Here is a 70,685-nt window from a genome sequence, read left to right as displayed (position 1 = left end):
CAACCTAGGAGACAGGTGGACCACAACCTGCCCACCAGATAGCGAGCAGACTACCCACTGTGGCAGGTGGCAGTGAAAAATGATTGGTCGCTCGGGAAGAGCAACCCATGGGCCGCACAAGGCCCACCGCTGGGAGCAGCTACCATCGCAAGGCAGTGGCGCATCGCTTATCCGCTGCACCACTGCGCCAGGAGGAGTATGATGACTCCCAGGGATCTATGAGTGTAAAGTAGAGAATGACCTCCTGCATATGTGGGAATTAACCCATTACACTATCGCGTCTTAACCTTAAAGCAGAGCTTAAGTGCCTTCTCCAGTTTTTTTTTTTTTTTTGAAGGGATGTGCGTGCTGTCTGTGGTGGAGGCCCCTTAGTACGGGGTGTCAGACCATGCGGTGTTTAGCGGACATTGTCTCAGCACGTCCCACCAGCCGTTGGGACGGGGACGGGGCGAATGAGGCAAGGAGGGCTGGTAAACGATCTGGCTCTGCCAGATGATGTGAAAAAGATAGGGCCATCGTCACAGTGCGGACACCGGGGAAGAAAGTGGTGCGGAAGATGTCTGTTCAAAGCTGGCGCTAGGCAAGGACTTGCCGACACTACTGTCTTGAATAAAGTGTCAACACATAGTGTTTCACGCCGTACATACTGTCATGGACAAAAGTTTTCGAGATGCGAGTACGAAAAAAAAAAAGTCCTGCGTTGTCGGTCAAGACAGGTCAATGAAGATCACTGAAACACGAGGGGACATGCGTGCTACATCCTCTGGAAGAATACCAGCTGAGTGACTCGTGCGGCAACACAGAAACAATTTGTTTCCCGCAAATCTGCACCCGCAAGCTTGACTGCAAATTTTGCCGTACATCTCAGTTCATGGTGATGAATTTTCGACGGCTGGTATGGACGTTCCCGCCATGGAGAAAAAAAAAACGCTAGGGGGCGTACGTTTGGGAGATGGCGGGTTCAGGGTCGGGCGGCTACGTGGCTCGGAAAGTATGACCTCGAGCTGTCCGGTCGGCCGTCTAGTTACCCGTGATGCCCTTGTGTACTGGGATCCATAGGATGCTGTGGCGGGAGTACGTACAAGGGGGTGGGGGAGAGGGGGGAGGTTGCACATGATTTGAGCTGTGGTCCTGCAAATACTCCCGCCAAGACAGGTATATCAGATTTTATAGATTCAGCCGCTGGAAATTTGCTCCTCCCCACAAAGCCAGAAGCCACAATTTGGAGAAACTTGCAGGCGACGACGTTCCCCAGCCTCGCGCGATACGCAAAGATTTGGCCAGAGGAGTATACTACAGGCGAGTGCCAGGCCTGTGCAGAGACATCTACTCTCCTCCAAATGGCCTGGAACTTCCCAGCGCCATTTTACCAACATGCAAATTAGCTACGAGCAAAGGGAGGCGAAATGGGCTCACTAAGAGCTGCCGTTACAGCGCCAGCTTATACACCAAGCCTGGCAAGCGGCCTTCATCAACGGAATCCCGTACTTGTGAAGACCGCCCAGGTAACCCAAAACGACCAATAAAGTGTATTACTACTACTACTGCTGCTAGGGAATGTTACGTCATGAGGCTGGCCTCAGCAAGCCAAGCCATCTCGAAGACATTCCCTTTCCTCTTTCTCTCTCCGGTCACGCCAAAGTAGGCCCCACGTGAGGCCCTAGAACCTGTCCTGGCCAATAAAAGGCGCCATGGGTTGTCACGGGGACTGAGTTTCTCCCTTTAATTTTTTAAGACTGAGCTTCAACACTCACGGGACGCGCCCTGCAGAGATTTTCTTCCTCCAAGGTTCTCGCAGTTTAAGGCATTTCTAGCTATATCCGCCCAGCCTCGAGTGTTAACGGCGGGAGCCCTAAATGCCGGGCGGATGCGGCACACACCTGTGTGTGTAGAGGAGCACGACAATGCGTGCCCCCGGAATGGCGCAAGGCTTTTCCGGTCTCGCGCCGCCAGCCGACGCCGCAGAGCCGCCGACGCTGCTCAACGATGCGCACGTGCCGCGACCTTGCGCCGTTTCACTTCTTTCTCTCTCTCCCTCTTTCTCTTTCTTTCTTTTTCTCTTGTTAGTGCTACCGCTGATGCTACACACCCCCATTATACTTGTTTCTTTGTTTCCCCCGCCACCTCACGCGTTTGATGCGCGTGCATGCTGTGGCGGCGGCGGCGGCGGGAAAACGGTGTTTTCGCCGTCTTTGGAGCGTGATACCAGGCACCGTTTAGAGGGCTGGCATGCGTGACCTCTGTTCGGTGTACGTGTTGGGTATCGTTCTCAGAAAGATCGCGCCGGAATGCCGGAGCCGGCGCTTCGCTTTCTCGATGAAGATTCCATGTCTGCAACCAACAAGGGGGGCAGTTCTGGCGTCGTTACCATGCCTGGTCAAGTTCAAGAGGGTCAGTGCAATTCAGCGGGGAGGGTTATATCAGCGGCGTTTTCAACCATGTGCTGCCCCGTTTCATTGAGCGTCGTTATTTAAGGCCGCAGTATACAAGCAGTCCACTCTCGTGTACAGACGCAAGAAGAAGCGTAAAGCCCCGGTAACCTTCGCAGTATGCTTCGTCAGTGGGATATTGCTCACTTACACCAACTGCAGCGGAAACAAGCGTGCAAAAAAAAAAAAAACTCGGCCGAGATACTTAAGACTGCTTACTTGTGGGAATGCGAAAGCGTTGATAGTTCTCTGTTCATTGCATAAGCACACATACAACTGGTCTTAGTGAAATGCAGAGACAAAATGGAGCGCCGCAGTCAGTGCTCGCCACTGTCTGCGCCGTTTCCGGTTGCGAGGATGTATGACACCACCCATGCACACGCACTCGAGCCTATGACACCACCCGGACCGCTGTACGACTAACGTTGCATCAAAATTTTGATATGAAAGCCTGAGAAAGCACACAATTGAAGGTGCATGTCTTGTCGGTTCAAATCCCCTGAGACCTCCAACTTGAGTAGCACATGTAAGCTGTATGCAACGAGAAATCGTGTGACATCACGCGGAACGCTGTACGACAAACGGTTACGTCACAGTCTTGGTACGAATCTCGGGAAAACTTGCGTCACATGGAGGCCGGCCAGTGGCGAGTATGTATAGACGAAAGACATTGTGACGTTCCGTGCGTGAGCTACCAGGGCCCATATCTTCGGCGGAATCTTCTCTGTGCTCAACCGTCCTACTCCCTTGTCTCCCCTTAAACGGTCCGCGTTCGGCGGCGCCGCGTTGACGGAGCCCCCAGCGGCGGCAAGCCACTGAAGGGGTACAATGGTACAAAGGCGCCGGCGGGAGGGAAAGCCAGCCCAATTAGGCTGCCTGGCCGTACAAGGACACAGGAGAGGCTGACAACCCGACAAGAGAAGAAAGCTGCCGGCGGGAGACAAACGACATTCCAACGAGGGAGGTCGGGGGTGCCGCGGCGCCGCCGTGGAAAGGAGGAAGAAAGAAACAATCCAGCCTGGGAGACAGGAGATCGGGCGTGGCCGGCGGAGCAGATATAGCTGGCGAGTGCGGACGAAAGGCATGCTGAGGACGACATCGTTCACGAAAAAGGGTCCTTGAGCGCCGAAGCCGGACGGCGCGCGGTTTCTGCCAGCCACCGACGGATCGCAACTCCGGAGCCTTGGCGAACTCCTCTATGTGCCTTCGGTAGTAACCGATCAGGCCGAGAAACTGCCGGACCTGGCGGACACTAGTCGGGGATGGAAAATCCGAGACACACCTTAGTTTCTCAGGGTCCGGTCGCACGCCGTCAGCTGAAACAACGTGCCCGAGGTATTTCACCCCGTTTTTGAGGAATTGGCACTTAGAAGGCTTCAGCTTGAGACCAGCTCCTCTTAGTCGCACCAAAACCTGCTCAATATCGCGCAAGTGGTTCTCAAAACTGTCACTGTATATGATTATGTCATCCATATACACGAAGCACAGCTTCCCCAGAAGACCCGCCAGGATAACATCAGCGGTTCTCTGCCAGACAGCAGGGCTGTTGACCAGACCCATCGGCATTCTTTTCCATTCATAGTGCCCTGAGGGCGTGTTGAATGCCGTTTTCTCAGCATCTGCCGGATCCATTGCTATCTGCCAGAATCCCGCCGCCATGTCCACTACCGTGAAGTACCTGGCAGAGCCCAGCTGAGAAAGCGTCTCCTGTATATTGGGAATGGGGTATGGATCGATGCGAGTTACGGCATTTAGTTTGCGGTAGTCCACCACCAATCGATACGAGCCATCTGGCTTTTCCACCAATAGTGCCGGTGCTCCCCATGGTGACTTTGAGTGTTCGACAATGCCGCGATCAATAAGGTCCTGCACCTGCCGCTCCATCTCCTCACGTTGGGAGTAAGGAATCCTGTACGCACGTTGGTAAACGGGCGATGAAGTGCCGGTTTCTATCCTGTGCTTTATAACGCCACAGCAGCCCAAATCCAGGTTGGACGCGGCGAATACCTCTGAGTAGTCGTTCAGCAAACCAGCCAGAGCCTCCCTCTCCCTGGATTTTACGTGGGAAAGATCGAACAACGCATTTGGAGGAGCCGAAGGACTAGCATGCTCTACAGTTGCGAGTACCGTATCGGTGGGCTCATGTTTCTCTATCGCCGAGGTGAAGAAAGCCAATGTTTTGTTTTTGGGAAGGCTCAGTGGCTGCTGGCTACAGTTAACCACCCGTAGGGGCACTCTGTGGGCGTCATTAACAGTCACGAGGCACGCGGCTGCCTTCAGGCCATTACTAAGAGAGTCGACCGGTTCAAGCACTCCCACGGCGCCGCTCTCTACATCTGCAGGCACATAAGCGAACAAAATGTACTCCGACCACGGATGGACGACCGCCTCATCGACCAGCTTTACGGCAGCCCGCGAATATACCTTCTCTAATGATCCCAATGTGTGACGGGTGTCAATATCGGTACTGCGCATTTCAGCCCTGCTCCTGTTCAAAAACGGAACTTTTGAGCCCCCCGCATTAACTTCTTCCTCAGAGAATGAGACTACTACCTTCCCTTTTCTCAAAAAATCCTGCCCTAATATACCTGACACTCCGTTTGGCAGAGACACCGTGTCCGGGCATACGTAGCAGGGGTGTTCCAATGCAATTCCGCCGAGAGTGAAGTGTAACCGGTAGAGCCCACTTATGCCAAGAGGATCCCCCGTTATGCCTACAAATTTGGTTGCCATACCACCAGACGCTTCCAACACCTCGCGATCCCCTTTCCTTCGAAGCGTGTTAAAGCTGCTTTCCTTAAGCAAGGTCACCTTTGACCCCGTGTCTATCAACAATTCCATGCAACAACCATTTAACTTGCAACGCACAACAGAGCATGCCTCGTCGGCCACACAAACCACCACCACCTCATTACCCACTGCTCCCTCCCCACACTCATCAGGATGGGGAGGACAACCTAGTTTTTTGTCCCTGTATCTGGAGCCTCGCTGTAGGCTTGCTTAGGGCGTGTCTCGCCTGCTTCTCTTTGTGGCTCCCCACGGCGCACGTCTGGGCAGAACCTTGCGATGTGTCCGCGACCCTGGCACGCGAAGCACACGATTTCTTCAAAATCTCGCATACCGCGCCTGTAGCTTTGTGGCGGTCTCCGGTTTCCAGCGAATGGGCGCCGTTGAGCGCCCGCTTCAACCTGGCGTTCCACCTGCTGAGATAGCAGCTGCTCTAAGCGATCTAACCGCTCTGTCAAGAGAGCAACCTCACGGTTGGGCACCGCTCTCTCTATGACGCGAACTCTCGCTGCGGCCGCCGTTAGCGCCTCATTTCGTTCCTCATCCAATGCGGCCGCCAATTCAAGCTAGTCACAGACTGCCATCCTCTGAAATGGGTGATGAGTGTCAGGGACCCTAGCTCGCGACTCGCTAGATGGAATCTACAGCTGCAGGAATACTGCTTTGAGGTGGAGCACAAGTCAGGAAAGACACATCTGAATGCTGATGCGCTCAGCCGTACAGCTGCCGTGTCAGCTATAGATGAGTTTGTCCCCGTAGTCGACCGCGCCGAATTACGCACAGAGCAGTGCAAAGATCCTGACCTGAAGCGAATAATCGAAAGCTTAGAGGGCGCACCATCTCACCCCGAACAGCTAGGTTATTTCATTGGCAAAGACGGCACCCTGTGTCGGCGCACTAGGCCAATCAGGAAAGGGAGACCAGAGAAAACCGCTTGGGAGAGAGTCGTCATACCTCGGTCGTGGACAGAAAGGGTTCTTCGCGCGTTCCACGATGCGCCGTGCGCCGGTCATTTTGGCGTAGCGAAGACACGCAGGCGCGTCGAGCGTTTGTACTTTTGGAGTGGCATGCGACAGGATGTTAGAGACTACTGTGCGAAGTGTCATTCCTGTCTCGAAAGAAAAACACCCAAGGGACGCAGGCCAGCACCAATTCAGCCGTTCCCTGAGGTTTCGGCTCCTTTCGAGCGGACAGGTATGGATATAATGGGCCCATTGCCCACGACCACTTCTGGAAACAGGTACATTTTAGTATTTGTCGATCACCTTTCAAAATACGCGGAAGCGGTAGCACTCCCAGATCAGAAAGCAGACACGGTTGCAAGAGCATTTGTCGAACAGATCGTGCTCCGACATGGATCTCCGAGGCAACTCTTGACAGATCGGGGAACGAACTTCGTGTCGCAGCTAATGAGGAGAGTTTGCGAGCTGCTTAAGATCACTAAGAAGCAGACAACACCGTACCATCCGCCTTGCAACGGCGCGGTGGAGCGACTGAACCAAACCGTGGCCGGGTTCCTGTCGCATTTTGTTTCGCGCGACCAGCGGGACTGGGACTTGTGGCTCCCGTATGCAATGTTTGCCTACAATTCCGCAGCACACGAGAGCACGGGCGAATCGCCATTCTTTCTTCTCTACGGCCGAGACCCGGACCAGCCTAGTGAAGTGCCAGAGGGCCCCCGTCGTGTCCCATACGCTTCACTGGACGACTATAAGGTTGAGCTAGAATCGCGCTTGCAAGTGGCGAGGGACATCGCAAAGGAGGCCTTAAAGAAAGCGACGAAGCGCAGGAAGGAGGTGCACGATCGCGGTGCTAGAGACGCGCCGTTTGATGTGGGGGACAGCGTGTACATCGAAAACTGCCAAAGACAGATTGGGTTGGCTCGTAAGTTCCAGATGAGGTGGAGAGGACCGTGCGAGGTTGTCGAGAAGCTTTCTCCGGTAAACTTCAGGGTCCGAGACGTGAACCGCCGCTTGATAAGGATACACGCAAATCGCCTCAAGTCGGCACCGGTTCAGTATTCACGAAATGAGGAGGGGGAAAGCGCAGATTTTGATGGGGACCGAAGTGAAGCGGAGCGCGCAGATTGTTCGCAAGAAACGCCCTCTCCTGCATTTGTTCGGCAAGCGCCAGAGGTTACGGCAGGAATGCCACCGGATTTACTTCATGCATTGCTGGAGGAAGGAGCGCGCGAGGTTGCCGCGCAGATAACGCCAAGAGAGGCTCCTGCCACGAGCCCTCGCGAGTCTCAAAGCAGACAAGGGGTCACAGAATTACTTGGTACGACTCATGAACGCCGATATCCGCTTCGAAATCGGAAAGCTAAGTCGGACTAATGGCGTAAACAGAGCGGAGTTGGGAACTGGTTAAGACTGTGTAATGCTGCAGCACCGCATCGAGTATGCAGCGTACTCAGCTACTGCTATTGCAGGTGACCGTCACTTGGGCCGTTTGCTCAGCACTTCCCGGCACGTGCAGGCTGCGCACCGATGACGCGACACCACCTCGGCTTGCCTTGGTAATCACGGCGCCGAATCCAGACCAGACTTTAGCGCACATCTGGCAACGGCGATTGGGGACTACAACGGACACCACCGAAAGAGGACTTAAAAGCCAGCCAGCAAGCGTCCACTTCGGGCACGGCACCGCATCGAGTATGCAGCGTACTCAGCTACTGCTATTGCAGGTGACCGTCACTTGGGCCGTTTGCTCAGCACTTCCCGGCACGTGCAGGCTGCGCACCGATGACGCGACACCACCTCGGCTTGCCTTGGTAATCACGGCGCCGAATCCAGACCAGACTTTAGCGCACATCTGGCAACGGCGATTGGGGACTACAACGGACACCACCGAAAGAGGACTTAAAAGCCAGCCAGCAAGCGTCCACTTCGGGCACGGCACCGCATCGAGTATGCAGCGTACTCAGCTACTGCTATTGCAGGTGACCGTCACTTGGGCCGTTTGCTCAGCACTTCCCGGCACGTGCAGGCTGCGCACCGATGACGCGACACCACCTCGGCTTGCCTTGGTAATCACGGCGCCGAATCCAGACCAGACTTTAGCGCACATCTGGCAACGGCGATTGGGGACTACAACGGACACCACCGAAAGAGGACTTAAAAGCCAGCCAGCAAGCGTCCACTTCGGGCACGGCACCGCATCGAGTATGCAGCGTACTCAGCTACTGCTATTGCAGGTTAGTTACGTACGGTGTGCTTCATGCATTAAGAGTAACAACTGCTGTTTGATCGCGGTGTCGTGCCCTCTTGAGTGGATTGATCTCTTCAAGCGTTCTAATTTACTCCTGTGTTCCCTCTACTCTGCAATGCTTGAGTTGCTCCTCTTGCTTTCTGGCGACGTTGAGACGAACCCAGGTCCCATGTCAAAAGCTGAGGCAGATGCGTTTGCCTCGGCTCTTGAGTCGATACAGAAACTAGAGGCCGCACAGGAGGCGCTCTTGGCAGAATTAAAAAGCGCAAAGGACAAACAAGCTGCCACTGACAATGAACTCATCATTATAAAAGCCAAAGTTGCGGCGCTTGAGTTGGCCACTTCCTCAGAAAGCGCTGCAAATTCGAGCGTGAACGGAAAAGGAAGCAGAACTTTACGTGATGTCACAGATCAGCTGCAAACAATAACTTCAAGATGTGAAGACGCAGAAAACAGGCTCAGACGAAGTAATTTGCTGTTTTTCGGGATAGAAGATGACCCTGGAGAGGACAGGGCTACCCCTGAAAAGGAAGTCATAAAATTCTGCTCTGAAAAACTGCAAACTGCAACAACAAGTTCGCAATTCGAACGCGTACATAGGCTTGGGAAATACCAAGAAGGAAAGAACAGACCTATAATAGCTAAACTAACTTTCTTTAAAGACAAGCAACGCATCTTGTCATCTGCACACAAATTAAAAGGCTCAAAATATTCAATCGGTGAAGATTTCTCCCCAGCTACGCGACAAGCTAGAAGGAAGCTGCTTGACTTCGCCAAACCTCAAAAAATTCCTTTTAAACTGTCAGTTGATCGGCTGCTTATAAGTAATCAGACTTACACGTACGACAAAAACACTGATACCGTTGTCATGTCGCAAAGATAGCTAGACATAAGCACTTGCTCACGGGCTCTTCCACAGTCAAAGCTACCAATCAATGGGTCTTTGTTGACACTATCTTACGCAAACATACGAAGCATCATGCCCAAGCGCGATTTAGTTTGCTCTCTGCTTGACGATAACGAATCTAATATTCTTGTTCTTACCGAAACATGGCTAAATCCTGACATTACAGACGACGAAATTCTTCCTGATAACCATTCTTATAATATTTACCGCAAAGATCGAACTAGCAAGAGAGGCGGGGGCGTTCTACTACGGTAGGTGCCTGTTACCGTCCACCTGACTACAGCACTTCTTTCGTTACAGAACTACGCAATAGCATATCCACGGCCCTCCAGCTCTGTCCTGCGCATTCAGTTTACTTATTCGGTGATTTTAACTTTCCGCTCATAAATTGGCGTAATCTATCATCATCTTGTCGAACATCTGTGGATTTTCTTAACTTAACTTTAGATCTTAACCTGTTCCAGGTCGTTAACAAACCAACCCGTGGTACTAACATTCTAGACCTTATACTCACCAACACCCCCGAAACCGTTGAATCCGTAGTTCACCTAAACGGCTTTAGTGATCACGATCTACTTCAGGTTACAATTAGTGTTCCACTACCCTTTTCAGGGATCTCAAAGAAAATAATACGTGATTATAACAAAGCAAACTACTCTAAAATAAACAATGAACTTGAAGTATTTTTCAACCGCACGCTACTTCCTTCTTTTTATAATCGCTCGGTGGAAGATAACTGGGTATGTTTCAAGAATAAAATGTCTGCTCTAATTAACAAATATATCCCGTTGATCTCGATAGCAAATGACAAAACAAATCCTTGGTTTACTAATGCCCTACGTAAGCTCAGGAATAAAAAGAAACGTCGGTACAATACCGCTAAACGCGTCAATAATGCTCCTTCGTGGGAAAGGTACAGCCTTTGCTTAAAAACGTACTGTTCTGCCTTAGCTGCAGCCAAAAATAAATATTTCTCCACAGATTTACCTTCTCTCTTAAATTCGAATCCGAAAAAGTTTTGGCGAGTTATATCACCTGACCGTGACTCTAACAAGATAGCCTTGCATAGCGATACAAATACTCCCCTCCCTGACAATGAGTGTCCCTCTGCGTTTAATACGTTTTTTTCATCGATTTTCAGCCGCGAGGATCATACCAATGTACCTGATGTTGCTGACTATGACTGGCCATTCATGGAAAGTTTGGTTTGGTTTATGGGGTTTAACGTCCCAAAGCGACTGAGGCTATGAGAGACGCCGTAGTGGAGGGCTCCGGAAATTTCGACCACCTGGGGTTCTTTAACGTGCACTGACATCGCACAGTACACGGGCCTCTAGAATTTCTCCTCCAAAGAAATTCCAGCCGCCGCGGCCGGGATCGAACCCGCGTCTTTCGGGTCAGCAGCCGAGCACCATAACCGCTGAGCCACCGCGGCGGCTCATGGAAAGTATTGAAATCTCGGTGGAGGGAATTGCATGTCTTATTAATAATTTGAAGATTTCTACTTCATCTGGTATTGACAATATTAGTTCCAAGATATTAAAAAATACCATTTCTATATCCAGTAACATTCTGTACCATATATTCAAGCAGTCTTTGTCATCGGGACAGCTGCCTAATGACTGGAAAATGGCAAAAATCATACCCATATTTAAAACTGGGAATAAACACTCCCCGGAAAATTACCGTCCAATTTCATTGACCTGCATTTGCTGCAAGATGCTGGAACATATAATTGCTTCCCATATTTATAATCACCTAGAGTCCAATAAATTCTTTTTTCGCCATCAACATGGTTTCAGGAAAGGATTATCATGTGAGACACAGTTACTCGAATTCACGACTGACCTGCACCTTAACATGAACAATAACCAGCAGACCGATTGCATTTTCCTTGACTTTTCCAAAGCCTTTGATCGTGTAGCTCATTGTCGCCTTATTGCTAAATTAACTGCACTTCGATTTGACTCCTTCACCCTAACATGGCTTCGAAATTTTCTTTCGAATCGTCAACAGTTCACAGTAGTTAATAATATTGCTTCGTCTCCTACTTACGTTACTTCTGGTGTGCCTCAGGGCAGCGTTTTGGGCCCTTTACTCTTCCTAATTTACATAAATGATTTGCCACTTAATGTTTCTTCTCGCTTGCGTATTTTCGCTGATGACTGCATTATTTACAGAGCAATTAACAGTACTGACGACCACCTGGCCCTTCAAAATGACCTTAGCCTAATTCATAGTTGGTGTAACACCTGGTTAATGGCTTTAAATGTGTCAAAATGTCAGGTAATTTCTTTTAGTCGTAAGCGTGATAACTCACATTTTTTATACAACGTCAATAATAAAGAATTGTTACATACAGTATCGTATAAATATTTGGGTGTTCAACTAACCGAAAACCTCTCCTGGACAGACCATATTGCAGCCGTTTGCGCAAAAGCTTCAAGGACATTAGGTTACCTACGTCGTAATCTGGGTAATTCACCTTCCAACATCCGAAAATTGGCCTATCAGACATTTGTTCGTCCACAGCTCGAATATGCATCATCCATTTGGTCCCCACATCCTACATACTTAACCGACATGCTTGAATCAGTCCAGAACCGAGCTGCCCGTTTCATTTCACGTAATTATAGCCATCACTCCAGCGTAACGCAAATGAAACTCGATCATTCCATACAGCCTTTAGTTCTTCGCCGTTATATCGCTCTGTTATCCTTGTTTCACAAATATGTTTATAATGCCACACAATCCACACTTCATACCCAGACCGCCTCGAACACGTCTCGTCGATTAAATAACCACTTAAGTTTTGCGCGCATGTACGGTACGACACATGCTTTTAACTTTTCCGCACTCCCTACCGCCATTCGCTTGTGGAACAATCTTCCTGATCACATTGCTTCCGAGTCAGATCAAGAAAAATTTCGTCATCTCCTACACGAGCATTTTTCACGATAGCACTTACAAATCAGTTTATCTTGTCTCTTACACTTGGCAATCTGCTTTGAACTTCTTGTGATTTTCTTTTTCCATTGCTACCTCGCTCTTGTGAATTGCTATTTTATGCTGCGTCGTGTGTTCACTTGTATGCCTTGTATATATTATTGCTTTTTTGCGTCTTTTTCCCTGAATATCACTTCACGAATTGTACTCCCTGATATGGTCATTTTTTGTGTTTTTGCGTTTCTCTTTTTTTTTTTACTTTCTAGTATTAATGCCTTACGTTAAGTTTTACTCATGTTATTTCCTTAAGTGTACCTTTGTGGCCTTTCATTATTACAGTTGTTCCTGTTTCATGTTTTGCTGCTTACTCTGTAACCCCCCTTACACAATGCCCCTATGGGGCCTGTAAGGTATTTTAAATAAATAAATAAATAACATTGCTATGTGCTTATGTGCCCGACTTCCTTTCGTTATATTTTTTTTGTCTGTGCCGTGATTGTGCTGGAAGTGGGAGCTCCTTTGTAACTGTGGTAAATTTATTTCGTCCAGTTTGGACTAGCAAGGAGAGGCTTGGGTGCCGAGTTTCATGTTTATCTGTGAAAGAAGATCAGTGCTGCCCCTGGAGACGCCAGTTATGACAGCTGAGGCATATGGTGCTGTGCAGTGGTGTTGTGTGCAGCGAAAAGTGTTTTGTCGGACGCACTGTGCGAGGCGATTCAGAAAAAAGAAGGGGAGCTGCATGGACTCAAATGTTCGGAGAACATTCTTCTGGAGGGTGAGCGAGTGTGACGTTCCGTGCGTGAGCTACCAGGGCCCATATCTTCGGCGGAATCTTCTCTGTGCTCAACCGTCCTACTCCCTTGTCTCCCCTTAAACGGTCCGCGTTCGGCGGCGCCGCGTTGACGGAGCCCCCAGCGGCGGCAAGCCACTGAAGGGGTACAATGGTACAAAGGCGCCGGCGGGAGGGAAAGCCAGCCCAATTAGGCTGCCTGGCCGTACAAGGACACAGGAGAGGCTGACAACCCGACAAAAGAAGAAAGCTGCCGGCGGGAGACAAACGACATTCCAACGAGGGAGGTCGGGGGTGCCGCGGCGCCGCCGTGGAAAGGAGGAAGAAAGAAACAATCCAGCCTGGGAGACAGGAGATCGGGCGTGGCCGGCGGAGCAGATATAGCTGGCGAGTGCGGACGAAAGGCACGCTGAGGACGACATCGTTCACGAAAAAGGGTCCTTGAGCGCCGAAGCCGGACGGCGCGCGGTTTCTGCCAGCCACCGACGGATCGCAACTCCGGAGCCCCTCCATCGCCCCCATGACGGCGTCGCCACGTAAGCTCGGACACCCCAGCCTCTGATGTACCATGTATAATTATTGATTACATCACTTTGTTTAAACTGAGCCATACGGTGTCTTCTTGCCTCTCCGTCCCGTGTGGACCTGCGCATTATGTGGGGTCGTCACAACATGTTACAGGATTCTCTAAAGTGGTGGTGCTTGGTTTACTGTGTGCGCCATACAGCCGCTTGATGACGTCACCCTATTTTTCTTACCATCGCTGAGATTTTCTGTACCATGTGCGAATACACGAAGACACAGATACGCGCACATACACGTCTCCGGCTTTCCTCGTAATGGGGCTAGTAATGCTTTCGCATTAGAAAAGCGCGCAAAGAAAACGGGAGCTGTGCTGGACTGGAGCACTTAGCACAGTGCACCGAGTTGCGGGCTCCGGGCCATCAAAAATTTTCAGCTGTAGAGATGTGTGGCATTACTTCGTAGCCGTATGGCTGCGCTCGGGGGGATATTGACCATTTACTGCGTCATTAAAATCTACTCCACTTTCGAAGATTCTCCAAAAATACATTGGAATGCAATGCTCTGACTGTCGCTCCGAGACCAGTTCCACAGCAGCAGTTGCCATGTGGACGCGGCAGCCTACCTTGACGGCGACGCTTTTGCGCTAGCGGTCCTGGGTCGCAGTCAACGAGATTCTAACGAGCCGACAGCCCATCCACAGCAGAGGCCACTGCAGTGGCAGTGGATATCAGACATTTTAATAACATCAGTGCCCCTTCCCACATAGTCACGAACTCTCAACAAGCCTGCCACTACTACACGACAGGGCGATATCACTCACTTTATCGGGGATCATCTTGGGTTGCGGCCTCAGCGAACATCACCGAATTACATGGACCACAGGCCGCGAGGGCCTCGAAGGGAACAAGAAGGTTAAAGCTTTAGCTCGTGATATTGCCAACCGAGCGGAGCTAAACCTACCCCCCAACCCTTGTTCTCTCAGATCATGAACGGGCAGTCTACCAATATCCCTGAAGAGAAAAGTATACAACAGCTGTATCTTACCGGTATACTCACCTATGGGGCAGAAACGTGGAGGCTAACGAAGAGGGTTCAGCTTAAGAACAACGCAGCGAGCTATGGAAAGAAAATGATAGGTGTAACGTTAAGAGATCGGAAGCTGGCGGAGGGGGTGAGGGAACAAACGCGCGTTAATGACATCCTAGTCGAAATCAAGAGGGAGATATGGGCTTGGACAGGGCATGTAATGCGAAGGCAAGATAACCGCTGGTTCTTAAGGGTAACGGAGTGGATTCTAAGAGAAGGCAAGCGCAGCAGGGGGCGGCAGAAACTTTGGGCGGATGAGATTAAGAAGCTTGCGGTGATAGGGTGCCAGCAACTGGCAAAAGATGGGGTTAATTGGAGAGACATGGGAGAGGCCTTTGCCCTGCAGTGGGCGTAGTCCGGCTGAAGATGATGATGATAATGCCTGCAGGGGCATGGGCAAAAAGCAAGGCAAATCTAGATTTCAGAGCACAAAGTCGGTTGTAGCGTTATATAGAGTCCCATTGTTTTACTATGGGCGCTAAGGACAGTCTCTGCGTTGTTTGGATGTCTCTCAGAAATGTCGCAATCATTGAAACAGCACTTGGGAAAGAGTCGCGAATAAAGGAACTACATGGGTAGCTGACATCCATGAGGTCACTCCTTGAAGTGTCCCCACTTGACCATGGGTCCGAGAATGGGCCACTTGCTGTAGCTCTCGGAGGCGAAGTACTCCTTGATGTTGGGCAGCTCCTCGAACCTTTTGAGATACTCAAGCAGCGCGGGGTAACTGGAGAACGCCTCAGGGTTGAACTCGTGGTTCCAGTCCAGCGCCTCGTAGAGCAGGAAGTCCACGTAGGTGAGCCGGTCACCCATCACCCATTTCCGGTCCCGCATGTGATCCGCCCACGGCTTCAGCACGGTCACCAGGTTGTCCTGGTACTTCTTTCGGGCTTCGTCAAAGGTCGGATTTAAGGCGGTCATGGTCAGGCCCAAGGCCAGATCCTTCGCCTGCTGTTCCAGGAGGTCCATCTGCAGCATTTCCTGCTCGTCCCTGCGCGCAGCATCAATCAAAAGCGCACAATGTCTTGAAGTAAAATGAACAACACGCCGAGCGTAACAAGGTGTGGAAGCTCGTTACGCTAATTTAGTACTTACACTGTAACTTTTACAGCCATAGCTGTTATGGGCAAGGTTTTCTGGAATGCGTGTTTGTTGTCGTCGTCGTCGCTTTGGCAAGACAATTAGCAGGACGTTTATGAAACTTCGTGCGGGAAAGCCGCATTATCATGGCCTCATGATTACTTTCATGTGTTTAATATATAATGAAAGTTTTTACTATAAGCCGAGGCTTCACACACGTGACAGAATATTTCTGGAGGATGAAGGTTGGCAGAGTTGAGTGGGTTAGTTGGTGGCGCCTCAGGAGTGTGGAGGTGCTGGTGCTTCTGGGGGGCAACCAGGTTTCCCACTGTGTCTTTGACTTCTACTTCACCGTCGCTTTTTAGTTAATCTGCTTCTTGGGCTTTTACTAGGCTTCTAACGAACGGACTCATACTTTATCTAGCGACACGTCTCCGAGCAACTCTGCTCCTTGGCCGGACGATTACTACGCGAACGACAAGTGGACTATGCGCCGCGAGTACCGAAGAGACAGACTCACAGAGCCACGACACTTTCGCGCCTCCTTCATCCTCTTCCCTAATCCTCACTCGCTGCGAATCTACTCACATCAGATAAACGCACGCTAATTCTCTGCCTTGGAGACCTCTACAAACACGACATACTCAACCGCTCTGGCCACCCCCACCGTCAGGTATGTGGCGCGTACCGTGACAACACGCATACATGCTGCTCCTGTCCACGCGCCCCACAGTCACCACACTGCCACAAATTCCTAACTCCCGCTACGTACCTAATTCTTGACGGAGCTGCGCTGCCCCTCCTGTTGCACTACGGCCAACACTGTGGCCACTGCTCGTTGCCCACATCACCCACGTGTTGGGTAAAAACCATGCTAATAGGCTGCAATCTCGCTCGCCGACTTGAGACAGCGACGTAGACCTGGAGCGCGCAGTACTTTCACTCTCTATCATTGCCTCATTATAAAGGTTCATTTAATTCAATCATTACCAGGAACTCGGGAGAAGCACTTCTAGTTCCACTGGATGCCAGCACGTGGCGCATGGTCTTGAACATTTAAAAATAGCGCCTTAACACCATTTGTGACGTAAGAAAGCAATAGAATGGGTCTCTCCGATTTGGCTGCACTCGTTGCACTAGTTCAGTGACATTTTACGGCGGGGCCGCCAGGGTGCAGTGTCAGTGCAGGCAGTTTAAATGCCTGGAACTTGGCACTGGCTGCTTCCGAAACGAATGGTCGAGTGCAAGCCTGCCGTCTGCTAGCCTTGCCGTCGCCACCAAATTGCAGCCAACAGCGTGCCGTCGACATCAACGGCCGCCAGAATCCCGAACCACGTGAAGTGTTGTCATGAACCAGCCTCTGGAAATCATCGTTTCGCAGAAAAAAAAGAAAGTCGTTGCATGTAAACGCGTAAACGATTTACGAACATATACATTTAAATGCTGCCCATAGGGCTTTAACTGACGGCCTATAGGTTTACAATTATGGTGCCACAAAGAGCTACTCACCTCCTCCCTTCAAGAAAAAACTGTCACCACTTCATTAAGTGACTACTTCATGTCTTCTCCGCTTCTCCGACATACACATGGGCGCCGCCATATTGCTGCACTACAGCTGCACTTTCACTTCGGAGAGTGCAAGCCAGCCAAGAAATCGTGTTGCACTAGGCTAACAGTTTTGCAAAACGAAAATGGAAGTGCAGCGGGCACGCTCAGTGACCTGACAAAACGAATTCGAAAGTGCTGCACTCCTTGAACTGGTGCAGAAAGTTCAGCCAAACTGAAGAGACCTAATGAGCGAGTGGCTTCAGAACAGAACGTGATAGGCCGCCAGTCTTAGCGGCACTGGCTGGGTGCTGTCCCGAATTTCTGGTAATTTATGCTCAAGTACCCCTCTACCATTGATGGAAGTTCCAGTGAAAGTCAGCAATTTATGCGAATTCTTACAAGTTGAACCCAAATGTTTACGGCAGAACGCCAACTACTCTAAATGTCCAGCTGGCCTTGCAGTTACCATTTTTTGTTACAAATGTCAGTTGGTAGCTTACTTTCGGACTGCTACAACAGGAGCGACGACTGTGCACCTTGCAACGTGAATACTTTGCTTTTCTTCTGTGCTCTGTCACCCAGGGGGAGCAGGTGTCGCCACATCCGACCGTTTTCGCAAACAAACTGCAGTGGCGTAAAAAGGGGAAGCCCGGATCTCCGAGGCTAGGCCACTCCACCATTTACTTCCAAATGGTGACTCTATGGCCCTCGAAGCCCATTTAAAAGAGTTCGTATGCTAGGGCATCTCTTTAATTTACTGTAAAAACAAAAGACACACACACACACACACACACACACACACTGACGCAGTCGACGCCAAGAGGCCCTGTTGCGCATGCTACGCACCTCGCCGCCAGGTCATGCTTCCTGGCCAGGTACCGCAGGATGGCCAAGCTCTGTGTGATCTTGACGTTGCCGTCGATGTAGTAAGGCAGGTTTGGGAACTGGAGTCCTAGTGAGAACTTCTCGCCCTGCCAGTGAGAGCGGTCAAAGTCCGGCGCGGGGCCGAATCGGTACAGCTTGTCCTCGAACGCGACACCCTTGTAGACGAGCAGGTTGCGGATGTACTGGCCGAGGCCGCGAACGTTCCAGTAGCCTAGCACCGGACGACGAGGCATGTCGGGGCGCTGACTCAGCCAGCACCAGCTCGATCTTTGCCTCTGATCTTTAGGATGAAAAAGAAAGATCAAGTAAACGAAAGCTGACAGGCTTTGTCCCGAGCCTTCAGTAAAAATCAAAATTACTCTACGTTTACGCTAGCTTTGCGCGAATTGTTAAGTGAAAGAAAGCTTGGAACGCAGAGAGTGTTCCTGCGTCTGCGAGAGCGTATACATGAACAGTACATAGCGTTACATTACCCCGCGTATAGCGTTAGCACGGAGCGCCCCCTGGTGTCTACGATGCCCCGCACCGCTCCTTATATGCGAGTTGCGATGTCGCTACTCTGTCATATTAATGCCGCTGAATTCACGTAACATCCACATATCTGTCTAGAGCGCTTGAATGGCGCACGGGGGGTGCACTTGTCTCATTTACGAGTGGCCTAAGGCTCGAAATCTGGTCTCACAGCGCTTGCAGATTCTCATGCATCTTGTTTAGCTCCACATAATTTTTTCAGCTGTATACGGCCCATCAGGCAGCAGCTAGTGACAGGGGCGCTGTAGAGCGTGTGGACGACTGTACACCAACTACTGTGCCTATGGAAGCTCGTTAGCGCTTTCCATTAAAGGTACGATGCCGGTGTGACGTAGAAACCTATGTGTACGTTCACTTCGTATGCTTGTTCCACCTTACACCGTGGCTTGTTCACACCACCTCTTCCCTCCATCGCAGTCATCGCAATGGAAGCGCACTGTCCCCCTCACCTGCGTGCTCCATCACCTCCTCACCCTCTCTCTTGACTTTTGCGCCATGAACAATGGCTTAAGCGCACAATATGTGTCAAGGAGTACACCGTCGATGCGAGCAGACCGCGTGCTTGAACTACGGCGGACATAATCAAATAAGACAAAGCAAATTGAACATGGGTTGATGTGGAGCCTCAGTCCGCTAGCAAACGTTTTGAGAAGGGGTTCGTGCAGAGAACTTAGGCTCCGCAGTGGACCCCACTTAATTTTGTTTTGTGTTCTCAGGAATCCCATCTTCCTGCATTCCTTCCTGCTGTAAATAACCGGATAAGAAACGGCACAGTGGAATATAGGTTTCAACTATATTGAGCCCATTCTGTTCGTCTGAAGGGGTTGCGATGATGTCTTCGGAATGCCTCCCATAAAGAGTTTTCACTTTAAAAGTACATCGAAGCCAACGCCTATGTATTTGCGAAGGTTGCGAAGTATATAAACATGCTGTTGCATTCAACGACAGGATTTGTTTTGTTTTCTTATAGATACAAATGTACGTCGGTAACTCCAACTCGTATATACACAGCTACGGCGTAATCTTCGGCAAGTCTCGCTTCAAAAGCTACTCTCAATTGCAGCGCGCTCCACCGGCAGAACATACTCGCCATTTATCAGATGAAATAACCGGCAGAGATTGGAGAGGCAGTAGGCGTTAGCGACTGCTTTTGAGCGGATTTGATTAGAGTGGACTTAAGATCGCCTGATGTCCAATGTATACTGTGTGAAAACCTATGTGCGCCTAATTTAATATGCCAAGGGATTTCAGCTGATAAACACTCTGATGCATACGCGTAAGCATATGCCTACGTATTTGTCGCTGGTTAGGACAGTGAACTGCTAACGCATGTGGTTCTATAACTGGGCATCAGCTAATACCAACCAGCAAAGCAGCAATCACCTCGCCAAATAAAGCATAAGCAAACAGCTAATTTGCCACTCTTCAGACACTGAGCGGCTCTTGGATGCATTGATATTAAAATGACGCGAAGGCCGAGCTACAAGGCATACGCAGTAAACTGTACGCTAAGCAATGAATTTGGGATGTTTCACGATGGTACAAGATAATAAAGTTACATTGATGTTGATGCGCGCAGTGGTGGAGAATTGGCATGTTCACTTTACGTCCAAGCCTAGCCGTAGAGGAGACTCATAAGCACACGCTACCATATCACCACACCATATTTTTCCCAAGTTTCACTCATCGCAAAAGGTTTATGATCCTTATATACGACAGGTTTGTGGTTGATAATCACAGCGCCTCGCTTGCAGCCAGTTAGACGGCTACTCTGCTTTACCTAGTAGCTATGTGGCAAAGCGGCATCCATGTGTTGGCTATGCTGCACTGCATTGTTGTAGTGCGCTGCAGCCAACAGCTAGTGCTGACTGTTCTTCCTGCGAGGCACTGGGGTGCGTTACGGAAAAGGAGACGTTCTGCACAGCCAAGCAGTTGCTTTCTTTACGGGTTTCGACATTTTTTTTTTCCTTTGGCAGTCATGCACGAATGGTGAGTTGTGGATGAGGCGACAGAAATCAATATGCTAGCGACCTTTTCATAAGGCGTTTCTCGATTGAAGTATGCAAATCACCCTGTCCTTGTTTTTGCGAGCAGCACGCGTTCAGGGCACTGAATTGAGGCACCAGTGCTAACCTGCCCTTTTACATGCTGTGCGCATTAATGAGCAAACGAACGATAACACGACCGACTGCATGCACCGTTCAAAATCGCCGTCGCCTGCCCTGCTACCTGAGGGAGAGAGAGAGAGAGAGAGAGAGAGAGAAACTTACCGTTGTCGCACGGCGGCTACCTATCCGGATGTAAACTGAGGCGAGTTGGGCAGCGGACGAGCGGCGGTCTACCCCGGTGCAGCTCCGGGCCGCAGTTTCCGCCCGGTAAGTCACGGTGAGAACTCCGCGACTAGGCGCTGGAATGCCGACGGGCCGCCACTTCCTCGCCCTCCCCACACCCGACCAAGTCTCTCTTTCCTGAATCTCCAGGCCACGTCCTCTTCCACATGCATTCCCCTGACACGAATCAACTGTTTTTATACAACACAGAGCAGGTCAACGGTGCCAGAGAAAGCGGCACAAGTCGCCTCTTCTATTCGCGTCATCGGCCTTGGCCCCCTAGAGCCCGGTTTCCCTCGGGCCTGACTCCGGCGCTTCTTTTTTTTCGTACCTACTCAGCCGGCGGGCGAGGCTATTTCGGAAGCGCCCCTCTTTTCGAGCGGGAAGGGGAGGGGTCGGCCTCGAAAGGAAGGCGGAACCGCCGAGCGTTAAGTAAGCCAAGTTTGTTTTCATCCTCGGCGTCATAACAATGCCGGACGTTCACTCCTGAACGTCGGTCGCCATCGGGGGCACCCACACAGGTCAGTTGACTGCAGGAGCCAGTGGATGAGTACGTTACTACTACTACTACTACTACTACTACTACTACTACTACTACTGCTGCTACTGCTACTACTACTACTACAAGCACCACGTGGTGCTTGCTAGTAACAGTCTGCAGCAGCAGAAGGGGCAGTAGCAGTAGGGGCAGTATTAGTAGTAGTAGTAATAGTAGTAGTAGTAGTAGTAGTAGTAGTAGTAGTAGTAGTAGTAGTAGTAGCAGCAGCAGCAGCAGCAGTAGTAGCAGTAGTAGTAATAGTAGTAGTGGTAGTAGCAGCAGCAGTAGTAGTAGTAGTAGTAATGGCTGTGCTTTGGTAGTAGTAGTAATGGTACTTGTAGTGTTAATGGAAGCAATATATTGGCCACAGTTGTGTCGTAGTGGCTGTTTAGATAGCAGGAGCAGTGGTAGTAGCAAAAAAAAAAATACTACATGAGAGCTAGCAGCAGTAGTAAAGCAGTAATGATGATGATGGTGGATTTTAGCGGCCCAAGGGCAGCTTTGGTCAAAGAGAACCATGGCCCAAGGTGGATTTGCTCTGCACAAGGCAGGGTCAACGACCAGTTTTCCAGGCATTTCACCTCAGAGAAGCAGAGCAGCTGGCCATGGGTAAGCTGGCCAATTGGAAACCGGCGTGTACCCTGCGGCATTGGGCATCGAACTCCGAACCTCCCACATACAATGCGTTTGCTCAAACCACTTTTCCGGCGCTATGGTGGTACACCGGTAGTTTTTAGTAGAACTGGCGGTTCCAGGAATAAAAGCGACAATGGCGGCGGTAGTATATAGTACTAGCAGTACTAATCATACGAGCGCACGGTTCGTTACGGTAGTCTTGAGTGTGATACATAAGGCGAGATGATATGCTCTACCTGAAGAGTGTCTTTTGACGGCCTGTCTGCACTTCGTATACACCTAACCACTTTGTTTTACTCGCTGTAACAGGGACACAAAACCAACAAAGTTCGATGTAGCCCAAAACCCAGGTATAACGGGAGAGTGGCAGTTTGTAAAATAATAAAAACGGCTGGGCTGGTAAAAAGTCGCTAATTTAGCAGGACTAGTCGGAATGTGAATTTTCAGGCGTTGTATGTTTGAACGCGCCTCTTGGTAGCGTCGACAGTCTCTCTGAGATGCCAGTGCAGTTTTAAATTAGCAATGGTGGTTAGCACGCTATGGACCATACGACCACCCATGTGTTTCGCTAGCTACTTTCATTTCTCATCTTGCTTGCTACGTTGGCATGGAGCTCACCATGGCGCTCGCAGCAGCATATGTTCTAACATGTGTTCTAACATGCGAGAGTGCTGCCATCCGTCGGGATGTGAGCGCAACTCGAACCAACGCGCGCTGTGTTTCCTAATTGCGCTTGCAGTCAACTGTGTACTACACGCGCGGCCGCGGTCAACGCAGCTTCAGCAGGAGTTCTATCTGAAGTGTACTGCGTGAAAACCTACGAACGACACGCTCTTTCACTAATCATATTCCATAGCTTTTTGCCCGCTACTTCGTTCATCACAGTTAGCAATATAAGTTAGTGTAGTAAGGTTAGTCCCAAAAATATTACCTGCTCCCTGAACGCCGAGTAGAAATGAAAAAAAAAAAAAAAGTTCAGTTTGGCGTGATATTCATGACCATCACTGAAGGCCCGTGATTTCTGACAATTGATCACTCGACACTGCTTCAGAGGATTGTATTTTTGTTCATCAAAAATATGTAAATACGTAAACTAGCGCCACCATTCCTTACCCCTCCCCCAAGATGATGTCTCGAATGTTTGCTCGAACTCCGATCGTGGGCTCTCTGTGTAAACACGATGGTGCTATGAACATTCGCTACTCTCGGTCTAAAAAGGCTAAAATACCAGATGCGTGTGCTTAAGGAGCCACCTTTTATTCGGACACATTATGTAGAGCACAACCGCCCATTAGGTCACTGCACGACAGGCACACCTGTCCCGCGCTGGCTACGCCTATCCTACACACGCAACTTCCTACAACCTCAATGACTCCTCGCCGAGACCATTCTACGTGGTTATTAAAATACAAACACAAGGTGCAGGCAAATCTGCGACAGCCTAAATCACCTCGTAATCGAGAATAGGATTTCTTTAACACGGAGTCCTCGCAAATCAAGCAGGAATATACCATCACCTTCCAGCCTCTGCATATACTATAGGCGCCGCATTGGCTCTCTCAGAAATGATGTTTAATGAGGCCTTCAGTCCTTTCCTGTACTAGGCCCCATGTACCGCACGCTATGATTTTTTTCGTAATTTCTCCTCCCTTGCTACACAATGCTACGGCTGGGTCCTGATCAGGACGCGTGCACACTTAATTTCTAGGTCAGCAGGAAAGACAGCATTGAGACAACCGAGGTGAACACCACAGAAAGAATATATTTATTTCATCGTCAAAGAAACACAACATGAAACAGGCAGCAGACCCTTCCGTGCGCGGACGCCGAGATTTATATAGTGCGCCAACGTGTCCACACACAGAACCAAAGCAAAACCCGGAACGCGAACACGAAGTTAAACTAAATGTTTTTATAGCCAGCTTCCGGTGTAAGCCATTCCATCTTTTTTTTCTACTTGTTTTTCTTTCCCAGCAGCCAGAGAGCGTCGTACAGGAAAACAAGCCCCATCTACCCCGAACTCTGCAACGTTCCTTGCTTTCCGGTCGGACCCGCCCACACGATGTTTCAAACGCTCGCGTCGTCCGCAGCTGTGCGCGGTGACGTGTAAGTACTTGGTCGCGGCTGCATACACTGCCAGGCGCTATTTTAGAACTAGGCGCCGCCGTGTAGCGGTTCAGAGAAGCTTCATTTACATACGCGAAAGAAAAAGAAGTAAGCAAATAAATAACAAGAACAAACAAAAATGATACAGCGCACGCGGAGGAAGCCCCATATTTTTTTCAAAGATTCGAGTAAAAAACATGAAACACGCGGAAAACCAACCGCCGTTTAATTCCTTCGCAACGTCCTTTCTTAACCACAACTTCAAATGAAAGTCGAGAGAGAGAGAGAGAGAGAGAGAAAAACTAACAAGAAATGACGGCGAGCGCACAAGGAAGTCAATGCACGATCCACCCACAGGAGTGGCGCGCACGCTCTCATACGCGAGCTTTTTTTTCCCCCTTTACCTCGGTTCGCCCGCGCTTTTCCTTTTGATTCATCCCACAGACACACGCATACTCTGGGCTAACGCTTTCCTTTCACCGCGCAGAATGCGCCAGTCCCAGCATAACGCAAACGTGTTAGCGAAGAAACAACTGATGCGCGTATTGTACTACTGACGTCGAGGTTTGGCCACTTCGAAAGGGAGAAAAATAATATTAGGGAGTTTTAGCGCACCGGAGACGCATTAGCGTAGACGTATACAATACCAGCCTGTTGCGCATGGACACTTGTCCACTGCGCATGCGCCTGGCACCCAGTTGGTGCGCCATACATCTACGCTAGTAGGTCTGCGGCACGCTAAAACTCTCTATTGTTCGAGGTGCGACGACGGTAACGGTTAGGTGAAACAATGACCTGAACAAAGCGGTGTTTGAAATGAAACAAAGAAAAGAACAGGCGAGGCAGCGAGATGAAAAGAAAGGCATGGCGGCAACGACAGAAGGGGTGAGTGGGTTTGCTGCGAGGAGAAGGTCTACTACTCCATGATGACGTCCGCGTTGACGTCAGGGAAGGGCGTCTTCCAGTAGTTGAAGGCGTTGAACGCCGGGTCGTCCTCGTCCGACGGGGTGCCGGCGACCTCCATCATGGCGGCGTCGGCCGGCAGAGGAGGTCCGGCCATCTCGACGACGGCGGCCGTAGAGAGGAGTTCCTCGTCCGGCTTGCCGCCCCCCTCCACCATGAGCGGCAGTGCCGTCTCCTCCATGGGCGATGTGACGGGGGACTGGGCGAGCGCGGCCGTCACGGCGGGTCCGCCACCACCGCCTCCGGCACTGCCGTTGTTCCCACCGTTCTTGTTGTGCTGCTTATTGTGCTTGGAATCCTGCCGAGAAGGGAAGGAGACAAAGAGGCAATGTTGTTATCTCGGGCCAAGGCTGTTATCTCGGGCCTACCTCCCAACTTCATCTCCCAATAGCCAGACCACTGAGTCATCCCGCTTAGAACAAAGAGTTTTAATCAATCAATCTAACCAACAGGAAATTATTTCGCCAAGAATAGAAGGTATACACTCTGTGAAGGTAAAGAATTTCGAGCAGCTCTTTTTGAGGCCATATATTCTACTCCCATTTTCAAGAATCGACGCGCCCCTGCTATGTGTCGGAAAGAACATTAGGAAAACTTTGTGCTGGGCCAGTTGGTTAGACATTCTTTGAAATAGGTTAGCACCAAAAAAAAGACGAACACAAGGCGAAAGAACGACGACACGACACGTCTTACATCACGTCTTACATAGTAAGGTGGAAAGTTGGGCGAGTTGAATCTTATTCATGATGAAGTTTAGCGCCAAAAACGAGGACAAAGTAGGAGTGAAGACACAACACGAGCGCTCGTGTTGTGTCTTCACTCCTACTTTGTCCTCGTTTTTGGCGCTAAACTTCATCATGAACGTCTTACGTCCCGGATGACGTCAACGCGCTATTTTTGAACGTTCAAGGCTATGCGCCCCGTGGTGGTACCCAAGGGAACTAAAAGCGCGCGTGTCCCGTATCCCAAGTAATGTTGCGCCGAAAACAAGTAGCAACGTTCTCACTTTCACACGAATTTTAACCGGTAAAGATGAACCCGTCTTGCGTTACTTTTTTGTGCTCATAAATTTTAATGACCACTTGCTACTTTAGATACGAATTTAGATAGGAGGAAAACAACAACAATATGAGATCGTCTTCCCTGCGCGCTATTTTCTCGGAGCAACCGCGCCTTTTGTTTGTAAGCCGTGGATGGAAGGCACGTAACAAACGTAACCACACTATAGTACAATCTTTTCGTTCGATTCTATTCGGTTCTTATCATTCGCCCGGCTGAGTGCATATTTCCAGCCAAAGCGGAGGCATGGGGCAACTACGAAGTGAAAAAAGACTAATGACGGAATGGACTTCGAGCAAATCCATTAACGCCTAGCGCTCCATGGACAAGAAATCCCCACATAAGCACGCCGCAATAAGGCCTGCTGTTACAGGGACATTCATGAGCAAAACTCCACGGGCTTTCGTTTGTTGTGTGTATTCAGTGATGGTTGTTTACAACAGCCGCTGTGATGGCTCAGTGTAACGTTATGGCGCCGGCTGCTGACCCAAAGGACGCGGGTACGATCCCGGCCACGGCGTTCGAATTTCGATGGAGCCGAAATTCTAGAGGCCCGTGTACTGTGGGATGTCACAGCACGTTAAAGAACCCCAGGTGGCCGAAATGTCCGGAGCCCTTCACTACGGCGTCCCTCATAGCCTGAGTCGCTTTGGGACGTTAAACCCCCATAAACCATGAGCCAAGCCGATGATTGTTCAGATATTGCCTCGTATTACATAGGTCCATGCAAAGTTTCTCTCTAGAAATAGAAGCTGACCGGGTGCCTGATAAGAACTAAGCTCTCATGGATCTGCAAGTGCTCCACTACGGAGCACATTAAATCTGCCGCGTCGCCAAATCTTGGATGCGTCAGCAGCCGTGTCGACAGACGCGTCGGCAGATTTGTCCGCCTTTCGGCGTCACTGCTTAAAAATAAACTGCGCCGAGGGTGGGAATCGAACCAGGGCCTTTGGCATTTGAAGAGGAGACGCTACCACTCTGCCACCAAGGCTCAAGGTTCCAGCATGAATAAAGGCGCATCTAGTGAATGCACAGGTTTCATAAATAAAATAAAAGGAATAAAGTCAAGAAAAGCAAAATAAAAAACAAACAGAAAACAAATAAAATGAGATATGAAAATAAGAATAAAAAACAATAGAAACAAGAAAAGGAGCAAAAATAAAAAAATATGAAAAATAAAAAAGTAAATAAAAACACACAGTGCGCCAGGAAACGCTTTCGCCTTGCAGCACTTTAGAGAGCAAAGTGCCCCCTGAATTTTTGAAACAGTCGTCGAAGAAAACTACAGCATTATCCGGAAGTTCGTGTAAGTTATCGGGAAACTATTCGAAAATTTGAGCGCATGTTCGATTCGCTTCGAACCATTTTGCACGTGCGTTATGGCTTGATGCATTCAACGAATCGAGTAGAAGGATGGTCGATTCATCGCTCGAAATTTTCTGATATTCGCGCACGTCTAAGCTGTTTTCCTCATTGGTTTTGTGCGTGCGTACGTGAGCGCATTTTGCCTGCTTCCAGCAATACGCCTGCTCAGCGTTCCACGCGTACAAGGTAAAATTACGAACCAGTTTCGAAACCGAGCTTTTCGCAAGATCCTACTCATTGGATGAACGCACCAAATCTCAAAGTGCCCTGAAGAGAGATGTAGCTAATTTCAATTCTATTTCCCAATAAAGAAAAAGCTCGACGCGATGTCGGACTCTGATCAGGTATCGCATGTTTTTTTTTTGTTTTAGAATTTCGGTACCGGGTGGTTTGACAAATTCATCGCCATGGCGTCAGCCAGGCTGAGTTCACTGCGGGCCAAAGACGTTCCTAATGATCACCAATTAGCCCTGTCCTAATCCATCTTCCTCACACGGCCGCTATGCGCATGCACGCCTAAAGCTTCATTCGCATCTATTCTCCTCTGCCCTCTATCGGTTGAAAACAAACCACCATCTTCAAGTGCGCACGCGCAGTTCACGCTGGTGACAGGTGCAAGCGGTAGATGGCGCCAACTGTCATGCACGCACCTGCTATTCCGCATGAGCAGTTGATGCCTCATGAAAGCGGATCGTGCCCGCGTCGCCCCCGCGCGTTTGTTTTCAACCAGTTTTGTGGGTGAGGGACGAATTTTTCGCGAACAACCCACAGGGCGCGACACATTGTGAAAAAAAGCGGACGAAGTTAGCCATGGCCAACCCACCTGATTAAGGTTTTACCACTTCCCCATATGACACTACTGTTCTGCGCTACGCGTCGCTTCCCTCCGGATCCGCTTTGCCGTTACAACACTACCAGTTATTGGTTTTATGCACTGCATGTCCTCCATGTACATTCCCTCCTCTTGATTTGAGCAAGTATATCATAAACTCAATATTGTCCTGATTTACAGTGTACATATCCACGCTGCCCAGAGAATGCAAAGACGTCCTGGTTATGACCTCAGGATGCCCGCGGCAGAATGTTCAGACGTCCTAAGGTTGTTGCTAACTGGTCCTCAAGCAGTCACACTGGGATCCATTTGTCCGTCCCTCGCGCATACTCAAGATGTTGTGACGACCATGTTCAGGGATATTTTCGTTACCACTTCAGGATTTGTATCAAGATGTTTTCTTTTTCATGGGAGTGCCATATTCAAAGCTAATGTAAGAGAAGCTAACAAGAATAAGTGAAAAGAACAGGCACAGCACAAGTTTACCATGCCCAGGGCCGCAAAGACCTATAGCTCTCTTTGGAGTTCAATTCTGCAGCCGGAATCAAAAATATGAGTGACCCAAAAATCTAAACAGCCCAGCCCCACCAGAAGCATGTGATACATAAGACCGGGTGTAAAAGCAAATATATCTTAAGATATCTCCTCAAGGCATAAAATTTTTGGGGTCACAATGGTTTCCTTCATTACATCACTACTGTACATAAGTATCAATTAACAAACCAGTAGCGAGAGATAAAGCTAATTTGATCTCAGGTCAATTCCACAATATTGTCCTGCAATAGAACGACTGTAGGACATATGAGGAATTTTCACCGAGTCGTCCAGCAAACTACAAACTGAGGACATCCTTATGAGGACATTGAGCCGTCGATGCACTCGAAAGGTACTCAGAATGTTCTGCTTGGGATGAGACGTTCTGACCATTCGAAGACATCCTCAGGACGTCTGGTGTTGTCCAGCTGCCATCCGTCTCTTAATGTCACCCTAGTAATTTTCTTTCCACAGCTTGATGCCTCTGTCTAATTTCAAACTTCTTCATACGTCTGCAAGCTCAGGCCTCACAGGTGCGTACATGCTGACAATTTACAGCTATTATATATTTTCCTCACGAAAGATGTATGCATTCTGTCACAGCCTGACAGCACCCTCTAACACATTCTCCTGGTATTTTCCCTTCGTGCTGAGACAGACCAACACTACACCACATAACATTGAGCTGTCAGAAAATCACAGCAGTCCCACACATACAGAATCTCAATCCAGAGAAGTGGGAGGCCAATTGATCAACCATGTCCGGTTGGTCGACTGAGTATGCGTTGCAGCCATGCCGCTGGGGCCCGAGAATAGGAACCTGCCAGCTGGACTCGACATGAAATACTCTTGAGAGCTAATAAACTTTTCACTCACTCACTCCCATGGTATGAATCCGACATCACTGCTGTGCATCCCTCAATACTCAATAATCCCTCAATACTTGCAGTACTTCCTTGCTACAGCAGAGAGTATTACTAACTTTTCTTTTTTCCACATTAAGCCTAGTCTTGCTCCTGAGTTGACAAGGTGGTTAGGGTACAAAAAGAAGGACAATGAAGAAGAGAAAGTGTGCAGTGTCTTTGTCTATTCTTTTTCTAAGACGTCTTCATCCACAGCACAGGTGAGGTGAAGGCGTCGACCCTTCTGTACATAACAGCGATAACCACACGAAAATGTCTTTACAGCTTCACATGCGGCGAGCACCTGCGCAAGCTGGCAATTGTTTACTGTCCCCCTCGTGAAAATTCATGCCACGAGCGTAGCACGTGCGTGCTTCTCGGGACCGAAAATTCGTGAGCACTGCGCGGGCGTCCTGGCAGTAAACGTCGGTAAAAATGCGATCAGTATTCAAGAATAAACATACATTACGCTCCGACTACAGTATATATAGTTGCTTACACAGAGCATATAGCAGTAGCCGTAAAAAGAAAAAAAAAAAAGGGTTTCGCGAAACTAGCTGATACTAAAAATGTGAGCGAGCAGTGCACCCATACAACTCAAGTGATAGGAAAAAAACGAAATTTTAGAAAAATGAGATCTTTTCGGTACGGAGAAGAAATTACTAATCGTCAGCAAAAAGAAAGAATTTTGGTCAACAACAGCGCGCGCCGGTACGGGTTGGCAGAATTGTAGCCTGAAGGTCTTCCAATTTTCACTTTTGTCAGGCGCCTCAGATGCCAGAACCGTTGCTAGTCGCTTTTATGACTGCTTCCGAGACGATGTGAACCCAAAATAAAACGCCCCCGACAGCACTTTCCTCGAGTCCTCTTGTTACGCAACACGAAATCAGCATGTCGGTTCTACTGCTTCTCAATGCGAGTTACACACCTTGGGTTATTACAGGTCCCTGACAATACCAAAGACCGCTGCTGCGAGGCCTAAGCTTGCGTCTTCTTTCTGCACATTTCGCACAGCGCAAGATGTTTGCGCTCATTCATCGTTTGACGGCGACCGTCGCAACAAACTATGCTTAGTCACACCGTACGTCTCGCCCGTTATCGACCCGTCTCCGTCCTAGTGAGCGACGCATAAAGCCCGATCCCAGCTCTGCGGCACCCGTTTGTCCGCATTCCCGGTCGCCTGTCAACCCGTGTTCACTCCTTCTCACAGCACCCGTACGCACCTCGCGTTATGAGGGGTTTACTTTTCACTAAACCACCGAGGTGTCCGGAGACATCCGATCGCTCACTATGTCAACTTCAATCCATTATCCGCAAAGAGGCAACGAGATCCGCGCAGTTGGCATCCGCACGGCGCCGCGAGGATAATGCTTACGAATGTAAACATCCTTAAACCGAGAGACATGCGTAGCAGGCGCGCCGCCGAGAGCGAGATAACCCGGAGACGCGCGCTGATGTGAAGCCTACCTTACCGAAGGTCTGTTCTTTCGGTGCCGCCTGGACTTCCCAGAGGAAGGCATGGCTGTCGTTGACGCCCTCGAGCCGCGGTCTCTTCTCTGGCGGCGGACCCGGCGTTCGATAGAAACCGCAGTCCTGCACCGTGCGCTTGCGCCGAAGCAGTGGTGCTGCCGCCGCCGCGGCGTTGTGCAGACGACGCACTTTGAACCGCCGCCGGTGTTCGCCGGCAGCAAAACATGGGCTCCTCGGTCGCTTCATCGGTGCCGAACGGCGATGTTTTTAGCATCGAAGAATTCAATGAAGCGTAACGATTATTAAAGGATCGAGTGTATGCGTCCGTTGTGACGTGTGTGTTCGTGGCGGGCGAGTCGTTAGCCTCAAAAACGGCCTGCACGAGCTCGAAACGAACACTCGTAGGAGACAAAGCGTTTTGTAAATAGTACCGATCGAGTTTAACGCACTTGCTGACACTTACGTCTGTTTTAATAGGCTGTCAAGGGTAATGACGAGTGGACATCTTTTCAGTGCTGATGGAGCCGGTCAGATGCTTGTAAAAACATCGTAAATTCCTGCAAACACATTTATCGTACATACCACACAACTGCACGCAACTCAGCCCTACCGCTGCTGCGATGGCTGCGCCGCCTTGGCCTTGTGCCCGCAAAACTGCATACGTTTAACCTTTACTTTATGGTGTAAGTACACTTATAGTAATAAAACATAAATATTTATTTAATAATAATGCGCTGAAAGGTATGATTGTATGCTTAAATCAGCGGCTTGTTTTAGTTGGCAAAGTTTTTTTCGCAGCGCCACTATCCGCGAACGACCTGAAACCGGAAGCTGAACACATTGGAGCACGAGTGTCATCATGGCTGACGAGGAGTCGCCGAAGCAAATCAGCTTAGTGATCAAAACAGCGAAGGAAAAGAAAGTAGTAAAGGTTGAAGAGTCGGCTTCAGTCAAAGAGGTACGTTGAATGTCCGTTCTTTTCCAACTACAAAGTTCTAACCTTGCGAGCGCCGCAAACTTCCCAGTAGCTAGTCTACGTCACACAGGGATTGTGTGTACTGATAGGCCTAGGTATTCGAACAGTGCCGCAAGAAAAAGGCTGTTCGATCTCTAAGCTTGCTTCATCGGCCCTGTCAAAGTTGTCTGCTGTGTATGCGCGAGTTGGTACCGTCGATTCGGCGCTGGAAACGCTTCGTGATGCGTCAAGCGAGCGTTCCCAGGGGGCTGCGCGATCGCCCGATGATCGCAGGGCTTCCCACAAGCGGAAAATGAAGCGACGCTACTGACAGTTGTTCGAAGCAGGGACGCGTTCTGTTTCGACGCTGGCAACGTGACGCGGTGTTCACACTCCGTTCACTTCGAGAGTCCGAAACGCCTGAGCGTCGCCATATCCGACTGTTGATCGCCAGTTTCCTGCTTGGCGTTTCTGGAATTTTCACCCCGAAGGACGGTGGTTAAACGGGGGAGGGAGGCAGGGACGCTTGCGGGTAAAGGAAGCGGCAAGAGGAAAAAAAATGTACGGCTATCGCAGAGTGGTGTCCTTTCGCTACTTTCTCACGGGTTGCCGAAAGCGTGCTCCTGCCCCACTTCCGACTTGGCGCGCGAGCCGGCGGAGCGGAGATTTTCGTAACTGGATTAACGTTCTTTGTGCCATTCACTGTGAAAGCCGCCAAATCGAATGTGTCACTGCTCCCGTGTTTTTAAGGAAAATTTTCTAAATTTTCAGGATCGAAAGATTCTGAGAACGAGAGTGACAGAAGTGGAAAATTTATCTTGTAACTTTGCAGCAGGCACCTCATGCGATGTCGTTTTGTTTCCTCAAACATGCGGCTGCCGATGACATTGATTTGTTAAAAGTTATGTATAACCTACTGGCTGCAGTGGTAATTATGTCTCGTTAAGGGCCAAATCATACTTGACCAATGTTCAAGTACTGTATAGTGATCGGAAGTCCGCAGGCTGTATTTTGGTCTTGATATGTCAACTTCTTTGTGGCACGTGGAACTACTTCTGTTGTGAGGTCAAGCAGCTCTGTTGCCCTTTTATTACCTGTAGCAGTCATCGCATCTCAAGCTATCTTACTTGTTCTGTGATAACAAAGCTCAAGGGGTAATCTCATAATTCCTTGCGCTCTTAATTTAGTTTCACCTTTCTGATAACGCTAGAGTATCGCCATGTTCATTTGTTCTAAGAATGCTGACCGTGAAGATAGCATTTCATTCTGGTCGTTTGGCCTCTATAGAAGGTTGCTTTTTGCCTTGTGGGGTTACGTGCTACACTATGGTGAGGATTGCCTTGTGGCAGTCGGACTCATTCAGTGAAGGGAATCCTTTGCAGAGGTGTGATGCATGTGTATGGATACACTTATCTGTGGGGCAAATTTTAGCGAACTTTTATTGAATATGAGTGCATGTTCAGCAGTGTCAAAGAAAACACCTAGCATTGAAAAACCCAAATTTATTTTTATGCCTTCAATAAACTTGAAAGGGCATTTAAGTGATCATCTGTCCACGGGAAAGCTACACAAAAAAAAAGTGTGCTTTTCACTCATGCTTAGGAGAGTACTTGTGCGCTGGACTCTAGTAAAATATTTACCTTTCATTTTACTTTGACCTGTACATCTAATGAAAGAACTTGTACTTTGCCCTCAGTTAGGCAAGGCTCTCTATGTAGCAGGGATAGGCTTTTATGCGTCCTTGTTATGTGTATACTTTTGCTAGCCTGGGTGCCTGTGTGTCCAGATATGTGAGGAAAATAGGGCCTTTTTTTCCAGCCAGATCGTCGGGAACAATTATAGAGTTAGTTGAAACGAAGTATCAGTGTTTTGCTTCGGGGCATGTGGCAAAAAAGAATGTGCATGGCCACTGGGGTGTTTTCATTTAGCCAAGGTCAACCAAGCTTCACTTCTTTCTGTCCCTTTGATGCCTTTGTGGCCCTTGATGAGTTGTCATTTGCAGATGTTATTGAAAATGCATTTGTTGTACTGCATTGTCGCACCTCATAAATGACTCCGTGTGTTGCGCCGCATGCATTTCTGGGTGTTTTGTTTTGTGAGCGCCTAGCTGGACCTTGGTTGTGTTTATCCTCTCTGTAGCTAAAAGAGCAGGTGTCCAAGGAATTCGGGGCCCCTCTGGAACAGCTCTGTCTTATCTTCGCTGGAAAAATCCTCAAGGACCAGGAACCCATTACAGCACACAGTGAGTGATTTCGGAGTGTGTTTTCGTCATTTAGGTAGCTACAACAGCTAGTGAGTTAGTTGCTGGGTTCGTTTCAATCACGCCACCATATTAGTGGGCACAAAACTGCTTCTACAAAGGCTTTTTTTTTTTCCTCCATTGAAATGTGGCTGTCATTGCTGGAATGGAACCCGTGATCTTGTACTGTGAGGAGCCAGCGCGATAATAAACTTCTTAGGCAAAGTGCATGACCACTTCCAATGCCAAGGCACTTTGCTGTGCCCTTATTGACCTTTTAGGAGGCTCTATTTTTGTTAGCTTTCATCCATGTAATGCATTCTGGTTTTATTGCAAGATTAAGTTGGCAATACCTTATTATTGAGCAATGTTTAGCTGCATTTGCAGTTTCTTGCTTTTAAATCCGAAAGCTTTACTGTAAATACAGAACCTCTTAATTAAGTGCACTTCAGTCCCGGACTACATGTTAAGATAAGCAAGTGCAGAAAAAGCCTGACATGGGTGGACAAGCTTATTAATGTTAAGATGTTCCTCAGAACATCTTAACATAAGGGGGCAGACACCATCTTTCTGCCTATCTGTGCACATTGTAGAGTATAATTATTCCTTGCCTTAAAGGGGCTGCGAAACACTGCTTGGGGGGATACCGGCTATACTTGAGGTGGGTTCTTTATGTCACACAGATGCTGACTTAAAAAGAATTACAGGAATCGATGCACAGGAACGGGAGTTATTCAGTGAAGAAATTTCAAAATACAAGCAAACAAAACGCTGCCCTCAACTCGATTTTGGCGGGGCTTCCCATTCCTATTTCGCTCTCCCAATGACGGCACCTGGCGCAACCAATCAAAACAGCCAGCCAGAGCACGTCGCGGAAGTTTGTACTCCATGGTTGCCTGCTCTCTGTAACTCTTTCTTGCTGAGACGGGCAGCGTCGTTTCCATGCCAGAGCGCCCCTGGTGGTGTATTTTTATTTTACTTGCTTTTCAGGGCTTTTATCTAAGACAAACAAGTTGTTTTTGTTGATCTAATATAAAACGCAGACAGGTGACAAAATGTCTCTATTTATTCACACAATTTGCAGTATATTTACTGTTTGTCCGATCATCAAGCTCGCGCCAGGTGATGTCATATCCGCTGCTAAAAACCCTCCACTGTGTGGCGGCACCATCAGAGCCATGAAGTTGTTTTTGGGAGGACATCAAGATATTTAAAAACGGAATATACGCGGCATTACCGACGCTAATATCACCTTTATAACTCACCGTATGCAATTAACAGGCAAAACAGTTAACTAAGATTGTGTTTCTGGGCGCCTTTAAGGAGTTTGCATTAAGAAACCAGGGACTAAACTGTGCATTTCGTTCTTTTGTGTTATGTAGAGAGTGGACATGTGAATCTTTTGTGTGAATGCTTTTGACTAATGGCGCGCGGTACCTTTCTGTGCAGACATAAAGGATGGTCTAACGGTGCATTTGGTGATTAGGTCTGCTGCCTCAGCCAGGGTGAGTCCCACTTCCTTTCTTGAGTGAAACCTATTCTTCTTTTTTTACCTCAGAAAGCCTTGACAGGCTGTTGCGGGGTGCAGGTGGGTTTTTTTTTTTTTTTTTTCAGTTAATTTTTTTCAATTCTTCTAGCCTGTAGGTAAGGCTGTAAGCATGAATGGGCGATGCAAGAGAGCTGTTCTCTCTGTAACACAAAACACTTCAAAACACCATGAATTGTTGTTCTACAAACTGCATAGATAGCAGGTTGGCTTTTGGGTTCTGGGCTCCATGAAACTCTCGGATTTCTTTGTATGCTTTTAGATTAAACCTAGAAGAGTGCGGTGAGAAACTGGTTGGTAAGACAATAAAAAACAAGAACTGTGTGAAAAGGATCGGACCTTGATTCATGCATGCTTCAACCCCTGCACATTACCTTTACTTATACTTTTGTTCTGGGACTGACCACTCTGTAATTGTTCATAATAGACTGTTTCACTACATAATTAGTCATTATTAATTAATTTGGGTTTTGTTTGGAATCCATGTGTCGGCCTGCTCTTTCTGTACCTTAATCTTGGGAAGGAAGGGACCGAAGCCAAGACATGCAATATTTTTCAGCGTCTTTTCAATGCCATTGGTGTTACCCAAAGGCTAGATTTATAATCCCAGCTCTGGACATCTTGATAACTTCATCACTGTGAGTGCAGATGGAGACATAGCAGCACAGGTCACCTTAATGCTTCAGTCATATGGTACTGTGGTCGGTTACAACTCAAGAACGCAGCGGCTTTTCCCTGTCAAAGGACCCCCTTCCATTCAGTGGCATCGGCCGATGCTCATGACCTTGCTAGTGTGACAAAGCAGGGGCGGGTAGATGAAAGGGGATAGTCCCTTCCCTCTATGGTTCGAGGATAGATCCAACACCCTTTAGAGAATTTGGGAAGTTTTCCAGAGAGTGTTGGTTGACCCCTCTCTCCATTTTGGCACCACTGCCTGCCTTGTCGCACTAGCAGGACCACGAGAATTGGCTGACGCCACTCTGGAAGGGGGTCCTTTGACGGGGGAAAAAACCGCTGCGTTCTTGAGTTGTACCCGACTGTAAAAACTTGGCAGGTCCGCTGTCTTCGCACGAAAATTTCAGACTGCAGTCTTGTGTACTCATAGCCACTTTCTTCACACTTTCAGCGTGTTTTGAAAGCACCTCTTTCAAAGTGTCGGTTGTCCCGGAGCTGTGTTCTGGCATTGAGAGTGTAGTTACAGCGTGTCATTCGGGGTGCCTGTCTTTTGCGACCTTCATAACAGTTGCAGTCTGAGGGCTTCTCTAAAGGGACACGAGGTTCTTCGTAAAAAGCGGCTCTACGGCTATTTCTGGCGATGTTGATGTTTGTTCGGCAGCAAGTGGGGCTTCTGTTGGGAAGGAAATTGGATGTATTTTTTTCTCCGACCACTTGAGTCAGACTTGTTGGTGTCAAGACTGAAAAAAAGACTCATTGATCACTGTTGGGAAGTGAATGGCGGTTAGACTCAGGGATCCACTTCAGAAAGCTATGTTGCTTCACTGCAGTTTGCTCGTGAAGAGGGCTGGGGGGGGGAAGGGTAATTCCCGCATTAATTAAACAAAACCCCACCGATGTCCGGTGTCACGAAATTCTCTGATTGGTCGAGAGATGTCACATGGCCTTATGATGTCATCACAACCTGCCCACCAGGTCATGAGCAACCTGGGTAGAGAATTGAAATAAAAAAGTCTGGAATAAAAATGTGCTGTGTGCAAATGTTGACACTGTCACAGCCTAGTGGATGCTTGCTACTGATGCTAGCAGTCCCAGTATGGCAGTTGATGGACTGACAGTTGCGAAGAAACTGGTGCAAACGCTCACAGAAGTTGCAAAAGGTGATTTAAGGGCCCCCATAGTTGTTTACCCTTTCTAGGTTATAAAATGCACAGTTTTCTATGAAAGTAACCTCTTTGGCATTTGAACAGAGTAACGTGTTTGGTACAGGTCTACTTAAGTTTGTCCTCAGTCTTCCTTTAATTTGTGTTTGCTTTTTCTTGACTGTGATATGTTTTCCATTCGAGCTTCTGTTGTGCACCGGTAGTTTTCAAGGTTTTTTTCAGTGCTTCTTTAATGGCTTGACTGCTGCCTTCTCCTCCTCTGTGCAGGGAGATGGCGCAAGAAGACCAGATGAGCCCACTTCAGTAAGTAGTGCTTGTTTGATGTGGTTGCTGTCTTTTCATTACACACGTTAGCAGGGCCGTGACAGATGAGTGATAGGCACCAATACTTGTAGTTAGCTTCGATTATATGCTTCATCTTTTTGTGTGCAACAGTTTACGTTGAGATTTGAGACGGCTTTAAATTCATACACGTGTGGGAAACTTTTTAGAATAGTGAAAGGGGAAGTAGCGCTTGAGCCCTTCTATACCACATTTTTATTTTAGAGCGCAGCTCTTTGGCGTCCGTTCCTGGGTTTCGTGTCGTCGTCGGCGTTGTCGTCGGCCTCGTAACCAGCTCCGCCCCCCCTTTCATCCCCCCAGCGCTAGCAGCGACCGACTGATACCGCTGGATGCCGCTGACGTCGCTAGAGAGTCAAGATAACGTGACTGCATAGAACACCGTCGCCGCCATGCAGAAAGAGGAGGAAAGGGTCCCCCCCCCCTGTTCTTGTGTGGCGGATAGGGTGCTCTTCAGTTGCCGACGCGCCGGTTATTTCACGTAGGCCCCGGCACGTCGACGAATACGTGACCACCTTCCCACGGCTAGACCTGGTTCTTAGCGCTGCGGAAGCGAGGGTATCATATTGTTTGTGTCGGCATCGGCGGCGTTGTCCCTGAAACCAACTCCGCAGCTGGGGTTGACTCACTATCGACGTCAGCGGCATCAGTCAGTCGCTGCTATCTCTTCCCTCCTCCCTTTATCGTGTTGTCCGCTTGCTGCGCGCGCTTCTGCCCCCATCGTTTGCCGCTGGGTGTACACGCCGCCCCCCTCCCCCCTCTTTCTGCGAAAAATAAAAAAAAAATTCTGTGATAGCGCATACATGTGTTGCTCGATTTCTTTTTTTGTTTTGTGTCACTCGAAGTGTGGGCAAGTACACTTAATCATGGTTATTTGCGTGATTTGTCTAGTCAGTCTTGCAAGCTTGTGATAGCCCAGCAATCGCGCAGGCGTTCATTCGTTACGAAACAATTCCTCTACTTGTTTCTTTTCAGCTACCACGCTTTGGTGTGGTTGTCTTAGGAGCTTGGACACTCGTAAGAAGCACTAAATTCTTCAGCTTTCACATTGGGGAAGGGCTTGAAGTAAAATCCGGCTGGTGGGCATTCGTTGATGTCGCAGGCTGATTCTAACTGTACCGGCTGTTAGATAGTAACAGCAGCGGCATCTTCCGATTTTCACTTTCTCAGCAGTGTGTAAATTCCTGCAGAGTGTGCTGAGGATTTGGTTGAAGTGCTTGACACTTACGTTTATCCCCACAGCCTTGCAATCCTTGCAATCCTTGCAATCCTTCTCTGTGCAGCTTGTACATGTTTGTTTTCCGAGGTAGTCTTGGGGGCACCATTATGTAGTATTCTGTGCAAGCACTTGCCTTCCGCAAAATGAAAGACCACCGTGCATTTGTTATGTGTTTTTTGTTTTGTTTTTTTCGTAAGAGTTTGTGGTGCCTGTGCAATGATGCAGGGTAGCCAGCCGTCTGGTGTGCCGCCAAACCCATTTGGCTCTGGAGTGGGCGGACTCCCGGGCTTCTCTGGCCTCAACCTGGGCTCAGGCACCTTTGTCGAGATGCAGCAACGCATGCAGAGGGAGGTACGAGGGCTTTTTAAAATTTTTATTTTCTACCTCTGTTGGTACGTACTGAAGTGTGACCAATTCCTTGGGCTTTGCTAGTGCTGGAAGATAGCTCAAATAGTTGCAAGCTTGAATAATTTGTTACAAACAAATCTTGACTCTATAACGTTTATGGTCAAGTCATACAACCATCAATGATGTCTGGCCTCTTTTTGCATTTTCTCGCTGACGCTTGTGGGGGTCGTCATACTGCTTTACACATTTGACGAGAGCTCTTCACTATGCACGGGCTCTGCACTTGTTATTGCTGGAGGATGGAATTTTTGTCTGAAGAGTTGGGCTTGTCTTCTGTTGGCCTCTCACCTTCTAGCGTCGAGTGCTGAAAGCATAAAAATAGACCGCTTCGTTCACGGCGCAACAGCATGAAAATGATGTGAAGACACCAGAGATTGGAAACACGTTATGGTAATTGGCAGTGCAGCTTCAGGAAAGGGCATAGTAAAATTAAGGGGGGACACTGTTCTTGAAAAGAAAATTTTATTAATTTAGTCATAGCTATGAAATTTTCAGGGCACATTTATTTTTGTGCGCTGATTCTAGATATGTCATTTAATTTCATGTAAAACAATTCCTTGAGCACTTATGCACTTTTTATGCTAGTATTTTGTGGAGAGTTTTGAAGAAAATTTGCTGCGGGAAACTCGCTGAAATGTATGCCATTGGGTTCTCTTGACACCGAGGAATACAAGAAGAGTAAAATTATCATCCTGGCTCTCATAGAACTTGACTAATGGGGTACTGAAGCTGCCACTTCAGAAACAGGAATACACACTTTCCTTCTCATTTCTGAAGCGACAACTTCAAAACTCTATAACTTAAGTTCTATGATAGGCAGGAAGGCAATTTCACCCTTATTGTATTCTTTGGTGTCAAGAGAACCCAATGGCATACATTTCAGCGAGTTTCCCGCAGCAAATTTTCTTGAAAACTCTCTGCAAAATACTAGCATGTAAAGTGTATAAGTGCTCAAGAAATTGTTTTACATGAAATTAAATGACATATTTAGAATCAGCACACAAAAATACATATTCCCTGATGATTTCGTAACTGTGACTTCATTAATAAAAATTTTTTTTTCAAGACCAGTGTCCCCCCTTAAGGCATGCATTGCCTAGCATTCTGGTGCTTATGCCAGACCAGTGAGGTATTAATATAATTTTTTTTCTTTGGATTTTATTTTTATCAGAAAATGTTTCCTAGGTCTTGGTCCTATATTTAGCTTGTTCAAGCTTATGCTGTTTAGTTTGAACAAAAAAATTTCAAATCCCCAGGCTTTGAAAAAGAGGCAGTGAACATTTGTGACTGTTATGAGAAGTCTGACAGTTCTCAGTACAGGTCTCCACTATCAAACAAATCTGAAAATTTCAGAGTTCAAAAAATGTGCAGTTGACTGTGCCCTATTTTCCGCGTGCTTTGATGTGTACTAGGGGCATTTTACCGTGATGGTGCCTTGCCAAGCTGCCCTTCTGTTTCTTCTTCATCAGGGAAGTGGCGTGATACGGATAGCAGTCTCTTCTACAGAGCGTAGCAGAAGTATAGTTCACGTACCTCCTGACCGTTTTGCCATCCTTCCCTCTGCAGCTGCTGAGCAACCCTGACCTGCTGAGGCAGTTGATGGAAAATCCGTTTGTCCAGTCGCTCATGTCGAACCCGGACTACATGAGGCAGCTGATTGTTGGCAACCCTCAGATGCAGCAACTCATGGAGGTGAGGTCCACCGTGCTCTCAGCCATGTCTCGCCATGTGTGCAGTTTTGCTGCGTGGGCACATGCTCGCTTTTCACTTCCCTGTGGTGCAACGTCTGCTGAACTCTTACGGATTTATCATGATTCACCTGCTTTAATTTTTATGTGGAACTGAAATTTCCACGACACACTGCGACGGAGTACAGTATTCGTAATGTGAGTATAATAGGGGATATTCAAAATTCCGCAAGTGCGCTTTCCCGCATAACAACGTTGTCCCAAACAAGATGGCTGACCATGAGTTTCCAGCTGAAACAAAGCAAGAAAGACTGTTTTTTTTGTTTGATTCTTCCAAAATACGTTTCTTACATTCTATCCACACCTTTAGCGCCTGTCCTGTAGCCCCCGTAGTTCCTTTATAGCGAAGTCGGCCATCTTGTTTGGGGCAACATTGTTATGTGGGAAAGCGCACTTGCGGAATTTTGAATATCCCCTATTGGGGCCTTGTGACGCGCTCGAATTTTATGAAAGTGGCTGAAATGTTTTGTTGTCTGAGAGAACCCCTACACAAGGAGTAAATCAGCGACAAGATAAGCATGAGTGAGGAAGGGTTTCAAAGAAGATGTCTTTTAAGCTCTCTGGAAGAGATTCCCAACAGCTCTGCTTAACGCCAGCAGTTAGGTAGTTTCTTGTTCAGTGTTGAGCTTTAGCCTTGCACGTTGCAGCAGTATCGTGGAGACATGTTGACGACCTTTTGCTGTAGGATGCTAGTCAGAGTTGTATTGCTAGACGTCATGCTAACACGTTTATTTTACATTGTATGTGTCGGGTGCTAAACAAAGGTGTGAGGAATTTTGACGTTACAGTAAAATCTCATTAATCCGAACTTCAAGGGACCGAAAAAAATGTTCAAATTATGGAATTAGCCCCAAAAAAAACTTATCAAAAACTGCTTGCATCACGGTAAATTTATTTGATGAATTAGCGACCTTTTACATATTAGATAATTTGGCATATGAAAGTTTGTGTTTAAAGTGTTTCTTTTTGCTGTTCATTTTGTCTTTGTCTGTGTGTGCCTACGTTGTGCGCTCAAATGTGGTGCAGGGTTCTGACGTAGCCAAGCATTTGGCATGGCATTCATGAAAGTTGGACTTCGGTCGTCACATAGTGGGCTGCTTGCCTCTGCTTGGCTTTTCCTTGTGCGTTCTGCATCACTTGTTAATCGCTGCATTTAGAGGTGGGGAGGATTCGGGCATATAGAGCCATTTTGTGTTCTCGTAAAGGGATAGCAGTTAAGTACTGTTGCCGTTCCATTTCTCGGTGACAACAAATTTGGGGGGAGGGCAGTGTTGGTCCCTCAGAGCAGTAGTGGTGACAGGCCTTCCCTGATGCTGTCTGTGCAGAGGAATCCCGAGATCAACCACCTGCTGAACAACCCGGAGATGCTGCGGCAGACCATGGAGATGGTGCGGAACCCGTCAATGCTGCAGGAGCTGATGCGCACCCAGGACCGAGCCATCAGCAACCTCGAGGTATAGCTTAGCAGCACCCTGCTTTGGTTTTCTAGTGCAAGTCATTGTACTTTACTAAAGGGGGTAGCTGGGGTCGTTGACACAGATTTTTAGTCGCAAAAAGGACTGAAGGACCGACACAAGCCTGACCAAAGAGACATTTGGGTAGCCTCTGTCCCTTCGTCTTCTTGGCGCTTCTTGGTCACGAACTTATACCACCTATCCACTCCACGTTATCACAGTTCATTCCTAGCATGGCAGTATCTTTTGTGTGTGTGTGTTAACTGGAGTCATGGCACTGTATTCAGTGTGTGCCACACAAATGTGACAGCGCACTACTTTTTAATGAGTGCCCAATTCCTGAAGTCATTGCAGGCTCTGCACTGTTTTTGAATATGTGGTGGGGATAATTAACGTGTATATTTAGGATAACTGCAGGAAGGTCTTATTCTTTCTTGTCCTTTCTTCGAAATTGGTAACTCTTGCTTACACATTAAGGTAACAATTTCGGATGATGCTTTTGGTTATGAAGCTTGAATGTGTGCATGACAGCGTGTGTAACGTAATTCCTAACGTAATGCGCCCGGCTTGTTTCCTCGTTCCAGAGTGCGCCGGGTGGCTACAATGCCCTGAGACGCATGTACACCGAGCTGCAGGAGCCCATCATGAATGCGGCCCAGGAGCAGTTTGGAGGGAACCCCTTTGCATCCCTGCTCGAAAGCAGTGAGTATTGTCTGTTCCTGCCCCCTGACGACAAAGTACACGGGGCTGTGTCATTCATGCTGCCTTGAATGGCTGTCTTGCTTAGAAGCTTTTGTGTGGCTGGAGACAAAAGAGAAGAGAGAAGGTACTCCTAGAATTCTTCGTGCTCCTTTGAGGGAAGAAAGCAAAAGCTGCATTTCAGCTGTTTTATTTTTGATGAATTTCGCTTGTGGCTTGTGGGGGGTCGTGCAGTGTTTCGGACTACGAGGAACTACAATTTTCAAGTCACGTGAAGCAGGTACAGTGTTATTGTGTGGCACTGTACCATATCCTTCAGCAGGTGCACAAGCCTTCATGACAGTTGAAAAAAAGAAAAAAGTTGTCATTTCACTTGTTATGCTCTTAATCCCTAGTTGCTTGGAGTGCATTCTAGTGGTTTTGTAGAGTGAATCTAGCAAAAATTAAGATGTACTTTATGATGAAGCTAACATTGTGCCCCTTCTGGAGGCTTCAAGGACCCTGTTGGAGCCGGACTGCAGGCCTACAGAGCAGCAGCTCAATACTACCTCAGCACTCAACATGTCTCTACCATGGAGCAGTGCAGTAAAATTATATCAAGGATATCATGCATATTGGTGTTTACTTTTTTTTAACCCTTTGATGGTCGAATTATTTTGAAGAAAACTTTCCCAGGTGGTCAAATTACTTTATTGCGGATCTTGAATCTACAAAGTGTATATAATCGAGAATAAATAGTAAAAAAAAAATAGGAACAGTACTTTGGTGACAGCATCACTCACAACTGGAAAATGTTCAATAGAATAGAATAGCAACGGTGATAAGCAAGCTAAGAGCAGCGCCAATAAAGATAGAAATGAACTTCGGCAGCCCCTGCAAGATAGTGCTGACAAAAAGAAAACTCAAATTTCACGCGACACCGTTGCGGTCACGCGGTGAAACCAAAACTACAAAAGGGGTGTTGCCGTAGTCTGTGCCGCCGCGCTAAAGCTAGACATAAGTTCTGCTTATCTCCGTAAGAAGGCAGCACAAAATTCAAACGCTTCTTGTAAGTCCTAAGAGGTGGCAGCACCCCCCAGTGAGCACGCATTGTTCTTTTGGCGCAAAATTTCAAACGGAAGATCGAAACCGTACCCGTACGGCAAAGACCTTGCGGGACAGAAAACCGCCGCCGTACATATACGGCAAAAACCTTCAAAGGGTTAACATCGCTAATGTCGATGCTTAGGTGGCCAGTGCAAGGCATGACACGCTTGCACTTGCTCCGATTCTTGACATTGAGTGGGATTTTCTTTTTTTTTCAGACTCGCAGACGGGCGTGACACAGGGCCAGAACCAGTCGTCACAGGGGACGGAGAACCGCAACCCACTGCCCAACCCCTGGGCGCCCGGTGGAGGCACGACCGGTGGCAGCACGGGATCCCCCACCACCGGGGCAGGCAGTGTCGGTGGGAGTGCGGGCACCGGCCTGGGCGGCCTGGGCGGCCTGGGGGGCATGTTCGGCACTCCCGGCATGCAGAGTGTGATGCGCCAGCTAGCCGAGGACCCCAGCCTCATGCAGAACATGATGAGCGCCCCGTACATGCAGAATATGCTGCAGACCCTGGCGTCCAACCCTGAGATGGCCAGTCAGGTGAGGAGGGCCCCCCCTGTAATCACTGTGTTGTGCGGTGAATTTGAGGGAAGCACAAGCCGCGACAAACGCTTCCCTGATTCCTTTTGGGCAGTGCTAGTTACAGGTATGATGCATAGATATGCGTTCTACAATCCATTTGAATTACTCAAGGCATTGTGTGGCCATGTTGCTTGTTAAAAGATCTGACATTGGTGCAGGATTTTAGCCTTTTGCAGTCGTGAAGCTTTATCCATTTTTGAGCCAATAATTGGGAACAGCTTTCAAGATTTCAGACATCACGATGGAACTCCACTGCTGTGTACAACCCTTTGTCGAAATGATCGTGCCGCATGTCTGCTTATCTTGGTGCCTTTCTTGCGCCACCATAAGCTTTACTTGGGGTTAATGGGGAAGCTCTTCGGAAAGAAAGGCATAACTGTGCTCACAACTTTTGCAACTCCCTTCTGTATACAGCATAATCTCGTTTATTCGAACTCTACAGGGACATCAACATAGTTCTGATTAGCCAAAGTTCGAACTAATGAAAGTCAACAGAATATGCAGTACACTGCAATCAGGAAGCAGTTGGGTAGTGAAGTTACCTTATTTTATTGTTCTGAAACAGAGACTCATCACCCTCTGCTGTTTTTACCGAAGGCAACCGTCATTCCCTTCCGTTTTAAAGCCCGAACTTATCGTAAGCCTCTTTTTCGCCTTTAAATAAGAAGAAACAGGTGGGCTGTGTTCAGCACACCACAACTTGCACAGTAGATGGCCACACCGGAGTCGCGAAGGGCAAGCTTCTACCAAAACGATAATGCTAACTTCGTGACTCTCAAATTCACCCTTGCCAGTCAAGGAGTTTGCCAGCCGTTTGAACGGTCGAATAGGGAAAGCCGCCAGGACTGCTGCATGTACGTCACCCGATTTTCCAGCCTTGTGCCCCTGATTTGCAGGCTGCCAAAACATTGAGTGTTCTTCCTGGTGATATTCTGTTAGAGCTGCATCAGCCAGACGCTGCAGTGAGAAAGCAGCGGACACTGCCGCCGTCAGTGGTGTCAGATGGATTGTATAGCTACGTGGGGCTGTTCTTGCTTGGCACTGCGAAATGAATTTTGTTAGAAGGCTTGTTTACAAAGCTTGTTTATTAGTACGAACGAAGATTTTGGGAATTTTCTCATCAGAATGTCACTCCGATTTGTTGTCTGTGTGTTCTCAAGAGCCAGAGTACGCAGTGGTGCCATCATTTTAAATTTTGCTCCACTGGGACAGAAGTTGTAGGAACACGCTACTTTGGGCTCAGAAGCTAGCTAAACTCTGTAGCGGTGAATACAAGGGGGGTACTGCGCACAAAAAGACAAGGACAAGAAGATAACACAACAAGCGCAGACTCGCGACTAACTATATTTGAAAACACGACACTCCTTTTGTAGTTTCAAAACTGTCACATCACACACATGATGAAACCAAAAACCTGTCTTCATTGTGATACAGTTTGATAGAAGGGTCACTTACGCAATCTTTATCCTTCTGTTTGATGCAAAACGCCTCCGCCAACTTTTGTGCGCAGTACCCCCCTTGTATTCACCATGATTGACCGACTAGCCCAACAACGTACGCTCTTAAACTCTGTAGCCACTGAGGTACAGTGGCAGATTGAATTACCTGTGAGTCAATGCTAGCCACTTGAAGTTTGAGTTGGACTATTTGCTTACCATGGATAAAAATGTGGAACTCAGATGTCCACTCGGTTCTAACTGAAGCTGTGCCTATGCTGTGCTCATCCTTTGGGAACTCCTTGCTGTGCAGATGCTGGCAACGAATCCCCTGCTGGCAGACAACCCCTCGCTGCAGGACCAGATGCGCCGCATGATGCCCCAGTTCCTGCAGCAGCTTCAGAACCCTGAGGTCCAGGGGCTCATCACCAACCCTCAGGCGTTGCAGGCAAGGCCCCCGCTTTTCATTGCACTTGGTCATGGCTCACATTCGTTGGTCGCATCAACTGCTGGGCTCTCCAGAAGCCTCATGTTTCACTATAAAGCTCACTGTCTAGTAGGCCGAAGCGTTCAAAGTATGCAGGCTGCTATATCACCTGCGAATATAAAATTAACCTTCCGATTATTCAAAACCTCTAGGGTGGTACCTGTTCGAGTTCAAAGAATTGGCTGTACTAACGGGCCACGTTGTTGAATGGGAGTTTTGCAACTGGGCTTTTAGAAAAGCCTAGGATTAATGAAGCTCTCAGCTCTTGGCGGAGTTCACACCCGGCACTGAGAAAATCGTACATGTCAACCTAACTATTACGGGGTAAGGAGAATTCGCGAAGTGTAACAGATACAGTAAGTAATAGTTAATTCAATAACTGTTAATTTGGAAAACCTGGACGATTCGGATTGCCACCGGAATCCCGTCAAGTGTCCATGTGTGTCAATGGCGACGAAAGGTAGTTTATTCGGACACCATGGGGTCAGCATCAGTTAATTTGGATGGGTTTCCGAAGTGGCACCAGTTCTAGGTATGACCTGCTTGAAGAGTGATCGTTAAAATATTCATCCTTGGGTCTGAACTGCACATTGTATTGTTTCCCATGTCCCTCTGTCGTGCGCGAAATGGCAGGTGTGTTGATGATCGGCAGGCCTCCTGTCATTAGCCCGAAAGTCTGGCCGTGCAGTTTGTTTCGGAGCTTCGCCACCAGCCAGCAGAGTCTATACAGTAGAACCCCGTTCATACGTTTTTCACCGGACCGGGAAAAAAACCGTAACAGCCGGGAAAACGCAACAGTGAGGAAAGCACCGAAAATTAATGATAACAGTGCAGCTTTGACTTGAAACAATTTATTTCCGCAAATTGACCCTAGGACTTTAAAAAATCGAGAATGGTGGATTGCAGTTTCTTTCGCTCGCTGGAAAGAACAACGCGTTTCTCAATAGCAAAGGCCGCATTGCTGTCAGCGTCGCTTTGCGATGCGGCCACACCGCACGCAGGCAGCAGTGCTGTGCAGTTCACGCGCTCACTGCAGTCCACGCTGAAGCGACGTTGTGCACAGCGTCAAGCACTGAAATGTTCGTAGGCTGCTCGCCGCGCTGCTCCGCGTAAGCCGCCCTGGCTGCCTGTCGACTGCGTTTAGTATGTCCAGCTTTTCCTCAAGGGAAAGCCCCTTCCGCTTACTCAACGCTATCACGCCATCAAAGCACAATAAAGATGTTGTCGCGACTGAGAAGGATGAAAAGGAAATTGCACGGGCCCTGCCGACTGGCTCCAGCCGGGCCACCACCACTGTCACTTGCAGATAGAGGAGAGTTAAAAGATAAAAAGAAAGAGTGAAAGAAAAGACGCGCTGATAAGCGACCGCAGCCGCGGGCCTCCTCCTCACCACCTCCCACGATAAAGATCGCGGCGTTCGGCGTGCGAGGCAGGTAGCCATCTAGTGGCGGCCTCTCCAACTCGCGTGCGGCTTCTTGCAGCCAGTTCCGTAGCCAAGCCTGGCCAAGACTCGTCAAAAATCAAAATGCCGGTTGGCGCGCATTGCCCGGTTCGGTTCGGGGAGCCCGGTTGCGACGTATCATGCGGGATCGTTTCCTCCGCTACGACGTAACAGCGGGGTTCCCAATACATTGGATCCTATGGAAGCTATGCCGGGACCCGAAGAAAACGACGTAACAGCCGGGAAAACGCAGCAGTGAGGAACGTAACAGCGGGGTTCTACTGTAGTTGCATGCCTTTAGGAATGATGATTAACTTGTTGGACGAGCAAAAGTACATATTTGCTATATCAGTTGGTGATGGCATGGCTCTACAGATGCTTTCTGGTAATCAGCTTGCTACTTACTAAACCTATAGTGTGGGTTTAGAAAAAAAACACTCACAAATACCTTCCAGTATGCTCATATTGCCACTTGTGGGATAATTATTTATTTTCAGTCATCACATTTCATGCTACTATGTTTTCGATTTTGTTCATGTCCTGTGGAAGTGCCACATATGCACAAATACAGTACAGCTACGCATATAACGCTAGTTTGATTTCATGTGAAAACCAAAGTTTTGCATGAACATTGCATCATTTTCCGCAGCTTCAGCGTCGTTGAGAAATGGCAATAGTTGAGAAACGTGCGCATGGAGGCACCGCATAGTTGAGGCATGGAGGCACCGCTCATGCAGTTCTGCGCTTCCTTGTTCTTCCCACTGCCGTGCTGTGAATGTTCAACCTTTTCTTTTCTTCCCTTCCCTACTCTTCATTGCACTTTTACTGTATCTTCTTTCTTAGCAACCTGCATCGCATTCTTTCTGCATTTATAGCCAGCTTTACTTTTTTTTGTGTGTTTGCTCGCCACTCGCTTTGCCTCACGGCCCCAAGAACTTTCAGAAGTTGGCTGCTCCTCAAAGCTTCCGAGCTTAGTGGGGAAGTTATCTCAAAGAGCACCATTTTATTGTCTTCGGTGCACATTGGCCAGCAAATGTTGGCCTAGCGCGTGCCACCTTGTCATCATTCTGCAGGAAGTGCGTCTCCACGGTCAGACCCTCTTAACTATAGCCGTTTCTTTGAAGAAATCTTTGCTGTAACCAAGAAAAAAATGCACAGTCGTCTATGAAAGGCAAAATGGTGCCGCATTTTCATTTTACTACATCCGAGTTTACTTTAGTGGGGTTCTTCTTTAATGGTTTGGTTTATGGGGGTTTAATGTCCCAAAGCGACTGTGGCTATCAGGGACGCCGTAGTGAAGGGCTCCGGAAATTTCGACCACCTGAGGTTGTTTAACGCGGACTGACATCGCACAGTACACGAACCTCTAGAATTTTGCCTCCATCGAAATTCGATCCCCGTGACCCTTCCAGGTCAGCAGCCTTGCGCCATAACCAGTGAGCCACCGCAGCGGCAGTTTTACTGTAATAGCCTTGTGTCTTAGGAAAATATTAGATTTTGAACGTGCCATTGTGCCATTTGACGTTTTTTATGTGCCAGAGGTTGATACATTCATTTCAAAGTCATCAGTGAAAATTTCTTTTCTCTTCAAATTCGCTTCAGATACGAAGGTCACGGTTTGTACAAGCCTAGGCACGAGGCATTGCTTCTTGACACCTCGTGTCCTGTGACAGGTGATGTACAGCCTTTGTCAAAAGTAACCAGGCTGCATGGTTTGCTTCTAGCTCATACAGTGGAGCCCTTACAGCTTCCCTGAAGCTGAAATGGTCATTAAAGGCAGGGACTGGGGGTCTTCTTACCTTCCAACACGTTTTGATCTTTAGGTAAGCCACAAGGGCTCCACTATACAAGCTGGAAGCAAACCATGTAGCCTGGTTACTTTTTGACAAAGACGGTACATACCAAACCGTGAAGCTGGGTTAGGCAAACCAAGTAGTGATGCTGGGGGTCAGATGAGCACATTATTTTGGGAACCCTTAGCAGCACAGTTCCGAAAGTCGCCAGTGGAGAACTGCCAAGTGACCAGTGAGCGTGCTTTTGGTCTCTCTCGTGTCTAGGCCATGATGCAGATCCAGCAGGGCATGGAGCAGCTGCACCGTGTGGCCCCCACCATGTTCCCCCCATCGGTGGGCACCGGCCTGGGCTCTGCCCCGACCACAACCACGCCCAGCTCCACCACCAGCAGCACGACGGCCTCCACGGAGACTACGGGAAGCACGACCACGGCCACCACCACGGCTGGCAGCGGCACCACGACCACTGCCGGCACCACAGCCCCTGGTAACACCACCACACCTCAGGGCCTGGACCCCCTCAGCCAGCTCATGGCCCGCATGATCACCTCCATGGCCACTGCACAGGCGGGGGGCAGCAACGTGAGTCTGCCATGCCTCTCTGCCAGTGTTGGGGGCCTGGGTGTTGCACTGCCTCAGGTGGCTCTGTTTTTTGTTGCTCTGGCAGGACCCTAGATTAGGGGTGTGCGAATATTCGAAATTTTCTAATATAATTCGAATATTATATTTCTAGTATTCGTATTCGATTCGAAATCCAAGTATTCGTGTTGTCTCGAATATTCGACCCGATGCAAATATTCTTATCTAGCCGAATATTCATTGTGAGCACCGGCGTTTATTTCGGTCCGCAAGCCCTATCGACAGAGACATAACAACAAGGCGGCGCCCAGAGTAATGCGCATGGAGCTTGGAGGAAGGAAAATCCTTCCTCCCTCCAAGGGCCATGACATAGCTGACTGCGCTGGTGAGCTTTTTTGCAGTTATACCTGCGAAGCTGGTATAGTCAGAGCTGTGCACGATGTACCTTGCAATACGTGCGAGTTCAGTGCCAAGTGAGTGGGAATTTTCTGTGGCTGGAGGAGTCGTTTCAGCTAGAAGGGAACTATTTCTGCCTGACCATATGGAGCAGCGGGTTTTCCTTCACGACAACCTTTTATGTTCATCAGCAACGCATGTTCGTGCTGATGGCAAGCTAGCCTTGATCAATGCTGTTTACTAGCCATCTTCTCTGATATTTTCACTCTTCTAAGAATAATGTCCGAGACTGATACTTTTTGTGCAACCACACGCACCTTTTATGTTCATTCAACCATCGATAGTTGAACTGTGATGTTCTTGGGTGCTCAAATAAATGTTTTTTATTGGTTAAATGCGTCTGTCCTTGATTATTCGATATTCGATTCGATATTCGGAGCCAAGTATTCGTATTCGATTCGTATTCGAAGAATTTGATATTCGCACACCCCTACTCTAGATATAAAAAGAAAGTGTGCCCTGGTCAAAAAAAAAAAAATGCCCTGCATGGTTATGCAATTGAGCTAGCTCACTCCATGTGTTTTAGGAAGCGAGCTACAGTCAACTCTCAAATATAATTTGGCCGAATAATTTGCTCGATTGAGGGGGCCTTTTTTAATCTTTACATGTCGGCGGCTCCAGGGCGTTTAATTTGCATGATGGCGGCTCCAGAGTTTTTAATTTGCATATACTAGGACTTGAAATGGCATTTAATTAAGGAGAGTAAAAAGGGAGTAATTACTCCTTGACGTCCACCTGAGCGCAGCCATACGGCAGCCATAGCCGTATGGCTGCGCTCGGGTGGACGTCAATGAGTAATTACTCCCTTTTTACAAATCTACTCCACCTTGGGGGATTCCCCTAAAACATTTGGTCAGTTAAGGAGAGTCCGCTGTGCCTGGAGGTAGCATGCACGTGGGAGAGTAGTTGCTTTGGAGAATGTTGTTCATCATGGCCTATGCACTGCTGGGTGTGCTTGTGTGTGATGGAGCAAGTACTGAACCTTGTATTGTAAGTGCAATGTTTGGCACATTTTTTTTCTTCGCTCAGCAACCACCCGAGGAGCGGTACCGGTCGCAGCTTGAGCAACTAGTCTCCATGGGCTTTGTGAACAGGGAGGCCAACCTCCAAGGTGGGTGTCTCTGCATTGCTGGCTGCACTCATCGCAAGCTCGATTGCAAGCTGAATTTTGTCCACTTTTTCAGGGAAATGTTATGTGTTTAAATTCCCAAGTAGGCCTCTTGTCACGTTGTTTGCTACCCGGTGGAGCTGAGTATCAGAAGATGTCAAATCTCTGAAGCATTCATTAGTTCCGTAATTAAAAAAAATTAATAATCTATTTCAGTTTGTGTTGGCTTGTTAAATTGTCGACAAAAACATGTTTTGTAAACTGCCCCATGTACCAAACAAGCACACGCGTAAATGAGAAGGCAAATGTGCACTTTTTATGGTAAAGTGACCACCGTTCATAGTTCATGCAATTTGGCTTTGATACATGTAGCACTCAGCAGATTGCAGGAACTCCAACTAGCCATCATTTGGGTTGTACAGTGTGGATAGGACCCTCCAGATTTTGACTGGCTGGTGTTTGGAGGGCGCACATGATCAGCACAGTTTATCTGCTTGAGAGCTTGTATTTCTGGCTTCTCTACTTGTGGGTTCTAGCCGACCAGTTTTTGGACCCTCATAATTTGGACCTGTGTGATACTTTGTACTTTATTGAGAAACTGGGGTGCACCTCATAGGAACCATGTTAAGCCTCTTATCGAAAGTGTGGAGCCCAAAAGGGTTTTCTTTGAAGCCGTGTTCTGGTGCTGTTGTAGCATCCGTGCAAGCACATCGCTTTGGCCATAAGCACAACCAATATTTCGGACTGTGAGAGTCGAAAAGGTTGATTTTTCAGCCTGAAATGGATCTCAGCAAGGCTATATTCTGCGAGTTCAATATCTGACCTAATGTGGGCCCGAGCGAACATCGCTACCATAAAGAGCTGAGTCGTCAGTGTCGTCACTGCTGTGTAAGGTGCCATATTCTCTTTAAATGGATGTATTTGTACAGACTGGCTTGTATAGAACTGAGAAATGGGGTCTAAGGTTGCAGAGAAACAAGTGATGAGATATTGGGAGGGAGATGGTTGGTAGAGTGTGGATCTGCGTTCACAAAAAGGGTTTAAGATTGTGAATTTCATTTGTTTCTATAAACGGATGATGTGTGTAACTTTCCACTCTCACATTAGCAGAAATAAATGCAGAAAAAATAACCTCTCCTTACCATATTCTCTAGTGTAGTTGCATGGTCTGTCCTATTTTATCATGCGCCGCCGCGGTGGCTCAGTGGTTATGTTGCTTGGCTGCTGACCCGAAAGACGCGGGTTCGATCCCGGCCGCGGTGGTTGATTTTCTTTGGAGGAGAAATTCTAGAGGCCCATGTGCTGTGCGATGTCAGTGCACGTTAAAGAACCCCAGGTGGTCAAAATTTCCGGAGCCCTCCACTACGGCGTCTCTCATAGCCTTAGTCGCTTTGGGACGTTAAACCCCATAAACCAACCAACCTATTTTATCTTGCACTGCTCACGTGAATGGTTGCATCATTGGATAAGAAGTTCTGAATTCTTTCCTCTCTCTTCCAGCCTTGATTGCCACATTCGGAGACGTCAATGCCGCTGTGGAAAGGTTGCTGCAGTCACAGTGAGGTGACCTGAGTTTGCTGCGGAAGAAGTGGACAGCTGTGCAGTGGGGTGGGCTCAGCCAAGAAAGGGAGGAGTGGCCAGGTCTGGTTAGCAGCAGCAGTGCACAGCAGCTGTGTGGGAATGAGGGGATGAGGTGGGATGAGGGGCAGACCCCAAGGAGTCGCTCTTCTGTTCTCTCTCTCTTTTTTTTTAATTGTTTGACTCTGGGGTTGCAATGCACCTCTCTCTCTCTCTGTCTCTCTCCTCATTTTGTATACATATATAAATAACTGTTTGCACGTCCATGTCTGCCACTCAACAAAGAAGAAGAAGAAAAAAAAAAAACGAGGACCAGTGTGGTTGGCGGGGGTGTGCAGGTGTTGCGCTCAGCGATATCATTCGGGCGCGCCCTCCTACCACTGCTTGATTTTGTGGGCGGCAGAGTAAGGGGGGGGGAAGTCGAAAACAAAAAAAAGAGTAATAAAGAAGGCGAGTAGACAACACTCACTTGCACACGCGACCTTGGCACATTCCATGTGCTGAAGGCACGCCATGAATTTCAGGATTGACGACAATTGTGTGTGTGTGCGTGTGCTTGCCTGTACAATATTTTTTCTTTGCTTCTTTCTTTCCTTTTTTTTTTTTGCTTCAGTCCTTTCCTTGTTTTTGCTTTCTTGCTGTGGACCCTCTTCTCTGTAGTAGCATTTGAAAAGTGTTTTCGCAGGGAGTGATGTGCAGCAGGCAGTGGATCGGAGGGGTGGAGTTCCTCTGTTAAAGCACTTTTCTGTTTGTTTTGTCCAGTCTCCTAGCTTGTTACGATGTGACGATGATGATGGCTGTGCAAATGGGACTGCAATGTTTTTCAGATAGAGAGAATTAAATTACTTTCCATTATGACGGCTTTCTGGCTCTTCCTTTTGTGTAGGTGGTGTACACCGGAAGAAATTGACTTTGGTTTCTCCTCTTTTTATGATGCAGGGACGGCTGATGGTTCTTCTTAGTACAGAAGATAGTACATAGTGTACTATGTATAGTCTCTGATGCTGTTGCTATGTTGTGCGTTATATACGTGCATCATTGCAGAGCACCTAGTGCATTCTGTATCCATTGGCTGTGCTGGTACGGTACTTTATAATGCAGACTTTCGAGACATTATTTTTTTTTTGGCAATGAAGAGAGAGCTACAGGGGCGGAGTAAATACCTGTGGCACTCCGCCAAATGGTTCAGTCACAGGACAGCGTGCCTGGTGTATTGTTTGCTGTGCGATTGCATCACTCTATCGTCGGGGTAGCTGGCGCCATCTGTGGAAACTTCTTGCAGAGGGATGTACACATGCTTTAATTTTTGGCATGACTAACATGGCAAATTGGCAGTTATGTTAGAAATGTGGTACGAGTACTGTATTTGCTCGTGGAATTTCCTTTTTTTTTCTTTAAGGCTTCAAAAGGGGTGCTGCCACCTGTCTAATGGAGTGCGTTGGTACACCAAAACGCAGATATCCTACCCGAATTGTTTCATCAATGTTTCTTAGCTGTGGGATTTTTCATCGAAGGGGAAACTATAATTGGCTGTGATGGCCATGGATCTCTGTGTGCGTGTCCCTGGTATCTACTGACGAAAACCTTTGTAACATCACAGGCGCGATTGAAAATTTAAAACTGTCATGGGAGACTATACACATCTGGACTGGTTCTATTCTAGAAAGTTACACCCGTCAACACTCTGTCGCTATACCACTCCCAGCTATGGAATGAGCGCATATGTCTAAAATGGTCTAGTGTTCCGTTCCTGCCCGAATAAAGGTTGCAGAGTGCTTCTACCGAAAGTAAAGCTCTCCCCAAACATGCCGTGGAGATTTCAGAATGACAACTTGATTCTTACTGCGGATTGTTGGGGCCAAGCACATCGAGTAGAGAAGGCTAAGTTAACACTATAGATCGCTATGCTAGTAATCGTGTATTTAGAACTGGGAACTTCACATCAATTTTTCAAATAAATAGGATCAAGTACTTAGAACTAATCCGAGGTTCCATCATCAGTTACCTTGGTTAGCACACTGCAATGTTTTTACATCTATTACTGCGATAACATTAGCCCCATTGCAAAAAAATGCACCATCGATCGCATAATTCCCAGGACCGAAAGTGACAATTACATGTTTAGATGTATCTTCATTGTGTCCATGTCGACACCTCTAGACACCTTCGTAGAAACAGCTAACTGCCAGCTAGATGACCCAAAGAGACGTTTCGCTGTGTGTAGACAGGGTAGGGGTTTGCTAACACAACCATGAAAAAATTGCAGAACTCTGTTGTAATACTAAACTATCAACAGCTATGCGTTGCCAACACATACTGTAATTAGTCCGGGTGTGTGAATTGAAATTTTTGAATGAGAGTATGAAGAAAAAATAGACGTCTGACTATTGAATCGAGTACCTATTCATTACGGAAGAACAATTTAAGATAAACAGGAAAATGTTGCTGCCCTTATTTTTTTCCAAAATTGTGTATGGCATTGGCAACTAAAGTAAACAAAGCTAGACTGACTCAGCACCATATAAAAAGATGGGCACAGAAATACATACTGTTTGATTAGACAGCAAAACAGTTTGCAACCTGTAATGCATACAGTCATTCAAAAGGAGTAACAAAACGAAATCCATAGATCAATGAAAAAAAATTTAGTCTGTTTATCAGCGCGCCTTGCATGTGTTTTCGATTCACTCTGTTTTGTGTTATGGTCCTTTTATAGTCTTTTTCTTTATCAAAAAGTGAATTGACTTGCAACTAAAAATAATATGTTTGCTAGTGCAACCTCATTAATTTAGATTTCAAGGGACCGGAAGCAACGCCTGTATTATTCGAAGGTTGATTTATAAATTGCGGGGAAGTTTCGGCGTGCTGAAAGAGCAACGCGGACAGAGGCGAGGGCATAGCAAGGAGAGCGCAGACTGCTTAATAAAAAATGGCTGATGTTTAGCATTGCTAAGCACGAAATATTGTGCGAAAGCACAGAGAAGCACGGTAGAGGTGTCCACCGAGATGTGAGACAGTTGCTGCGTCATTTCTTCAAAAACAATTTTCCGATCAAAATTGTGACGCAGCCGTTCGTTGCACACCGGTGTGGGTGGCATAATACGATTGCTCACTGTATATAGCGTGCGCCTCGTAAGTTGGAGGATATCTCACTACATTGTGGCAAGGCCGTCTTTAATATAATTTGCAGTGATTTGCTGTGACAATATCTCGCCGTAACTCTGCTGCTGTAATGCATTGAAAACGTGAGTGATAAAATGGTTGCTTGTGAATGAGTGCCCGTAAACAGGTCAGGTTAGCTGGGCATGTGCGGGCCTTGACCGTTGGAGCATGTGAGAGGCAACGCAGTCCTTTAGCATAAATTGGTGAATTGATTTTGATACGTAGGGTCAGAGCCAGCATGTTTTTAGGACACGTGTCGAACACGTGGATTAGGCGTCATGAAGTGTTTCCCATCCTGTGGTGGAGTTTAGTGGTAGTTCTTGCTTGCCAAGTTAGTCAGTGCTCGGATATCAAAGGAAGACTTCAATGAAGAGCCGGTAATAATTGCAAGTGCCCGGAAAACTTCGAACTGCTTTCTTGTTTCCTGGAGTGGAGAGCTTCTCGATCGCGGCGACTTTCTCCGGGTGCATGTTCTCACCGGTCAAAAAGAGCCCTATAGATATACAATTTCCTGATGCACAAAGCTACACTTTTTCAAGCTTCAGATGCAAGAAAGCTGCCCGTATCAGCAGCGCCCAACACCTTCTTCAAGTCCTTGGGGTGCGTTTTCATAGTTTTCGAGAAAATGACAATGTCAATTAAGCCAGGCACACCTTGCAAATATACTACTCGATACTATCATCCTCTGAAATGTGGCGGAAGCGTTACAAAGGCCGAAAGGGACGGCAGGGCAATATCAGATGTGAAAAGAGAAAAGATGACGTTGATGCAAGAGCCTGTATCGATGACGAAAGTGGTCTGCACGGTATTCGCCTCGAAGGGCACAGCAAGGAGCTTGTTTTTGTCCAGCCAAGGTGACCTCTTAAAGGGTCACCTTGCGGAGGAGCGTCGACCTTTGTACAGAATGTGACGAGGAAAGGGAACGGCGCGAAGACGCTGAAATTCAAATTTTGACTACACATAGGTCAATTTCTACAAAACGCATTTAAAAAATTCTCGCTGGAGGAAAGCCGCATACCACATATTTATTCAGAGCCCTTTTATACCGGCCATTTACGTTTCCCGAGTTGGGAGCTTGCTCACCGCGAGTGTTTGCGCTCGCGGTCCTCATCTCGCCAGGGATGGTGACAGTTGTAAGATATGTGGTCATTGCGATGACAGTAATTATAATTGCATCGCGATCGTCTGTACTAGGCATGCACGCGACGGTCTCTGGAGGTATATTGCGCACGAGGAATAAATGTTTCTCGCTTAACTAATTGTCTAAACGCGCTCGGAAATTCACCACACCAACATAATTATTGATCACCTGCGAGCTTTTGTTGCTGACTGTGGGCCGATTCAGTGAACTTCGGCCGCGCGTGGGGATACTCAGATGAAAGTGCAGTCGACTGGACTAGCCCTACAGAGGTGGCAGTCCTGAAAGGTGTCGTAGGGGTCGTTGGCCCTGTGACGTAGATAAAACATGAGGTCTTTATTCTTTGTATGCAGAGTAAGGGACGCTGTGGCTCCTGAACGCCCAAAGAGATCACCGAAATCGTAATATTTAATATTTTAATGTTCTCTAGAAATGCTCGTTTCGAGCCGATGGTGTCGCAACGCAGCGGCCATTTTCAGCAGCGGAAATGAGGTGGCATCCAGATTGGGCGCTGCCTCTCTGATTGGTTAATTGTGCGTCCAGTTTGCATATTGTTCGTTTATACTCACGATATGGATCCAAAATGTTATGTCTCCGAGTACTCAAAGCTTTTTGCATGCCATAAAAACTAGAAAGAAGCAGTGACAGCAAACGAAAACTAATATGAATGGCGCTAGGGGCGACACTTTCCGTTCCACTTCAAACCTTGGGGGGGGGGGGGAGCGCTGTTCGATCCACACCAAGGAGGCAGCGAAAAAAAAGCCAGTCGACACACCTTGCCCAAAAATGCGAAGAGAAAGGCCGGACAGGAGGCGAGTTTGGTGGGGAGGGGGAGGGGGAGGGGGGGGGGGGCAGCCGAAAGCCTTGCAATCCTACCAACAAAGAAACATCGAGGAGAAGCCGTCAAAATACGCGGCCGTAGGCGCGGTTCTGATTGGTGGCGCCCAGTCTAAGTACCGCGTGAGTGAAATGGGTGAGTGAAACGCGTTTTCGTCTCATCTTTTCATTTCGAATTTTCAAAGTGCAATAACTTTCGTTTGCGTGCTCCAATTTCAGTAATTCTTATTGCACTTGATAAATCTATTTAATGCTATCAATCGGTACCAAGGAAAACATCCCAGTGCCCCTTTAAGGTCCGTTCCTCAGGTAGGCGGTGCTCGCTGTGGGCGACAGCACTCAAGACGAACAGACCATTAGTGCCGCCTGGCTGAGGCGTTGGAGTATCTTGCATTTTCGTAGGTCGGCGCCTAGTCTTTTCCACTCACGCAAGCTGTAATAGCGCCGTTAAAGAAAGTTGGTCTGGGGGTAAGCAACATTTAAGAAAGGACGCTGAGAAATGCAAAGCTGATCGTACGAAGTGATGCGACAAATCTTCTTTAGCAGTATTCGTTGTACATTTCGCTAATACAGTGATAGCCTTCCCCTTGCAGCATTGAATTATATTTCCCCGTCGCTTTTACATTACTGTGCTACGTGGGCTTCTCGTGGATAGAGGAGTCTGAAGGGTGGAAGTGAATGGATGGCTGGTGGGCAGGTCCTACTGTAGGGCGAAGGCGGGTGATTGACGGTGGGTGAAACTTCAGTAGGGTGGATGTAGATTGGTTGCTGGTGAATGGCGGCATCTGGGCGGTGAAGGTTAGGAGGGGGGCATCACAAGCACTACACCGCACCGCCGCCGTCGCGAGGTTGTCGGTCTTGTCGACTGTTCACGGTTGCTGCTTGATCGGCCCCACGTGGCCAGAAGTACAATCACAACAGTGGGCAATTGCAACTTCCAACTGCAGATACATAATAACACTGACTGACCACCACTCGAAGTGGCCTGAAGTTGTATTTGCACCAACAGTCGCGTCGCTTACGGTTGTCGATTTCCTGCTAGGGGTATTCAGCCGCGAAGGATTTCCCATGAAATCGTAACGGACAACGGACGACAGTTCAAGCCCCAAAAGTTCGAGGAATTCTTGCGTGAGAGGAACATTACTCATATTGTTGCACTTCAGTATACTATCCGCAGGGGAACGGTGAAATCGAAAGATTAAACCGGGTACTCAAAGACTGGATACAAATGGCGAGATTGGAAAAACATCCGTTCCAGACTTCCTTGGTCGACTTGCCTTGGCAAGTAAAGTCGACACCGCACACAACTACTGGCCTGTCACCTGAGAACAAGACTCAGTATTGCTGGACTGCCCTCTGGGGGCAACGTTCACTCCACTGCTGTGCTGAAACCAGTTCGCGAGAGTGTCCAAGCCAAGCAGTCGTACACCAAACAGTAGACTGATAGGCGACGTACCCCACATTTCAACAAGGTGACCTCGTTCGGGTGAGGGTTACCACAACTGGAAGCAAGACATCGCTTTCTTACATGGGTCCACCCAAATTAGTCAAAAAGAGAGGCCGGAATTCCTTTCTGCTAAGTGACGGCCGCTGCGGGGTGCGTCTAAATATAGCGTGTCTGTCCAGATGTGAGGCAGATACTGCGCCATTTCCATTCTTCAAAAACCAATTTTAGCCTAGGATTTTTAAGAATTTTATTTAGCTTAGACAGTAGTTTATGATGAGAGACTGTCGAAAGTTTTAGAAAAATACATAAATATCGCGTCTGTCTGCTTGCCGTTGTTTATAGAATTTGTGAAGTCATGCACTGTTTGTACCAAATGAGTTATTGTTGAATAGTCTTTCCGGAATCCGTGCTTATGATTTGTTAGAAAGTTATGTTTCTAAAGGAATTCCGAAATGTGTTTGGGAATATGTTCTAAAATTTTACATGCATGCAGTTGACGTTAATAAAATGGGGCGGTATAGTTCTCAATCTGTTGCTTACTCCCTGTTTTATGAAGTGACTTGACTCTGGCGGTCTTCTAGTCGTCGCTCGGCACTTCGAGTTTTTCTTCGAGCTTTTTCGAGTTTATAAAATATTTGCTTTTGGGGAGAGTGATGTATTTGTTATTACAACTGCACTTTACTGATACAAGCCATTTTCTGTTTGTACTTTGTGCCCCTTTGGTACGACGGCCCTTAATACTTACGACTCGTACAATACAAATTTTTTGGGGGACCAAATTTTCTCGATATATTTACGTATCGTTATTGAATTGAATTGAGTTTATTTCCGTTCGAAACAACGGAGGGGGCTCGAACAAAAAGTGAAGCAAGTCCACATGATTACGTTCGAGCCCCCTTTACATGGCATTTGGTGAGGACAAAATTCTAGTATAACAACAGATACATTTACAGATTGCAGAATAGAACAAAAAATGTTAGTTAGGCACAGAAAATCTTACAAAATAATTTACACAATGCCAATATGCAATTCTAAGTGCAAGGTTCACAGAAATAAGTACGTATAAAAATAATATGGGGGAACAAGGCAAAAGAAGTATTAATTACACAGAACAAGCTCGACAAAACAATTCACACAGTGAAATTATACAAATTGTAGATAGAATATGCACAAAGCAAGTTAGGAAATAAAATAACGATGAAAGTATTTATTTCACCGCAGCAAAAGCCTAATACAATAAGGCAATGAGAATGATCACATCAGTTAAAAGTGAACAGTATTGTTTGTGAAGGTGTTAATGCATTCAGTGGCTTGATTATATTTTTGTAAGGAAAGCCTTTACCTTGGAAATGTTAGTGCGGTTGATGTCAATTTGATTGCAGTGAAGTGTGTTTAGTAAAGTTAGAAACTCGCTGTCCGGACAATGGGCAGGGTGAAGATGCAGAGCGCCGCTAGAGGCCCATGTATTTTTCTCGCTTCAATAATGAGGGCAATGAGAATAAAATCTAGATTTCGCGAAGCAGATGTTTCCTTTCATGCACTCTAAATACGCCTATGTGGGAGTAAAATGGGAGTAAGCTGTCCTCCCTTTCATAAAAAGTGCGCTAGAGGACAGGTATACTCTCTTTTTACTCCTTTCTGTTCAGTGTGATGCGGCTGCACCTTACAGCCACACTAACCAGCAACCTTAGCTGTATTGTAGCTAAGCTTTAGCTGCAATTAAACCATAAGTTAAACCTGAGCTAGCTCATCTAGTATTTTCTTTTTGAATTGTTTATGGGGGAGGGAGGCACATGTTGCGAAAAGGATCATGAGCTCACAAAGGGAATATTTTTACTCGGCAGCGTAAGGGCCCCGTTCTGCAGAAAGCCGGCGTCCGCGTTCCTGTTGTTACTGAAAAAGCTGGATTGGCCGAAAAAGTGGCTGTTACAAAAGGCTCCCATAGATGGCGCCAGCCACACCAGCGACGCATGGGATCTTCAGCGAACGGAGTAAACGCGAGCAACGTGCCGAGCTCATGGGCCGTCGGCACTCCCATCTACACACGCAGCAAACGACTCACGGCGCCTCACAAGCTGCTATGCAGCAGACCTATCGCTGTGTCCCCGGACCCCTGGGTTGCAAGTCAGACACGCTTCCGTCATAGGCCACGCAGGCTCGTTCGTACGGCTCGGTTAAAGCGAGGCTTTCAGGTATGCTGTGTCGTCTTTCACATAATGATTTTGATTGTGAAAGAGGAAAATATATGTGTCTGCGTGGGCAAAAGGAACCGCCGTCACGTCGTACCCTTAAAGGCGGAGCTCCTCCTAATTTTAACGCGATAGCGTTAAAGGGACTATGAAATAAATGTATTGAGATTACGCAAAGATAGACAATCCATCACTCGTCACCCCAGCGCAAGAATTTTTGAGCTAGCATCAATAACAACGAAAGTGTCCATAGAACATGATTCAGTAGGGTAGAGAGCTGGGCCAGTTGGTACATAGTTCTAAAGAAAAAAAAACCAACGGAAGGACGCAGACACAGATACAGCAAGCCGGGCCGCACAAGGCCCATCGCTGGGAGCATCTGCCATCGCAGGGCAGTGGCGCATAGCTTAACCGCTGCACCACTTCGCTAAGAGGGGTAGGACTACCAGGGATCTGTGAATGTAATGTAAAGAATGACCTTCAGCATATATAGGAATTAACCCATTACGCTATAGCGTCATGCTCTTAAAGTGGAGCTTAAATATTCCCTCCAATTTTTTCTACAAGTTCGATGCATTTATAGGGGTAAAATATGAGAGTGGAAGTGGGCAGCGCAATTTTTCCCGCTGTCAGTGTTTACATTTACGGTGAACTGTGTCCACGTCGGAGGCAGCTATCGGACCATTTATCTTGTATTCTATTATCAGCAGCGCTCGCCGAGCTCATTTTGTGATATTTATCGTGAATACCAGGCGCATGATATCGATTTGTGTCACAAAGCTGGACACCCATGTTCACGTCACACATTTTCTGCTGAAAGTCTTTTACTGAAAAATTTGCTTTCTTTTTCAACCGCTGCATTTTTTGAATTTTTAAAAGTTCGCTAAAAAAATTAGGTACGCCCGAATGATTTGCGTACTTGCTCAACTCTAAACCAGCGCGGTGTTCAGCTTGACAACGAATATTTCGTGCTCCAAACAAATACATTTCCACACTATGCGGAAACACAAAACAACATTATGCAATGTTACATTAACAAATGACTGTGTAACGTTGGTGCAGAATTGCGTGTGTAACGTGGTAGCGGTGTTGGTGTCTAATATTACAGACCAATCGCTTCAGTAATGTTTCAGCAACGTTGCTGTAAGTGTATTAATGTTGTACAACTTTTTGCAACATTGCTGTCGCATTTGTCACAAGCTGTCGAACGTTGGGCAGCAAAGAACAACGTAGGTAACATTGCACAATGTTGCAGCAACATCATGTGCTACCACCTGCTTCTGGAATGAGGGGGAGGGCAGGTGATTGCTACTCTTCGTTTTCGCTTGACGTGTTTGTCTTTCCGCGAGCGAGATTTTAAACCGACACAGATTAGTCGCAAGACTTTAAAAGCCCGGCAACAGCAAGACATCCATCACGCGAGTGACAGCTGTATGCCGAGTTTTCCATGTGCTGTCAAACAAAAGCGAGAGAGAGAGAGAGAGAGTCGCGAACAGCGCGAAGTCGGAGCCGTGCAGAGCAACCGTCTCGCCCGGTATCACTTTCTTCCACCGTGCCCATGGAGAAACGAACAAAAAGAACAAAACGCCGCCGTTAGCGCCACCTCACGAGCCCTCGTTGAGCCCGCAGAGACGCACGCAACGGACAGACAGATCAGGCGTGTAGGCTGGCGAAGCCAGGGCCGCGAAGGCACGAGTCCGCTCACCGGTGTGCCGTCGGCACCGGCAGTGATAACGATAATCTCGGCGAACGGGAAGTTGTTGCTGACATTCAGTCCGCCATCGTAGCGAGCTGTAAACCTGTAAACAGAGCAGCAGATGAGGAAGGCCAGAAGCTCGCGACTGTCGTCAAACTTGACGACGTCTGTGTGTGCGTGTCACATGGTTTCGTGCGCACGCTAATGACTACGGCGATTCTACATTCAAGCGGATTTTCAGGACTGTCGCCTGTCGACCACAATTCCCCGCGGATGCCTGACGGTCTCGTCTGACGCAGGTATACACTCCGTGAGTCTAGTGCTGCATGCGGTGGGTGGTTGTGTGCTGTGGGGGCTGGTTAAGTTGCTTAGGGCTTTAGAGTCGTAAGACAGAACCGGCCTGACACTAAGTCGCAAGCAACGCAGCTACCTTTGTCACCTTATGACCGGTTGTTGTCGTATTGTCTGAGCGTGCCATGCATGAATCTGCTGAAGATGCACTGCAAAGCAGATGCACTTTTTATCCCTGCATCCCTGGTATTGCAGGGCACCGCTACATCACGTATCAAGACGTATGTCTTCCTGCGCTTCAGCAACAGTTCATGCTCATCGCAAACAAAGAAAAAAAGACAGAAGGAGTCGTAGGAGAGGTGGCGTGATGCCTGGCATGTTCAGTGGCGATTAGTTCCGGCAGCGTCTTTTAAAATCGCGGCATAAAAAGGAAAAATGCTGAGTTTGCGACCTGCGCGTTGTGCTGCCGGTGAATGAACGATACAAAGCGGATCGTATGGCAGCAATGCCTGCGCGAAAGTGTCTTTTTGCAGACAAACGGCTGCCCTCGGCGATCGCCTTTGTGAGCTAATTATCTTGTCAATGCATGTCGCAAGGGACGTTGTCCTCAGTACATCGGTCGTGTTCACTATGCTTTGACAATAAAGATCGCAGACCTCATCCCCCAGCACTGTTCTGTCAAGCTTTATGCTGTGGCGAGTACAGTCGAATACAACTCATGAACGAAGCTCTGCTTTTCTCTGTCAAAAGATCCCCTTCCAGCATACAGCGTCGGCCGATTCTCATGAGCATGCTAGCGGGCAATGCAGGGAGTGGCCGATGAAACGGGATAGTCCTTTCTTTCCATGGTTGGATATAGTCCCATCCCTGTTACCTGTACTGTCACGCCACTCCCTGCATTGTCACGCTAGCAGGTTAATCAGAATCGGCAGACGCCATTGTCTGGAAGGGGATCTTTTGACCGAGGAAAGCCGCTTCGTTCTTGAGTTGTATCCGACGTGATCCAACGCGGGCCTAAGCATCGTGAGCTGACAACGATGCCGTCCTCCTCGCGACGACGCGGCACGGACTCTAGACACCGGCGACGTCTCCGTTTGTTTTGGGAAGGAAGGGTCCATCCCCACCTCGCCTGCAAGTAATTTTGGCAGGGCGCCCACAACAGAGCGGGACTGCGTCAGCAGGACTGCGTCGGGGAAAACAAATGCCCCAATCTTCCCTGTACTGAGAACGGCGGCGGCATTGGGGGGAAGAGTGTATTTTCCTACGGATCGCTGGGGGCAGAAGACGGCGACTTGTTCGGAGGCGGTGAACTTCCTAGAAGCGGTGCTCCAACTTGATCCTGTTCATCGGCCGGTTCCAGCGGGGCCTGCTTGGCCTCATGGTGCTTATGGAAAACATCCGTCGCCGCCAGAAGTGCTAGCAGAACTGCTGCGAGAGGGCACCGGTATCGCCTCTTCCTGTTGGCAGCCCCTCTAGACCTTAAGTGCTGGTTTATAAGTTCATTACGGTTAAACACCCAAAAGAGACTGAGGCTATGAGGGACGCCGTAGTGAAGGGCTCCGGAAATTTCGACCGCTTGGGGTTCTTTAACGTGCACTGTCATCGCACAGTACACGGGCCTATAGAATTTCGATGGAGGCGAAATTCGACCACCGCGGCCGGGATCGAACCCGCGTATTTCGGGAGAGCATCCGAGTGCCATAACCACTGAGCCACCGCAGCGGCAGGCCTCAAGTGCGTCCAGCCATTTGGACACATGGGAGTGAGTGAGTGAGTGAGTGAGTGAGTGAGTGGTGAGCGAGTGAGTGAGTGAGTGAGTGAGTGAGTGAGTGAGTGAGTGAGTGAGTGAGTGAGTGAGTGAGTGAGTGAGTGAGTGAGTGAGTGAAAAACCTTTATTGTCCAACAGAATGAGACTACCTCATCCAGACCTCCCCCGTCCTATACTCTCAGTTGAGGGAGGAGGATCAGGAGAGATCCAGCCGCATGGGGTAGTCGCGTCAGATGCTGGCCAGGATCTTCTGTATCCCGGCGGCCTCTTCAGCCAGTCGGACGGCGGTGAGCTGGAGCCCAGGGTCCGAGCTCCGGAGCAAGGTCTCCCAGGCGTCTCTACTATTAATGTTGTTTGCCCTGCCTGGGGATTAACTACACTCCCATGTTATGTGGTCGAGGGACTCTCTCGCTCCGCACTTCTTGCATTTATCGTCCTCTATTTCTGGAATAATATGTTTGCATAGAATTGGGTGTGGGTAAACATCTGTTTGTAGACGCCTCCACGCCACCGCCTGTTGATTGTTGAGTGTTATGCTAGGCGGGGGAAAGTACCTGCGATGTTGTCTGTAATATTATGTAACTTCCTGACAGGAGATTCTGGACACATGGGAAGCAGCTGCACTGAGGACAACGGGCCGTATAAAACTCAGTCGTACGGCAGACTGTAATATGCTTTTCAAACTGCTGTAAATATATAAAACAAACTGTGCAGCCTTCTTCAGCGCCCTCCGGCTCTGGAAATAGTCCGTCTCCAGCCGCCTCGTTCCTGATCCAAGCACGCAAGCTGGAGCATAACTCGCAGCCCGGGTCACAACAGCGCAGAGAATACGCGTCGAATAGCTCAACGGCAATGGAACCTTCTTGGTCGTTCATCTGGCATCATAAAACCAGATTTTAGTACCGGACTGCGCTCCGACGAAGTTTGATTGTCCACCGCTTTTCCATAGTAATAGGCTGGCAGTTTCGCATATTGATTCAATCGACTTGGCGATGTTGGCGGTTGCGTACGGCCCGCGATGTAACAGTATATGACAGATGTTGGTTTTTGTGCGTTTCTTCATTGCGTTTCTTCAGGAAACCAGCCGTACCGCTGCTCGCAAACCTAACGCAAATGCTCTAGCGTATGGCTTAACTGATTTTACACTCTCTTCGCGGCCCGTCGGCCGCTGGGTATGAGACCGTGCTTCACGGTGTGTGTACGCCGGCTGAGGATAGCGGTTGCCCTGTGGCCACCCTAGCATGTAACACGCGGTCCCTGCCGCCAATTTTCACAGCTGCGCTAATGTCAGTCCGAGTCACATGATCAAGCATGGGTGTTTGCGTGCGGCGGTACATCATGGAGAACTGTCACATTTGATATATTGCTCGGTGGCCCGGATCACGCATGCTCATGCTCTCACAAACATACGCACACACAAACGCTGTTCTGGAGCCTGCCACGAGCTTCACGCCCAAGACAAAGTTCCCAGGTTCGCCTATGCGCCCGGTGACGTTACGGCGAGCTCGGCGCGTTCTTCGCTCTGAACGTAATCAAACTGGCCGCGTAGAAAAAAAGTGTGATGTGTTACTAACTGCTCGCCTCTCGACGAGCAGTCTTGTTCGTCGTACTTTCATGCGCGAAATGGGCTACCGGCGCGCCAGGCCGCGTATGTGAAAAGACTTGGCCGTCCAGTCCGGTAGTCGCATAGTGCCTGTCACGCGCTCCGGGTCCGGTTTCCTGATGGAAGCGCAGACTGGCATCTCGATCGTATTCCGTCTGGGAACTTCAGCCGCGTAGAGGTGCGAGCCGTGTGAAAGAAAGCGGTTGGTTTGGCTCGAGAGCCCATTCGCTTCTACTTAATCGTCGAATTGAAAAGACATTCAGAGTTCATGTACCATAAAAAAGAAATAAGTATATGCTGCGTATTTTGACTTATAGACTAAGCGTTGACTACGTGGTAATGAACTTTCTTTTCGCATTGCTTTGGCCTCTATAGGCGGTTGCATTTGCTATACACTTCTGTGGAGGCTTGATGGACTGTGTACACTGACACAGCTGCCGACCCAATGCACTATCGATAGCAAAAGCTGATTGGACGCGAATGTGCGAAAAGCAAAAAAAAAAAATTATTTCATTGCAGTCCCGTAATCCAGCCGCCTCAAATTTGCCAGGGTATGAGGGCACGTGAATTCTTTGTCCACTGCTAACAAAACCACGCGACTGTGTTGATTTGGTCGCGAGGCAGAACCACAGTACAATGTTTTCCGAGAAAACGCGTTCGGTAAACTTCTGCTCCCCATCGTACATCATGATTAATCGAGTGACTGAGGCAGGAAAGATAGTTTTGGGTATTATGTAACAACCTTTTGCCCTGCACTGAGACGTGAAGTAATTGCATGGACGCATATTCATTTGGGTCTTCGATAGCGCTGACGATAGCGTATCGCTGGACAGCTTGCGATGAAGGCCATATAGGCTTGGCGTGTAGTCTTGTCTTAACAAATAGGGGGAAAATGGTTAGCGGCCGCGTCGGGTATCAGACACTGATACCTGTTGTTGCTGTCTTTCCAAGCGGGCGTACTGCCAACATGCCGGCGCTCCTGTCTGATATGGCGTGGAGAGTGTTATCACAGCGACACGCGCATGATGATAGCTTCAGCTATTTCTATTCTCTGTGCTCTAAGAACTGACATGCAGTTTCTCCCTGCTTCTTTAACTAACGCCGCTCGCCATTTTTATTATTTCCCTCTCCTCCTCCCCTTGAAGGTCTGTGCAGCGGCAGACCTGAGGAAACTTAATTTCGCGACTCAGAACATCAAATGTGAATTTTCTGCAATGTACACAATTTTACACGCATTTCCTACAAACCTTCGCAACAGTCGCAAATTTCAACACCGAAGCACCAGTATTTGTGAAATAAACACTCTATGGATCACAGAATCCATTTTCTTTTTTCATATCCACATGTCAGAAATCCGAAAAAAAAAAAGACTATACAGGGTCTGTTCTGAAAGTAGTAGGACTGGTTTTTTCCTGGGCGAACGGGCGGACGAAAGGCAATCTGCGCGTGCAGGATCGTTGAAGGGGGATATTGGGAATGCTGGGGAAAATCGGCAGTCGGCTCTCGGCCGTTGAAGAGAGCAGGTCGCTTGTACTGTGAGCCCCTGTCGAAATGTCTCGTCACGCAGAATCATAGAGCATTTACTGCATCAGCGATACGCGATCAAATTTTGTGTAAACCTTGATAAAACGGGCAAAGAGATTCACGACATGCTTAAGGATGCCTACGGTGACGCTGCCATGGGTAGATCAGGCGCTTTTTGAGTGACACAAGCTGTTCCGAGAAGGTCAGGAAAGAGTGAAAGACGACGACCGCTCCGGACGCCCTTCGACCAGCAAAACGAACGGAAATGTGCAGCAAGTGAAACATTTACTGCACAGTGATTGTAGGATGAGTATCAGAATGATTGCTGATGATTTGAGCACTCCTCAAACCCAAGTTTTTGAGATCGTGACAGAAAACTTAGCCATGAGGAAAGTGTGCGCGAAGTTGGTGCCGGGATATTGTCAGAGGAGAAAAAGCCAACCGGAAAGCGATCTGCCAGGATCTTCTTCATCATGTGAATGAGGATCCAGATTTTTTGCCCAGCACAAGGCGGCAACGCTGCCTCAGTCCCGCTACAGCCCCGACTTGGCCCTGCCAGACTTTTTTCTATTC

The 70,685-nt window shown here is 48.1% G+C and overlaps 4 protein-coding genes across 4 annotated transcripts in view; 2 read left to right on the top strand and 2 right to left on the bottom strand.

Moving 5' to 3' along the window:
• Window positions 1-13,770: 13,770 nt before the first annotated feature.
• Window positions 13,771-18,462, bottom strand: LOC149364255 (glutathione S-transferase-like). The gene is made up of 2 exons (XM_089570056.1): window positions 18,155-18,462; window positions 13,771-15,671 (listed from the first exon to the last, which is right to left on the bottom strand). Exons 1-2 carry the CDS (start codon window positions 18,424-18,426, stop codon window positions 15,275-15,277), a joined length of 669 nt encoding a protein of 222 aa, XP_089426182.1. The 5' UTR covers window positions 18,427-18,462; the 3' UTR covers window positions 13,771-15,274.
• A 5,726-nt stretch (window positions 18,463-24,188) lies between these two features.
• On the bottom strand, window positions 24,189-31,916 carry LOC149364254 (uncharacterized). Its single transcript, XM_089574199.1, has 2 exons — window positions 31,457-31,916; window positions 24,189-25,595 (listed from the first exon to the last, which is right to left on the bottom strand). The coding sequence occupies exons 1-2, from the start codon at window positions 31,703-31,705 to the stop codon at window positions 25,251-25,253; spliced, it is 594 nt and encodes a 197-aa protein (XP_089430325.1). The 5' UTR covers window positions 31,706-31,916; the 3' UTR covers window positions 24,189-25,250.
• A 347-nt stretch (window positions 31,917-32,263) lies between these two features.
• On the top strand, window positions 32,264-55,312 carry Ubqn (ubiquilin). The gene is made up of 13 exons (XM_089574198.1): window positions 32,264-32,417; window positions 34,554-34,656; window positions 36,103-36,158; window positions 38,305-38,340; window positions 39,821-39,946; window positions 41,570-41,695; window positions 43,077-43,205; window positions 43,790-43,907; window positions 45,209-45,537; window positions 47,329-47,463; window positions 51,001-51,318; window positions 52,801-52,882; window positions 54,380-55,312. Exons 1-13 carry the CDS (start codon window positions 32,319-32,321, stop codon window positions 54,439-54,441), a joined length of 1,719 nt encoding a protein of 572 aa, XP_089430324.1. The 5' UTR covers window positions 32,264-32,318; the 3' UTR covers window positions 54,442-55,312.
• A 9,563-nt stretch (window positions 55,313-64,875) lies between these two features.
• LOC149364252 (E3 ubiquitin-protein ligase MIB2-like) overlaps window positions 64,876-70,685 on the top strand; it is a 75,066-nt gene continuing 69,256 nt past the window's right edge. The window contains exon 1 of the mRNA XM_089574195.1: window positions 64,876-65,225. The gene's annotated coding sequence lies outside the window, so the exon portion shown is untranslated. The remainder of the gene's footprint in view (window positions 65,226-70,685) is intronic.

This window comes from Amblyomma mixtum, chromosome 2 (genome assembly GCF_055824585.1).
Source record: "Amblyomma mixtum isolate Tamu chromosome 2, ASM5582458v1, whole genome shotgun sequence".
In the NCBI taxonomy this organism is placed as follows: domain Eukaryota; kingdom Metazoa; phylum Arthropoda; class Arachnida; order Ixodida; family Ixodidae; genus Amblyomma; species Amblyomma mixtum.
Note: the sequence above shows the minus strand (reverse complement) of the source record. Positions and strands in the feature narration are given on the sequence as shown.

Excerpts from the sequence above, each read along its gene's own strand:
- LOC149364255 (XM_089570056.1), bottom strand. The coding sequence starts at position 18,426 with ATGCCTCGTCGTCCGGTGCTAGGCTACTGGAACGTTCGCGGCCTCGGC. Across the intron at positions 15,672-18,154 it reads AAGCATGACCTGGCGGCGAG|GGACGAGCAGGAAATGCTGC; the intron begins GTGCGTAGCATG and ends TGCTGCGCGCAG.
- LOC149364254 (XM_089574199.1), bottom strand. The coding sequence starts at position 31,705 with ATGAAGCGACCGAGGAGCCCATGTTTTGCTGCCGGCGAACACCGGCGG. Across the intron at positions 25,596-31,456 it reads AAGAACAGACCTTCGGTAAG|GATTCCAAGCACAATAAGCA; the intron begins GTAGGCTTCACA and ends CCTTCTCGGCAG.
- Ubqn (XM_089574198.1), top strand. The coding sequence starts at position 32,319 with ATGGCTGACGAGGAGTCGCCGAAGCAAATCAGCTTAGTGATCAAAACA. Across the intron at positions 32,418-34,553 it reads AGTCGGCTTCAGTCAAAGAG|CTAAAAGAGCAGGTGTCCAA; the intron begins GTACGTTGAATG and ends TCCTCTCTGTAG. Across the intron at positions 51,319-52,800 it reads CACAGGCGGGGGGCAGCAAC|CAACCACCCGAGGAGCGGTA; the intron begins GTGAGTCTGCCA and ends TTCTTCGCTCAG.